Source organism: Mauremys reevesii, linkage group 4, assembly GCF_016161935.1.
Source record: "Mauremys reevesii isolate NIE-2019 linkage group 4, ASM1616193v1, whole genome shotgun sequence".
Classification (NCBI taxonomy): Eukaryota; Metazoa; Chordata; order Testudines; family Geoemydidae; genus Mauremys; species Mauremys reevesii.
The window spans coordinates 1,570,594-1,642,682 of NC_052626.1; positions in this window are offsets into that span (position 1 = coordinate 1,570,594).

Sequence of the window (72,089 nt, forward strand, 5' to 3'; positions counted from 1 at the left end):
TTTATAGGTGCAGATCGTGGACCAGGTTCAGCAAAGTACTTAAGCACATACCTAACTTTAAGCATGATGGAAATCCCAGTGAAGTCAGCTCACATCCTTAAGAACATAAGAATGGCCATACGGGATCAGACCAAAGGTCCGTCCAGCCTATTATCTATCTACCGACAGTGGCCAGTGCCAGGTGCCCCAGAGGGAGTGAACCTAACAGGTAATGATCAAGGGATCTCTCTCCTGCCATCCATCTCCACCCTCTGACAATCAGAGGCTAGGGACACCATTCCTTACCCATCCTGGCTAATAGCCATTAATGGACTTAACATCCATGAATTTATCTCTTTTAAATGCTATTATAGTCTTAGCCTTCACAACCTCCTCAGGCAAGGAGTTCCACAAGTTGACTGTGCGCTGTGTGAAGAAGAGCTTCCTTTTATTTGTTTTAAACCTGCTGCCCAATAATTTCATTTGGTGACCCCTAGTTCTTATATTATGGGAATGAGTAAATAACTTTTCCTGATTCACTTTCTCCACACCACTCATGATTTTATATACCTCTATCATATCCCTCCTTTGTCTCCTCTTTTCCAAGCTGAAAAGTCCTAGCCTCTTTAATCTCTCCTCATATGGGACCTGTTCCAAACCCCTAATCATTTTAGTTATCCTGCTGAAGTGGGGTATCAATCTGTACCGAATAGAGGTGCATTCAGTAAAAGACGCCCCTTGAAAAACTTTCAGCCAGAGACCCCACAGTGCAAGCACTCCTGCTGTGCACAGGTGACCCGTAGAATGTGCACGGTAAACTAGTGCAATATTGTACAGCCCTGGTACTTCTTTCATTGTGACACGGCAGTGACACTTTTAGGGACAAATTCTATTGTGGTGCAAATGGTTTCAAAAGAACCAGGTGTCCCTAAACCTCTGACTGCCAGAAGCTGGGACTGAATGACAGGGGATGGATCACTTTGAGAATTGCCCTGCTCTGTTCACTCCCTCTGAAGACCTGGCACTCAGGGGCGGCTCTAGCCATTTCGCCGCCCCAAGCACGGCGGCACGCCACGGGGGGCGCTCTGCTGGTCACCGGTCTCGCGGCTCCGGTGGACCTCCCGCAGACATGCCTGCGGAGGGTCTGCTGGTCCCGCGGCTTTGGTGGACCTCCTGCAGATGTGCCTGAGTCCCATTCCAGTGCTCTGTCCACTAGACCAGGGGTCGACAACCTTCGGCACGCAGCCCATCAGAGTAATCAGCTGGCGGGCCATGAGACATTTTGTTTACGTTGACCGTCCACAGTCACAGCCCCCTGCAGCTGCCAGTGGCTGCAGTTCACCATTCCCAGCCAATGGGAGCTGCGGGAAGTGGCGGCCTGGCCTGTGTCACGCGTGAGGTCAGAGTAAATGTTCCAAATGGCCTTAAAATCTTAATTTCTGAGTCAAATACATTCCCAGAAATCTGGATTGTTTCCTGAAGATTCATGCACAGAAGAAAGGTCTGAATTTACAAATTCAATGAATAATTTGATCAGTTGATCAGATTGGTCTACTTTATATTTATTTTCAAGTATTCCTTTCAATTTTTAATAACTATGCTTATTAAGGCCCTAATTGCTTCCTAATTAGTTGTAACCTATTTTTTTATTTTTAGCCCCACATTAAACACACTGTGTATGGAAATAGAGCCCTGGCAAGATTTACCAATAGAATATAAATGACTGACATCCAAAAAGCCAACTCTGTGTAAGCCTGGCATACATCCCACTAGGCACTCCAGCTAAAAACATTCCAAGATCTTGAAACACAAAGGTACTTTGCTTTCACTTTCTGCTGATTTTATATCAAGTACACCCAGCAATGGCTTTACTCCACGTTGCCACTCAGGATGTATCTGTAGCAATGCCTATTTCAAAGAGGACCCAGGTGTGAGGACACAGAGTGGGAAGATGTTCATTTGCTAGTGTACCATGGTGTCCGAAGCCAATGTGTGTTGACAGTTGTTGGGAAAAGGGAAAGACTGTTGGATGCCTACATGATTTATTTAAAAGAGACTTTTTGATATTTTGAGGAACCTTGAGTTCAGGTAGGTGAGTGGGAAGAGCAGGCAGCCAGCACTTTTGGAAAGCAGGTCACAATTGCCTAACCCAGAATATAGATGCCTCACTTTACAATACCCCTGTGTACAATTAAGATCCTTGTTTCATAAGAGTTTCTCCGCTTCTCCTCTAGTGGAAGGGCTAATCTTTTCTTTGTCCCATAGTTTCCGGCTGCCATAATCTGACAGTGATTATGATGTAACCTGTGCGGGAAGGGAATGGATGTATCCTTACTGAGCAAAGAACCCACTTACGCCCAAGTGCCCTCGTAAATAAATAATGAAATGCACACAGTGAAACTGTCCTGTCCACGACAGAAACGCTTCCAGAGGATCTGGCTCTGTATTTGCTACACAAGTTGTAGGCCAGTCTGAATCTGCTGCCATAAAAGTAGCATAAAGAGTTCAGAGTAAGGCGCAGAGTGCTTCCCAGTGCACTATCTGAGGATAGGCAGGTCTTTATGTTACAGTGAAGACTCCCCTGACAAGACATATAGTACTATAAATACCTGTAATGGAAACCATGGAAGTCAACTCTTGCAATAAGAATGGTCTGGCCTCACGAACAAATCATCCTTTAAACTTCCACAAAACCAGAATGAGACGTGAGGCTCACAGGCCGTTCCTCCTGCTTCCATTTTTGCCATTTGGGAGCTTAAAAATATTAATCAGTGAAAGCAGCCTGGTACTTGACTTTTACCTCATTTGAGCTTATTTTAATTAATAATCCCCTCTTTGAAAAAATATACAGTGGGTACTATTAAAATTGTCACAATTGCCACTTGCAAGTAATTACCAGTGCCCTGGTATTCTCTACACTTACTTTAGGGGAATATGGCAGCAATGTTAATTAGGCAAAAGGCCAAATAATAATAGTTTTAATGGTGACTGCTGCATACTAATGCTGTGTTAAAAATAAAAATCAGATACCGTGGTGCTCACTTGGAAAATTTACTGCTCAGACCCACAGGGAGGTCAGACTCATCTTAAGAATTAGCACAGACTGGATATGTTGGTAAGTAGTGTGTATTGGTTGGGTGTTCTTGTATTAATTTAGATATAATACAGGGGCCCAAAAATGTTAACATACCCCATAAAGTGTCCACCATTAAACAGTGTTAAATACAGTTCAGTGTTGGGTACATAGACACCTCAGATTCATAGAATCATAGAATATCAGGGTTGGAAGAGACCTCAGGAGGTATCTAGTCCAACCCCCTGCGCAAAGCAGGATGAATCCCCAACTAAATCATCCCAGCCAGGGTTTGTCAAATGGGGCCTTAAAAACCTCTAAGGATGGTTAGCACTATGGCAAACACACCATTAAAAAGAGAGGAAGGACAAATAGTTAAAGCATTAGAAATGTAAAGTATGAAGTAAGGCTTTCATTTTAACAACATCCTTTGTTCCCCTTTAGCCAGAGAGAGTTTTAGAAGGAAAAACACCTTGTCTGACAGTCCCTTAGGTGGTATCAAGGATAGTAATAACCATCATTTTGGGAGAAAAGAAAAGCAGTTGGCCAAGATGGGCTGCTGTTAAAGTCCAATCCTGTTTCATCTCAGGTGGTGTTTGGGATTCACTTGGAGCTGATATAGGCAGTGATGTTATCGGGGTCCGTCTCTCTGGCCTTGTCTGGTCTGGACATCCCTGACAATTAGGACAAAGAAGACCTAGAGTCGTGGAGATGGTGGGGTTGGCAGCCATGGTGGTGAAGCTCACACCAGTTCTTTCATATTTCCCTCCAAAGTCTCTTCTTTACGGAGGGAAGTGATGGGTGGAATAGCCCTTCTCCTCATGATTTTGTCCAGCTGGTAGTGTGACTTGCCTTGGGACCTTTGGTCCCAGAGAACCCCTATCAGAAGAAGCCGGGGCCCCCATGGTACAGGGGAAGGGAGTAGCTCCTGATGGACAACAAGTCCGTTCCCCCTCCCTTTGCAGTATGAGAGCTGCCCTACAGACATGCCTTTGCTGAGGGCCCAAGGGAGTAGAAAGGAGAAAATGTAACCTGCACCTGTAGCCCAGGACAACCAGCCACCCCAGCAGCCAAGGCAGAGACCCCCCAAGCTGTTGAGCGGCCGGTCTCATTCCCATGGTGACGCTGGCCACTTGCCAAACAGTGCGGGAGGGGAGACAACAAAGGGGCATAGGGGCCAGAGCTGAGTCAAAACCAGGGCAGAGCTGATGCCGTTTATTTCTAAGAGCCAGTGGGAATCCGCATCACTGGAGGTTTTTAAGGACAGGTCAGGCCTGCACCTGTCAGGGACGGTTGAGCCAGTCCTGCCTCAGTGCCGGGGCTGGACGAGAGGACCTCTCGAGGTCCTTTCCAGCCCTGCATCGCTCCGATGCCATGATCTGGACTCTAATTAGAGTGTTTGGGAAATTTTGACAAAAGCAGCGTTTTAATGAGAAATGGAACCGATGTTTCTCAAACACCTTTCTGACAGCCTCGCCCCCTCCCAGCCCTTTCTCCCGACACATGGCGTGAGTCTGAGAAACCTCACAAAGTGCCACAGAAGCAGGTGTGAGCTACAAAAAAGGGCTCATAAGCTCCTCAGGCGACAAGCTACGGCCCCCTGCACGTCTGTCCTGGACGCTCTCAGTGTGCGATTATGCAGCTCCTGGACATGCCTTCCAGGGCACCTATTTGCCAAGTGCAGGGCCGTTCCTGAGCCCAGGAGTGTTATGACTGAGCCCTCTCTCTGTGCTCCGGGCAGCTTTGTTTGCCTTTAAAGAGAGGATGATGATGTAAACCAGGCAAGAGACCATATGGCACCTTCTTCCACTCTGTCTCCGCCTCCCTGGGAAACCAGGACACTGGAAAAGTAAGCATGGAAGTAAAATCCGAGTTTATCTTGATCAGGCCAGGATACTGCCAGCATGGAGTGAATACAATTCAAATGAGTCTGTGCAACCATGGAGAAAAATCCAAGGGATCCACTGAGAGAAGAAGAAAATGGCAGGTTCCAAGCACTTTCCAATTCTACAACATTTTCGGGGAAGAGACTAAAGGGCAATTACATATTCATCTTTGCTCAGCAGGCTACTCCCATCCCTTACCCACAACCGCCACTCTCATTCACCTCCTGAAAAGAAAAGGGTACCTGGTGCATGGGGTAGCTAGTAGGGTGTGCCACAGATGGGGTTTTGAGACTCCCTTCGTTATATCACAGGCTCTCTGAGCTCACAGGCACTGGGGTCTTTCCAAAAAAAGAAGCCCACAGAATAAAATCCTTAGCTTACGTTTATTGGAGTTGCTCCTTCGACCTCAATGGAATTAGGCCAATTGGCACCAGCTGGGACCTAGCCCACGGCTTTCAGTAGAGAGCTGCCCATGTAGACGAGCGCAATTGCTATCCCATGCTTATTTTTCTAAAAATTCCTAAAAGAAAAAAGGGCACAAAAGGCTGTTGCCTGGCTAAAAAATGGGGTCCTGCCATGGTGATTTGGGACATTTCAGCCTGTATTGGCTGCTCTCAGACCCTAACTCAGCCTTGCTATCTGTGTGCTTAATTAGTACAACTATAATCTTTGCTCTGTTTCATCAGAGAACAGTTTATTCTAACCCAATGTCATTTTTATAACTAGACTCAGAGTCGCAGCTGGGTTTTTATTCGGGGTGATTCTCTGAGAAGTGTGAAGAGTTAAAGGGCTGCAATCATGTCAAGTGCTTCCAGATATAATCCCAAATGTTGACCAATTTAATTGACATTTTTTGGAAAATATTAATTTAGTGCTTGAGGGAGGTGACAGACACACAGCCCTGGAATCTGAAGACCGTTATTTATGTACATGTCAGATAAAGTGCAGAAACAGCAGTGGGCTCAAATTGTCCTGATGTTCTCTCTTAATACATCTTGAACAGACTCTTGAGACAGTAATTCAGACTCGATCTCATTTTGTCCGGAACCCATGTGAAATAACGAATGACAATCATTACTGATTCTGCTGAGATGAGCGATGGCTTGGGAATAAGAAAGTCGGTGCAATATTAAAAATGCTGAAGTCATCACAGTGTGGAGGTGAAAGTCCAGTATCTAAGCCGAGGCATATTGAGAAGTAAGATAGATTGCCTTATTGTCTTGCAAAGATGACCCTCTCTTGTATTAATGCTTGTAAATGAAGTAGAATGTCAAAGGCGAATGTTTTGCACATTTAGTCAAAGGCTTTTGGCTGTGAGTGAAGATGATATTATTAGGGCTGTCAGGCGATTAAAAAATTAATCTCAATTAATTGTGTGATTAAAAAAATAATCTTGATTAATCACACTGTTAAAGAATAATAGAATAATTATTTAAATATTTTTGGATATTTTTTACATTTTCAAATATATTGATTTCAATTACAACACACAATACAAAGTATACAGTCCTCACTTTCTATTGTTATATTTGATTACAAGTATTTGCACTGTAAAAAACAAAAGAAATAGCATTTTTCAATTCACCTCATACTGTAGTGCAATCTCTTTATCGTGAAAGTTGAATTTACACATGTAGAATTGTGTAAAAAACAACAACACTGCATTCAAAAATAAAACAATGTAAAACTTTAGAGCCTACACGCCCACTCATTCCTTCTTCAGCCAATTGCCCACACAAACAAGTTCGGTTAACATTTGCAGGAGATAAAGCTGCGGACGTCTTGTTTACGATGTCACCTGAAAGTGACAACAGGCGTCCCCATGGCACTGTTGTAGCCAGCATCACAAGATATTTACATGCCAGATACACTAAAGATTCATGTCCCTTTATGCTTCAACCACCATTCCAGAGGAAGTGTCCATGCTGATAATGGGTTCTGCTCAATAATGATCCAAAGCAGAGCAGATCAACACATGTTCATTTCCATCATCTGAGTCAGATGCCACCAGCAGAAGGTTGATTTTCTTTTTTGGTGGTTCAGGTTCTGTAGTTTCCGTATCTGAGTAATGCTCTTTTAAGACTTCTGAAAGCAAGCTCCACACCTCGTCTCTCTCAGATTTTGGAAGGCACTTCAGATTCTTAAACCTTGGATCGAGTGCTGTAACTATTTTTAGAAATCTCACATTGGGACCTTCTTTATGTTTTGTCAAATCTGCAGTGAAAGTGTTCTTAAAACGAACATGTGCTGGGTCATCATCCGAGACTGCTATAACATGAAATATATGGCACAATGCAGGTAAAACAGAACAGGAGACATAGAATTCTCCCCCAAGGAATTCAGTCACAAATTTAATTAATGCATTATTTTTTTAACGAGCATCATCAGCATGGAAGCATGTTGTCTGGAATGGTGGCAGAAGCATGAAGGGGCATATGAATGTTTAGCATATCTGGCATGTAAATACCTTGCAATGCTGGCTAAAAAAGTGCCGTGTGAATGCATGTTTTCACTTTCAGATGACATTCTAAATAAGAAACAGGCAACGGTATCTTCCATAAATGTAAACAAACTTGTTTGTCTTAGCGATTGGCTGAACAAGAAGTAGGACTGAGTAGATTTGTAGGCTCTAAAATTTTACATTGTTTTATTTTTTAGAGCAGTTATGTAACAAACAAAAATCTACATTTGTAAGTTACACTTTCGTAATAAAGACATTGCACTACAGTACTGGTATGAGGTGAATTGAAAAATACTATTTCTTTTGTTGATCATATTTACAGGGCAAATATTTGTAATAAAAATAATAATATAAAGTGAGCACGGGACACTTTGTATTCTGTGTTGTAATAGAAATCAATATATCTGAAAATGTAGAAAAAACATCCAAAATATTTAATAAATTTCAATTGGTATTCTATTATTTAACAGTGGGATTAATTATGATTAATTTTTTTAATCACAATTAATTTTTTTAGTTAATTGCGTGAGTTAACTGCTCTTAATCAACAGCCCTATATATTATATATTGATTTTGCATAGGAAATAACACACTTATAGAATCTTCCTCAAGATGGAATTTAAATAATGAAGGTCATAGGACGGTGACAGGCAAAGCAGTTCTTAAAACAATAGAAGAAACTTGAACCAAACCATATGTTTCTCCTAATGCTCACCTCAGGTTGGATAAATGGCCTATGTCTCTGTACCAGGTCACCCCAGCTGCACTGCTATCACACAGTAGAGGTGTCAGATCTGGCAGTGCTTCCTGGCTGACTTTAATTTTTAGATCTTCTGCACTCCAGGTCATCTCCGGGATCAGTATTATGCAGGGTGTATCCTTGTACATCTGACCCAGAAAAGCCTGAGAGCATGCACAATTTGAAGATAGCAGCCAACTCAGCAGAGCCTGTCAAACTTGTGGCAAGACACACAGGAAGAATACAGCCTCAAGGTCTGGGCTGTGGGGATTTAAAGATGGGGGTCATGGAGCGGGGGTCAGCAGTGCAGGGCTGGGATAATGTGAAGGAGATCTGGGAAGGAGAATTGATGGGCACGAGGATGTGTATATCTGGGAAGCAGAGGAGGGGTGTGGGGAAAAGGGACATGAGGAATTGCTGCTCAGATAAACTGTGGACAAGCCTCCAAACTGTGTTTTTCTCCTGAATGAACAGTAAATTTCTTTGCTCAGAGACCAGGAGGCCCTGGGTATCTGTGATCCCTTCACCAGCATGGCTGTAAAACATTAGTAAAGAGAAAAGTGGATGGAATGCTGCGCTGCAGACCATGCTCCTAAATAGTCATGTGGAGTCCAAGTGACTACTGCACCCAGATGTGTCCGTTACATGCTCTGTTTTCAAACACTGGAACAAACATGCTTTGGTTCACGGAAATGTTTAGGGAATAGCTCTTTCCCATGAGTAACCTGTATCCACATGGGAAAGAGGTTGTTCAGACATAAACAAGAGCAATCTCTGCTATCACTACGTGCAATTTGCTAATCACCATTTATTTGATATTCATTATTAATTATTTCAGGGGGCAGAAATAACATCATGTGACTTATGTGACCAATCATGCACCATGAATAGTGAACTGTTAAAATGAACTGCTTACAAACACCTCCTAGACTGACATCAGTTGTGTTAAAGTATTCAGCAAATCTTTGTCAAAAAACAACACATTCACCAAAGCCAGGACCTCCTAGGGAATGCTTCATAGCCATGCACAGATGGCTAGCTTTATCCAGTAATTCATTTGCTATCCACAGTTCAACCGGCTGTACTAAAAAGTGTTCAGCAAAGGATGCAGCAGCCACAACACTGAAGCTGGAGGAAAAGTAGACATCTGTTGTAAACCTGCTTCTGCAGGTTTCTCATGGTTAAGTATGAATTTCATGTGTTTGGTGGGGGATTCCAGGTCAGCAGGCCTTTGTTCCACTTCCATGAATCCTTGCTGGAATGAAGCCATTTCTAATCTTACTTTGAGCGTTCCAGTGTTTACGTTCGAAGCCAAACCCTACAGCTCATTTAACTGGGAGTATTTCCTGCAAAAAGAGCCACCTGTGTCCTCTCCTCTGCAAGCATCAGGGTGGCTGCGTCCTCCACTGAACAGTGCGGTGTTTAACTCTTTTTCAGTGAAGTGATCTGCCTTCAATTGAGTCTGCCAAGATAGCTCGCAACTGCTCTTCACTCTTACTTTAATACTATTAAAGATAATGGGCAAAAAGTACACGATGGGCAGCGCTATGCAGATAAGGGATTTTTCGTTTGCTGTCAGCTACAAAAATCAGAAACAAAGATCAATTTGTGAACCAAAAATGACATTTTTTCAAAATTTTCAGAAACTTGAAAAGGAGAAAAAAAATAATTGTTGCAAGTTGAACCAAATGTTTTGTTTTGATTTGGAGTTTTAAATTTAACTTTAAGGACATTTCAGAATGAAAAGTCATTTCAAATGGAAAAAGCAAAGTGTTTTCTATTTCTTTTTGGTTGTTTTTTTTGGTTGGTTGGGTTTGGGTTTTTTACACAAACAGCTCAGCGAAACTGACATGAATTAGCAAAATGATTTAGTGTCACTGACTCTGCATTTTTCACTAGAAAGAAATGGATGGAATATTTCACTCAGCACTAATTAGAAGAAGGGACCTCATCTTATCTTTGTTAATTTTGTATGATAACTTCTGGTCGTCCCATAGACACCCTGTTGATCTTTTTGTCAATGCATTATTAACACTCCTGTCACTGCACTATCAAAGTTACACTGGTTAAAAAAACTGTAACCGTTTTTCACACACCACCTCAACAAAACGACAAACTCTTGAACCCTATTTCATTCTGCAGGCTTAAAAAAAAAAGGTTTTTATTTATTCAGCACGTTTTTGTGAACTTTTTTCTGTTTCTACCCCCCTCCTTTTTCCTGCTTTTTCCATTTTCCTGCTCAAAAGTGGGGGAATCAGTGGAGGAAAGTGGGGGGAAAGATGAATAAAGGGCATTTTAGGCCCAGTGTTATGATTCAGGCCCGGCAAGATGGAGTAATGTGTCTATATCTGGAGGACAAACGATCCAATAAAGAGTGAGCTCAGAGCTCCTACCAACACCTCAGCGTGCTTCCTGTGTGCAAAGCCGGAGTGAGCTGCTTGTTGTACAGGTGCTTATCTCAGTTGTGCACAGTGGCATTGCATGTGTTTGATGAGAACTGAAGTTTGGAGCTGGGACTCATCTGGGTGCTGTTGGAACCGAAGTCCACAGTGGCTCACAGTCTCCCCTACATACACCAGCTGGATGGGCACTGTAAGGCTACACAGGTTTCGGTAACAGCTACCCACCAGAACCCTCTGAGCCTGACCACTGAAATCCAGGGTAACAGGTCTCCACCTGGCTCTGCCAGAGTTTGTGGTAGGGCAGCAGCACCTCCTGGTTGGCTGTTTTAACAGTTGCAGATAGATGTGTTAGCATGGGCATTTGCATTCTGTTTTAGGTTAGAAGGTGACTGCATGCCAGGGCTACAATATCCTGGTCTGACGCTGGATTGGGAACGCTATAGGATACTGGCAGAGGCTTCATGGTGTTTGGGGACAACTTCCAACTAATTTCCTGATAACTCTGAAGTGCTTTGTTTGAAGCTAGTAGACAATAACTATTACTCATAATTATAACATTACTCATAGCAGTCACTTAAGGTCTTTGCAACACCTTGTTTTACTTGACTACTGTACAGATGTACAAAACCTGTTTACCATCCGTTTATTTGATATGCTGTGTTACTTTCTGATTGCAAATCACACTGTATATTCTACAAATTGGGACAAGTATGACCTTCATTAGCACTTTGTGACAAGGTGACACGCTGCGATACATTTGAGCTATATTCTCTCCTTGCTTCACATGTGGAGCTTGCATTTAAAGCAGTGGCATTTCTGTGTAAAGGAGGTTAAAAGATGTCTCTGTGTTTGACTCCAATGAATACCGGAGTTCTACATTTTGAGAGGAAAAACAAATATTTATTTCATCTACTCTGTGTCCATGGTCATCCAGTGTGCGTGTAGGCATACAACTGGTCAACACAACAGCAATGACCTCAGCACAGATATGCTGTTGGAATGAACTTAACATTTTGTAGCACTCTACTGTTATTTGCAGAGTTATTAACACAGAAAACATTTTACTGGTAATATGTACTCAGAGCCTTTTAATATTGAGCCACATGGGTCTCTTACCCAGTTCCAATATGGATGCGATATTTGAAAAGATGGTAAGTGCCAATTTCCCCCCCCAGGCATCCTTGATTTTTGTGCATATTTGATATATTTTGAACACAGAGTAGTTCAGTGGTTGTTGCACTATTACTTTGTTTGGTGTCTAGTTTTCACATCTCATTGCCAATGATTCTGTTCCACATGTTTTACGTGTTTCTTAGAACTTTATTTTTCAGATGCATTTTCCACTGATTTTTGGTGTATCTAAATTTCTCCAAATATAAATGTTTTTGTGGCCAAACATCAGAGATGAATGGAGATGAGACAAGGAGATGCACAAATATTCACAAGTTCCTAGTGGAATTTGTGAATGAGGGACTCATCCCCCACTGAGCATGAAGCTAATTATTGATCTGTGATGGATTCTGGGTTGGGGATAGGCGAGTGTTACTTTGCTACTCCACAGAGACGGGGTTGAGTAATGTATTTGTCCAACTTCCTCATTTGTACTTTTCAAGGGTATTACGACCTTGATTCTGTCTCTGATGTTCATTACACATTCATGCAATACTTTCTCTGTCTTCCAACCAAATGGACACCATGGGTCTATGTGTCACCAAGAGTAAGAAAAAAATCAGGTCTGCAACAGGACACATGATAAACTCATTTCTTTTAGTTTTTCCATTCGTTATTTTTGTTTATTTGCATACTTAAAATCATTTTAAGATACTAGCTATGGGAAGGGGAGGGATTTGGGGAATGAAACAGTTCCTAGTCTCACACAGATATTTGTTAGGATGGATCCCAGATCTGGAATATTACTGTTCTGTAAATGGGTATAATCATAGATTCATAGAAATGTAGGGCTGGAAGGAACCTCAAGAGGGCATCGAGTCCATACGCCCTATCCACAGGAGTGAGAGGAAGGAAAGAAGAGATGCAGGGGCAGCACTTTGTCAGTTGTATTCACAATGTCGGTGAGCTACAGTGCAACCACAAACAGTATGGTGATGAAATCCCTTGAGCAATGTTACCAAGTGTCTCCAAATCATGATCTTATCACACATCTCACAATATCTGATGTCTTTCCGAGGGTCCGAGCTCCTGGAGGCAAGTGATTTTGTGAGACTCTCAGCTTCCCTTTTTAAATGAATTTCTGCCTTGTAGTTGTGGAGAAAAGCTTGACAATGTGTTTCCCAGGATTCAAAATTTTTTTTTTACTTAAAAAAAATCTCATGATTGTAAAGCTGTTGGTGCCTTACTCATGGTTTTGAACACTTGCCGTCAGCAAACTGTGTTACAAACCATGAAAAACAAAGAAAGAACAACCATGGACATCTCTTAAAGACCATCAAAAACGGAGATGCTGAAGAGCAAAACAATCCTGTACTATCTCCCAAACACGTGCACAGCCAGGCATGCTGTACATGAGAGAGTTCGCAGACAACCACTAGAGACGTCAGTCAGAGCAGAAGCCAGGGCAGCAGCTTCTTCTTTCTGGGGAGCCGGGACTGACTCTCAGCATGGACAGCGCAGGGAATCTGGGCATCAGTGAGAGCTAGCGACTTGAATTTAGCACAAGGAGTGAACTGTGCTAGTCAGGCCACTGGATGGGATCCCGCTGGCCTGTCTAGGAAAGGGAGGATAGACCACACTGCCTTCAATTAAAAAATCAGGGAGAGGCATTCAACATCTTTTCAATTTGTGGGAGCAAGTGGAGCTTACCAAACTCAAAGTGGATGTTGTAGACAGAGTTCTGGCCATTCAATATGTTAAAAAAAAGGTATCAGAGGGGTAGCTGTGTTAGTCTGGATCTGTAAAAGCGGCAAAGAGTCCTGTGGCACCTTATAGACTAACAGACGTTTTGGAGCATGAGCTTTCGTGGGTGAATACCCACTTTGTCAGATGCAAGTAGTGGAAATTTCCAGGGGCAGGTATAAATATGCAAGCAAGAAGCAAGCTAGAGATAACGAGGTTAGTTCAATCAGGGAGGATGAGGCCCTGTTCTAGCAGTTGAGGTGTGAAAACCAAGGGAGGAGAAACTGGTTCTGTAGTTGGCAAGCCATTCACAGTCTTTGTTTAATCCTGAGCTGATGGTGTCAAATTTGCAGATGAACTGAAACTCAGCAATTTCTCTTTGAAGTCTGGTTCTGAAGTTTTTTTACTGACAGTCTCTACGGAAAAGGATAAATGGACACAAATCAGATATTCAGTGATGAGCTGCCAAATTTTTAACAACCGGTTCCCTCCTCCCTCCCAAATTTCCCATCCAACCCCTCATGTTCCTTGACACACATGACCCATCCCCCTTCCTGTCCCCTGACTGCCTCCTCTCATTCTCAATGGCCCCCAGAACCCCTACCCCATACAACTACCCTTCTCTCTGTCCCTGAGTGCCCCACCACCTCATCCAACCCTGCTCTTTCCTGACTGCTCCCCGGACCCTGGTCCCCATTCAATCCTATCCACCCCTGCCTGGGGACCGGGTCCACTCTGCCAGGACCACGACCGGCGCCAGGCCCAACTCCACCAGAGCAGGCACCAAGCGGGGCCTGACTCCTCTGGGACCGCAGGCTTCCCGCAAACATCTGATCTGCAGCTCACCCCTGCAGATATTAGGAATGGCAATATACAAAAACCTGTAGAACACTTCAACCTCCCTGGCCACACAATAGCAGATCGTAAGGCGGCCATCCTGCAGCAAAAAAACTTAATGGCTCATCTATTTGATGGTTGGATATGATGTCATGTGGAAAGGATTAACATAGTTGTCATATCTTGGGGCATCAAACCAGATGCATAATTCAGCAAACACTTACTACCTCCCCCAGATTTGCAGATGAAGTGTAGTGAACCCTGTATTAAGTAACAGGTACCTCCTCCTCCTGTTTTAGAAACCCACATGGAAGCTCTTCACTTTTAAGTATTACCTCCTCTTAGGTGTCTGACTTTTGCTGATGCTTTGAGTAGCCATTTAACACAGGCATCATTTTATCAGCTCTTGGAAGTGTTTTGAAGAAAATTATCTGAAATCTGTCCAGTGTTTTTCCCCATAGGTTTGATTCTTACATGGCTTACGCAGTTTCATTATGGCATACACAAGCACCCAGATTACTAGACTGTTCCTGCGAGTGAGGTTATTGAAAAAGGGGCTCCCCAAAGCTGACCAAAGTCTCCTTGTCCATATTTTGAGGGCTGCAAGGGAAGAAAGTATACATAAGAATAAGCCCATGCTGCATGCCTTTATAGCTACTCTCCTGCTAAATAAAACATCTCTGCATGAATGCATCTCTGCTAAGCATGGAAATATGCTCAATAGAATGAAAAAAAAAATCAAATTTTTCAAAAGTGACAAGTGATTTTGGTGGTTTCAACTTTAAGGTTCTCAACTTGAGACACCTGAAAGGGACTGGATTTTCAGAGGGTGACTGGTCAGCTCTTTTACAGGCTAGAAGTGGTTGAATCTTGACCTAGAGGTCTTGGGGGAAGCCTTGTTGAGGAGACAATTGGATGGTGAAACACAGCAGAGCCCTTTTGCCGGGTGTACAACTGTGACTACGAATGAGTCTGGCATAATGGTAACAGGGGCAGGACAAAACACAGGGTGTCCTGTCCAGGAGCAGAGAGCACCTAACGGTCTGTTTTGGCTGACCGTACTTACAGACTTTCAGCAAGGCTGCATTTAATCTTGATACTTCTTCCTGCATAATATCTCAAATGCTGCTTTGATAGGGGAGTAGATCACAGTGCACTGTGGGACGCTTTGTGCACAACAGCTGGGTCCACACAGACAATTAGTCTGTGGCAGGTTAGTGCAGGGTAGATTTACATCCCACCAAGCACTGGCTTCTGGTCTTTGCTTTCACAGGGCCCTTCACATCCTATCCCTCCCCCACCTATCTTCTCTCAAATGCTACTGAGCTGTAAATTCCCACCCCCGCCCCCGGTGGTGCCAGACTTCCTCGCTCGCTTGTTACATTGTCATACAAGCACTTTGACATGGGAGGAGCTCCATGTTATCCTCTGCTAAGCCACATCATGGTCCTTCTTGAAATGCCTCCTGAAAATTCTCCTGTGCCACAATATCTGTGTAAACTTGCCAATGGCTAGGCAACGGGTGAGCTGTAAGCACTGCCTCTCCTGCTGACCAGCTGGTCGCTGTCTCCTTGTGCTTCCCAATCTGTTTGCTGTATCAGCCTGGTGCCTCCTGCCTCATATGTTGCGTATACACTCTTTGGCGTGCAGACCATCTCTTTGTTACGTGTTCAAACACTGCCTAGCACAGCAAGGCCCTAACCCACCCCTGGGCACAACCATCATGTCAATCATCATAAAAGCTCAGCAGATATTTTAAAAACATTAATTCAAAGTTTTTCAAGTCACAAGAGAGAATTTTGCTTGAATTCTAAGAGATGGAGAAAGATGTCTGCAACAAACCAGACGGACAGTGATCTTTAGCACTGAACCCTTTGCGTAAATGTCCTTGGGATTGTTTATGTATCAAACAACCTGTCCACAAAGCGCAGGCTGGGCTTGCTTGGAGGGCAATTCCCAGAGAAAGCTCTCATTCTCCATGACATACAGGGAGCCTTGATTATTTGCAGTTTGTTCTTTTATTTTTTTCCTGCTGAAAAACTTGTCTGGCTTTCTAGACACATTTGGCATTTTATTAAATTCAGACATGAGGTTTTACCTCTTTCTATCAAGTCTTCTTTGACACTTCTCAGTTAGTCTAATCACACCTGACCTGACACCTGACCGGTTCTCTGAAGGGCATGTGCTGCGATAATCATGGAAGGAATAAATCAGGTTGATATTAACATAGTACCAAGGTGTTTTGTGATTTAGTCGCTCTAGAAAGTTCCTTTTAGCATCTGTATTAGCCAATTACAACTTGTCAGAAGTTAAAAACTTCTTTAAAAGGTTTTAGAAGGTCCTCAACACTGATATGTGCAAAATCATTAGAGAGTAGGCGGAAGAAAATTTTAAGAGCTTGATGGTGCCTTTGAGGCAAGGCCCCAGGGAAACGAAGCTCACTTTTTTCTCAGCCTGATGGAGGTGGGAGTGGAGTCATGGAGTTCTCAGGAAAGTGAAGAGATTCTAACGGCACCTCACTCTCTGCACAGCCTGCCTTTTGCCCCGACAGAGAGAGACGCACAGACAGAGACACGCATGTTCTCTATTTTAATTTCTTCTTTTCTCTCCTGTTTAGTTTGTTCTTCTTCACTCAAGAACATACGAACGGCCAAACTGTGTCAGACCAAAGGTCCATCTAGCCCAGTGTCCTGTCTTCCAACAGTGGCCAGTGCCAGGTGCCCCAGAGGGAATGAACAGAGCAGATAATGATCAAGTGATCCATCCCCTGTCACCCATTCCCAGCTTCTGGCAAACAGAGGCCAGGGACACCATCCCTGCCCAGCCCGCCTAATAGCCATTGATGGACCTGTCCTCCATGAACTTACTGATTTATTTTTTGAAACCTGTTAGTATGTGGGCCTTCACAACATCCTCTGGCAAAGAGTTCCACAGGTTGACTGTCAGTTGTAGGAAGAAATACTTCATTTTTTTGTTTTAAACCTGCCGCCTATTAATTTCATTTGATGACCCCTAGTTTTTCTGTTATGAGAATGTGTAAATAACACTTCCTTATTTACTTTCTCCACACCAGTCATGTTTTATAGACCTCAATCATATCCCCCCTTAGTCGTCTCTTTCCAAGCTGAAAAGTCCCAGTCTTATTAATCTCTCCTCACACAGAAGTTGTTCCATACCCTCCCACCATCATTTTTATGCCATTTCTGAACCTTTTCCAATTCCAATATATCTTATTTGAGATGGGGGGACCATATCTGCACACAGTATTCAAGATGTGGGTGTACCAGGGATTTATATGGAGGCAATATGATATTTTCTGTCTTATTATCTATCCTTTTCTTAATGATGCCCAACATTCTTTTCGCTTTTTTGACTGCCGCCAAACATTCAGTGGATCATAGAATCATAGAATCTCAGGGTTGGAAGGGACCTCAGGAGGTATCTAGTCCAACCCCCTGCTCAAAGCAGGACCAAACCCAACTAAATCATCCCAGCCAGGGCTTTGTCAAGCCTGACCTTAACAACCTCTAAGGAAGGAGATTCCAGCACCTCCCTAGCTAACCCATTCCAGTGCTTCACCACTTTCCTAGTGAAAAAGTTTTTCCTAATATCTAACCTAAACCTCCCCCACTGCAACTTGAGACCATTCCTCCTTGTTCTGTCATCTTTTACCACTGAGAACAGTCTAGATCCATCCTCTTTGGAACCCCCTTTCAGGTAGTTGAAAGCAGCTATCAAATCCCCCCTCATTCTTCTCTTCTGCAGACTAAACAATCCCAGTTCCCTCAGCCTCTCCTCATAAGTCATGTGCTCCAGTGCCCTAATCATTTTTGTTGCCCTCCGCTGGACTCTCTCCAATTTATCCACATCCTTCTTGTAGTGTGGGGCCCAAAACTGGACACAGTACTCCAAATGAGGCCTCACCAGTGCTGAATAGAGGGGAATGATCACATCCCTCGATCTGCTGGAAATGCCCCTACTTATACAACCCAAAATGCCATTAGCCTTCTTGGCAACAAGGGCACACTGTTGACTCATATTCAGCTTTTCGTCCACTGTAACCCCTAGGTCCCTTTCTGCAGAACTGCTGCCCAGCCATTTGGTCCCTAGTCTATAGCAGTGCATGGGATTCTTCCATCCTAAGTGCAGGACTCTGCACTTGTCCTTGTTGAACCTCATCATATTTCTTTTGGCCCAATCCTCTAATTTTTCTAGGTCCCTCTGTATCCTATCCCTACCCTCCAGCCTATCAACCACTCCTCCCAGTTTAGTGTCATCTGCAAACTTGCTAAGGGTGCAGTCCACACCATCCTCCAGATCATTAATGAAGATATTGAACAAAACCGGCCCCAGCACCGACCCTTGGGGCACTCCACTTGATACCGGCTGCCAACTAGACATGGAACCATTGATCACTACCCGTTGAGCCCGACCATCTAGCCAGTTTTCTATCCACCTTACCGTCCATTCATCCAGCCCAGGCTTCTTTAACTTGCTGGCAAGAATACTGTGGGAGACTGTGGGAGAATGATGGAGGATCAGTGTTCGTCCCTGGGTCTCCAGCCATACAATTTGACAAATCATGTAGTTCTGGACAGTGGTCAGAAGGTGCATGGTCCAGCACTCCTTCACAATGTGTCTTCCATCTGTCCAGGACTTCATGCATCCTTGAGCAGGGAGCGCTGTCTGATTTCATGATGGGGATGTTAGAAGGCTGTGTATGACTGCCAGCCTGGTGCATGTTGGCTGTACAGGCAGGACACAAATTGTTGTGTTTTTTGCCATTCTTTCTCTGCTTCATCAGCCAGGGAGCTGATGGAAATCTCATGATCTCTTTTTGTCATGGCCTGGAAATTGCCTTTCATCCATTTACCTTCTTGGATTTTTTTTTTTTTTGCCTTTTTCGCTAATATCTCAAACGCGTCTTCAGAAAGCCAAGGCGACTTACATTACCATCTGAAGCCAATGTTTTCAGTTGTGGCGTGTGATGTAGCATCATGAATACCACCCTAGGTAATCTCTACATGGCCAGAAAAGGTACTGAGGTTTTGTATGTGATCCTTGATGGCCTATAGGTATTTCACAGCTCCAACAGGATCCTTGGGCATTGTACTGTTGGTGAACATCTGGCTTGCAAGGAGATGGAAAACGCAGGGAGAACTGAGTGATAAGTAGCTTATGGTCTGAATTTGCTGGTATTCATGAGCCACTGAAGATCCGGTGAGATTTCACTGTCGATGATTTCTGAGGAAGAGCTGGTCAGTTTCCTTCATGGAATGTCCATTGTTTCAAATCCAGGTCCAGTGATGATTGTTAAGATGCCTAAATCAAGAGCCCACAACAGACAAGCCCTCAGTGTCACACATTGTGAAAAACTGAGTGGTGGTGTCATTTGGGGAACCCAAACCAAAGGGACGTATCATGAATTCATACCGAGTTTGATCAGAGCCACACATGGCATTAAAATCTCAAGTACTAGCACCGTGTCATGGGGCATGGTGCAGCTCAGATCCCTCCTAAAGATGTGTCAGTACATTGACCATCACCATCACAGTCCAGATTTATTAAAGTTCAGATCCTGCTCCCATGGCCATTTCTGGCCAGACCCTTGCTGGCTGCACTGAGAGCAGCACTGGGCCCTAATTGCAAACGGGGACGTGACTGCACTAGGGTCAGAATTTCACCCTCCCTGTTGACAAAAGGCAGAGAATTCAGAGTGAACTTTGTCACAGTGACTCTCCTTATCCTTCCTGGGGTTTGTGCATTTTAGCTGGGATTTCCATTGTGAGCCAGATAGTGCTCCCTTAAAAATAAATAGAAACAAACGTGTGACTAACGGAGGCAGAATTTGGTTGTATGTGATCACACCATCACTGTATTCTGGAATATAAAATGGCAGGATGTATTTGTGAACTCAGAGCCATGCGCCTAGAGATTTGTGACTTGCTCTTTGTGAATATCACCATTTATAAGGAAATTTCTGAGCCTGGTCTAACTCCCATTGGAAGCAACTAAAAGGCTCCTAGTGACTTCAGGGGTTTAGGCTCAGCATCCAAGTGAATAAACCCCTTTTATAAACTGCCTGAACCTCTTGAATTTGGCACGTGAGTACTGCTGCCTTTGCTCAGCTGATTGTAAGGACTGATGGCATCTGCTTAGCAAAACTTCTATCAGACAGTGGAGTATGTAAAAGATGGTTCATGAGTACAAATGTGAGACGCTGTGGAGAAGCAGCCTTGTATGTGCTTCAGCTCTTGCAAGTACTACACAGACATAGTTCAATTTAAAGGAAATCTTTGCTCTGTAGGAGTCCTTGTGGCACCTTGGAGACTAACAAATGTATTGGGCATAAGCTTTCGTGAGCTAAAAGCCACTTCATCGGATGCATGGAGTGGAGAATACAGGAGCAGGTGTAAAGACATGAAAAGATGTGAATTGCCTTCTCAAATGTGAGGTCACTGAAAGCTTATGCCCAAATAAATTTGTTAGTCTCTAAGGTGCCACAAGGACTCCTCATTGTTTTTGCTGGTACCGACTAACACCGCTACCACTATGAAACCTTTCCTCTATAGAACACTTTTCTATTGGCTCTCCAGGCACATGCCAAATTTTCACTATCAACCTTTCAGTTGTTGACATTGTTTGTGGATATAGTTCAGTTTTTTGAGAGGAGCATGGAAATGTGGTAACAACAGACACTTCAAAGCTATAGTGGGAAGCCCATTCCATACCCTATATCAATGGAGATACAATGGAACCTCAGAGTTCAGAACACCTCGGGAATGAAGGTTGTTTGTAACTATGAACAAAACATTATGGTGGTTCTTTCAAAAGTTTACAACAGAACATTGACTTAATACAGCTTTGAAACTTTACTATGCAGAATTAAAATGCTGCTTTCCCATTATTTTTTTGTAGTTTATGTTCAACACAGCACTGTATTGTATTTGCTTTTTCAGGTTTTTTTTTTGGGGGGTAGGGGGTTGGGTATCTGCTTCTGCCTGATTGTGTACTTCCGGTTCCAAATGAGTTGTGTGGTTGACCGATCAGTTTGTAGCTCTGCTGTTCGTAACTCTGAGGTTCTACAGTAGATGTTTAAAAACAACTGGAAAGGAAAAGAATGGATCTCTGTTATCAGTGGCTTCTTTTGAAACATTTTTTCAGACCAATAGTCAAGATTTGCTTGATTGATACCTGAACTGAGTCTAAGGTCACACTGAAGTGTGAAGGTTGCATCTGAAGTAGTGAGGTTTTTTTACCCATAAAAGCTTATGCCCAAATAAATCTGTTAGTCTTTAAGGTGCCACCGGACTCCTTGTTGTTTTTAAGGTCACACTGTTAGTTTTCCTGCGTTTAACAAAACTTTATTTAACTAATAAATCCTGCATATTTCTGAATGCCCCTTTTCATGATTTTAGGGACATCGTTTCTGAGACGTTAAGTGCTGTGGAACCAATTTTAATGTTTTCTTGTTTTTGCTGGTTCCAGTCTTCGGAAATACTTTGTCTGTCAGCCTTAAGAACTCAATATGAAAAGAATAATTTCAAAAGTGATGTTCTGCTGCTATAGCAACCAAAGTTCTTACACTTTCCAGATACAATCCCAAAATGAAGCATGAAACTGAACATTTTATGTTTTACAAAAGATAATGTGTCTCATGTTCAGATTATGCATTTCAGCACTGTGTTGAGCAGCTGATACCTCCCTGCCTGGGATAAGGGCAGAGCTTTTACCAGCATTCCCAGTGACAGTATAATCCAGGAAAACATCAGTTGTCACAAGAGCCCCTTAATAAAAACACAGCCATGGCACCATGCCAATAAGAAGAAATCAGAACTTACTGTGTCATATCTATCTTACATAATTAGATGTGCCCCTTTACTGTAGTATCTGAGCACCTCACATTCTTGAATTCGTTGACTCTCACACTCACCTCTGTGAGGCAGGGCTATTATTCCCATTCTACAGATGGAAACTGAGGCACAGAGAGGCTAAAGCCTGGTCTACACTAACGCTGTAAGTCAATGTAAGTTACGCAAGTTAAGCTATGTAAATATCATAACTTAACTCACGGTACCTTAAATCAACTTACTGCAGTGAACACGCTACGCTATGTCAAAGGGAGCGTGCTCCCGGTGGCACAGCCTCCGCCTCTCGTCGAGGTAGATTACAGATGTCGATAGGATAGAGCTCTGCCATCGACTTAGCATGTCTTCACCAGACCCACTAAATTGACGCTGCCGCACTGGTGCTGATTTAGCCATGTAGTGTAGCTCCATCCTCTTTGGAACCCCCCTTCAGGTAGTTGAAGGCTGCTATCAAATCCCCCCTCATTCTTCTCTTCTGCAGACTAAATAAGCCCAGTTTCCTCAGCCTCTACTCATAAGCCATGTGCCCCAGGCCACTGATCATTTTTGTTGCCCTCTGCTGGACAGTCTCCAATTTGTCCACATCCTTTCTGTAGTGGGCCCCCCAAAACTGGACACAATACTCCAGGTGTGGCCTCATCAGTGCCAAATAGAGGGGAATAATCACTTCCCATGATCTGCTGGCAATGCTCCTAGTAATGCAGCCCAATATGCCTTTAGCCTTCTTGGCAACAAGGGCACACTGCTGACTCCTATCCAGCTTCTCATCCACTGTAATCCCCAGGTCCTCTTCTGCCAAAATGCCGCTTAGCCAGTTGGTGCCCAGACTGTAACAGTGCTTGGGATTCTTCCATCCTAAGTGCAGGACTCTGCACTTGTCCTTGTGGAACCTCATCAGATTTCTTTTGGCCCAATCATCCATTTGTCTAGGTCACTCTGGACCCTATGCCTACCCTCCATCTTATCTACCTCTCCCCCCAGCTTAGTGTCATCTGTGAACTGGCTGAGGTGCAATCCATCCCATCATCCAGATCATTAATAAAGATGTTGAACAAAACCGGCCCCAGGACCGACCCCTGAATCCTTGAAGGATGCTACCATTCTATTTATTCACTTCATCAAATGTTCAATCCTGGGAATGGTCAGAGAACAAGCCTGAAGCTCTTGAGATAAAATGAGCCAACTCGTAGAGCACATCATACATCAGCACCAGGTCTCAGGAATTCAGAACTTACTAACCGGGCTGTTAAGACCCTATATGTGTAAATTTTCTTGTAATTTCGTAGTGAGTCAGAAAAAGTATTTTCAAAGTGGTTATAAAGGGCCTCGATAACATTGATACAGCTCATACACTGCTTAAAACTACTAGCCATGTAACATACATACAAGATCGATCCAATGCATAGAATTTGAGACCGTACATCTGCTGATGAGTCATTGAGTTCCTGTTCATTTTTGTTTTGACTTGCTGTGAAATATTATACTGTTTTTTTCCATAAATGCTTTGAAATAGTTCACAGTGGTGATCCCATGAGCATCTGCAAAGTCTGTGGTTCAGCCATGTGAACAGCTGTGGGCATGTTGAATGTAATCTCTTTGCCACATAAGAGTTTCTGCCAAGCTAGACACTGGGCACATCAGATACAAATGAAACCTAGTTTTCTTGAAGATAAATGTCAGCAAATTCAGCATCCCACAATCATGCAAGGAGTCCTGAGACGGTACCCTCAAGGAATGTGAATATGGGACTTTTACCCTCCACAGATACTTTAAGATGAACAATCAAGGTAGCTTTTCTGCTGAGAATACTGAATTCATCAACAGGTACAGCCAGCTTTGATGAAGAAGATGTAAGACTTTTGAGCATGTTCTTCTGTATCTTCTTTGCAATATGATTCCCAATACCTGTTCCATTGTATCATGAATGCACATTTCTTTCCATGTTTACTCCACTGAGTTCTTGTAAATCAGTCAGATTTCCATGGTCACTGGATGGGCAGTTGTTCTGGGCAAGGTACTATGTATTTCTAACTACAATCTCACTTGCCTGATTTACAGCTACTGAAATTGCTTCAATAGTTTTCCCTAGCACCTTTGCCTTCCTCTGATTTTGGATTTTATGCACTATACCATGATGTATCCACCTGCCTCTTAATTTTAAGCTTCAGAGAAGCTTCAGAGGCCTTTCCCATCACAAACGGCATCAAACAAGGGTGTGTGTTGGCACCGACCCTGTTCAGCATAATGTTTTCAGCTATGCTGTCAGACGCCTTTCAGAACAGTTCCTTGGGAATCAGCCTGAGATACAGGACTGATGGGAAACTGTTCAACCTGAGAAGACTCCAGGCTGTCACCAGAATAAAGGAGACAGTGCTAAGAGACCTTCTTTTTGCTGACGACTGTGCCCTGAATGCTGGATCAGAGCAGGAAATGCAAGCTAGCATGGATAAATTCGCAGCAGCATGCGATAACTTCGGCCTCTTCATCAACATAAAGAAAACCGAAGTGATGCACCAGCCAGCTCCGAAAGCCCAACACCAAGAGCCCACCATCATAGTGAAGGGACAAAAGCTGCAAGCACTGGACCAATTTACATACCTTGGCAGCACCCTTTCTCGCGCAGTGACAATTGACATCGAGGTCAACTGCAGAATCGCTAAGGCAAGTTCTGCATTTGGCAGACTGCTGACCAACGTATGGGACCGCCATGGAATAAGCCTTGCTACAAAGCTTAAAGTCTACCGAGCAGTAGTGCTAACTACCCTGATGTATGCCAGTGAGACTTGGACTGTATACAGGAGGCACGCTAGGCAGCTGAACCACTTCCACATGACTTGCCTCCGCAGACTTCTGAGGATCCGGTGGCAGGATAAGGTGCCTGACACAGAAGTCCTTTCCAGAGCAGGCCTGCCGTCAGTTTATACTCTGCTTATGAAAGCTCAGACACGCTGGGCAGGCCATGTTGTAAGGATGCCAGACCACCGCATCCCCAAACAGCTCTTTTATGGTGAGCTGTCTCAAGGAAAGTGATCACACGGGGGACAAAAGAAGCGATATAAAGACATGCTGAAAGCCTCTCTTAAGTCCCTGGATATTGACATCACCTCCTGGGAAACTCTGGCACAAGACCGATCGACATGGCGTACGCTGATCCACCAAGGCTGCCAGACATCTGAAGCCAGAAGGATAACCCTAGCACAAGAGAAGCGAGCACTCTGTACAGCCAGAGCTGTAAATGTTGTAACAGTGGTGCCCACACATGTCTGCCCGACATGTGGCAGAACATTTCGTGCCTGTATTGGCCTTATCAGCCACCTGCGTACGCACTGTGGACAGCTCACAACCTGCTAGATGTCAAGGTCTTCTTCGAATACGATGGACGAACATCATCATCATCATCAATTTTAATTTAGAGGGATGCCAACTTAATATTTCTACTTTCATTGTCAGATACTTCAATACAGTAGTTGCACCACTCATTAACAAGAGATAGGCCTTGTCCTTTAAAAAACTCCAGTTGTCTTGGCAGCACTGCAGTCCAGGCAATCTGTAAGACAAATGAGATCATTTTAGAAAAGTTTTAAATAAAAAATCCCAGTACAGCAATAACACTACAGCCAGATAGCTTATTGCTAACATTACAACACTCAAATCGAAAAGACTCTAGGCACACTGCAGGTCATTGGATGCACCATTATGCACCACTTTTATAATATACTCCACACACAGAAAATCAAAACATTTTGCATTAGGAGTTAGAAAATGTTAAACCACTTTTGTATTAATAATAATTACAGATTAATAATATATGAAGACAAGCTACAAAGTGCACAGAACACTCATTCTTTATAGGTTCATAGATTGCTTGGCCAGATAAAGGGCTGGACACTCCAGGAGAGCACTTTGAAAGGAGCCAGTGACTGGAGTGCCCCTACTGCTAACCTGCAAGGCAAAGTAGGGGATAACCCAGGGGAAAGTCGGGCTGTGTCAGAGAGCGAACACCCAGTGAAGCACAAGCAAGTCTCCCTCCCACTGAAGTCAGGAGGGGTAAAAATCTTTTCAGAGATTCCGAGGCCAAAAGGGACCACTGTGATCATCTAGTCTGACCTCCTGTATAGCACAAGCCAGAGAACTGCCCCGCAATAATTCCCAGAGCAGAGCTTTTAGAAAAACAGCCACTCTTGATTTACAAATGGGCAGTGATGGAGAAACCACCAGAACGCTTGGTGAATTGCCCCAATGGTTACTTACTCTGTATGCTTTAATTCCATTCTAAATTTGTCTAGCTTCAACTTCCCACCAGTGGATTGTGTTGGGCCTTTCCCTGCTACACCTTTAATAAATGTTTGTTCCCCGTGTAGGTACTTCTAGACTGTTGTCAAGTCACCCCTTAACTTTATGTTTGATAGTCAAGGAGCTCAGTCTCTTTAGCTTATCACTGAGTCATGTTTTCTAATTCTTTAATCATTCCCATGGTTCTTCGCAGAAACCTCCCCAATGATTCAGCATCCTTCTCGAATTGTGGGCATCAGAACTGGACACAGTTATTCCAGCAGCGGTCACACCAGTGCCACATACAGAGGTAAAATAACCTCTCTGCTCCTCCTCGAGCTTCCCCTGTTTATGCATCCCAGGATCACATTAGCCCTTTTGGCCACAACATCACACTGGTAGCTCATGTTCATCTCACTATCCACCAGGACCCCGAAATCTTTTTCAGAGTCCCTGCCTCGGATAGGGTTCCCCAGACTGTAAGAATGGCCTGCACTCATTGTTACCAGATGTATATATTCCTATTTAGCCGTATCCAAACATATATTGTTTGCTTGTGCCTTCCTTACTAAGCAGTTGAGATTGGTCTGTATGATTGACCTGTCCTCTTCATTAATTATCACTCCCCCAATTTGTGTGTCATCTGCAGATTTTATGTTTTCATCCAGATAATTAATAGAAATATTAAATAGTGTGGGGCCTAGAACCAGTCCTAGCAGGACCCCTCTAGAAACACACGTTCTGTGAAGATTCCCTGGTTACAGTTGCATTTTGGGACCTCTCAGTTAGCCAGCTTTTTAATCCATTTAATGTGTGCCATGGTAATTTTATATCTTTCTAGATTGTCAAACAAAATGTCTTACAGAACCAACTGGAATGTCTGTCTATTACACCAGCATTATTACCTTTATCACCCAAATTTGTCATCTAATCCAAGAGTTAGTTTGACAGGATCTATTTTTCATAAACCATGTGTGACACTTTGAGGTTCAGCCCAGACCAGTGAGGGGTTGTGTCAACACCCGGGTGCCTTCAATGCTATGGTGCTGTGGCTCACAGCCTGGACATCAGCAGCCAGCCCACAAGCATGCAGGTCACACCCTGCCTTACACCATGCACTTACTATTAGCAGAGTGACCCCAGCACCCTCCCAGTCCTGATTTTTCTCTGAAACTGTCTTCCAACGTGGCAATCTGCTGAGGTTCCCAGAACTGTGATTTCCTGTGTTCCCCATCTCAGCCTCAGCAAGTGAGAGGTTTGCTCCTGCCAAGCTATGCAACCCGCCCTGACATACCAGCTTGTCTACCTGGCCAGCAAACTCTTCAGGGCTCTGCCCGTCCACACCTTGCCTTCCGAGTAACAAACCGTGAACCTCAACTCCTGAGTTCCCCAGAGACGCCCCCTGCAGCCCTCTCCTGGAACACTCACAGAAGTTAGTGAGTTTGTTGCTCCGTTAAAGAGACAACACACTGCAGCTCATTAATTGACTGGGGTTTGACAAACACTCTAATTTCAGTCACAGTACTGAAGTGTGTTATAGCTAAAGTAAAATGAGTTTATTAGACAAAGTCACTAATTTATACCAACAATAAGGGGAAAAGATAGAAAGTGTTACAAGCAAACAATAATGAAAATACCCTTCTAAGACTAAAACTTAATTTTATCAAGTTACAATCTCTTCCTAGCAGGTTTCTCACCTAAACTCAGTTTCCAGAGACTTCATCCCTGGTGACTGAAGGACTTGATGTTTGGTGTTCCCCCAAGTGATGGACAACTCAAATGTCTTTTGCCCTCTTTATATCACCCCAAATTTCATTGCCTCTGTTTCAAGAGGCAGGAAGATTTCCTGCTGTTCATCCATGCCTGTGGACTTCCCATCCCCTGCTGTAAATGGGGATTCCATTGTTTTGATCCCATAATGCTTAATCTACATTGGAGACAGGTGGATAGGAGGAAAGGAAACTGTGTTGGAGAAAACCTGTTTCTCCCTGTGTTTGATTACAAGCTTTGAGGGATAATATCAGTTATTATCCATAATTCCTCATATAGTGTTAATACAGACATTTCACAATGAAATTAATCAACAATGTGTCACCCGCTTTCATAAAACCTACTTAATAAACTTTTATAACACAGTAATAATGTATAAAATCAGTTGATTCAATTTCTTATCATTTGAGGTTCCAATCCCATGACTTTATAGCCCCGTAAATCTTCAAAAAGTATTCTTTGAAAAGTAAGCCCATCCCAAGCTTCTCTCTCTCTCTCTCTCTGAGAAGCCATTCTGGTTTTGTCCTTGCTTCTGAGCTTGATAGTTTTGTCTACCTTATATGTAAATATACTTTCATGAGCAGGCTGTTCAGACAAGCAAATACGCATTCCTTATCTAAGGCAGACTGTGCTTACTCATTGCTTGGCAAACACATTTTAAGAACAAAATTCTAGCACATATTTATATCTCTTTGTTCACCCTCTGTAAATACACCACACAATAACATTTGTGATCAGGTAGTTATTAGTCATCCAATGATATACTACATGCTACCTTTTGGGTGTGTATCATGACAACAATGTGTTAGTTGTAGTGAATATGTCAGGCTTGATGCAATGCTGACACAGAGTAGTGAACCACCAATGGGTTTCTGTCTCACACCATGTTGATTGGCATTAATTATTTATCCCTCCTTTAATTCTTTATTAATCAAGTCCCATATAAGCCACTCCATTGTCTTGCTTGTGGTCAATCTCAGACTGACAGGCCTAGAATTCCCCAGACATCCCATTTACCCTTTCTAAATATTAGCACATCATTAGCTTTCTTCCATTCATTTGGAAATTCCTGGGTGTTCCAAGTCTTATTAAATGTCAACAATAATGATTTTGTGAGCTCCTCAGCCAGCTCTTTTAAAATTCTTTAGAAGTACACACATAAAATTTAGTATAATAAATACTTGAAGGCTATGTTAAGGTTAATAAATGTACTCAACTCTGTCTCAGGATTTCACAATATTAATGCATATTCACTAAGCTTTCTGTCCTTGAAGCCCAGTCAGAGGTGTTCCTCCTTAAATTAGTTGTAAATATCAGGCCAAAAGTTTAGATTTCAGGTCAAAGTTCCAGGTATCTGAAATTCCTGGTCATTTCCAATGGCACCAGTCGAGTAACGACTGCTTTCAGAATTTTCTATAGCTGGGAACTGCTGTGTTTCAGGAACCAAGCTTGAACCTATTGAGGAAACATTTTGTTTTTTTTAAAAAAATTCATTGCTGATTCTTCATTTTGTACAAAATAAAAGTAAATTACAGAAAATTGTAAAAAAATAAATGTTGTATACTTTTAATGATGGAGAAATGTGTGATATTGCGCTCCATATGTTTTATGGAAATATGTTTATAAGTGTGAATATGATGTAACTGGAATATGCTTCATGCAAAAGGTCTCTTGTAAGGTATCATTACAAAGCTTATAATCTACTGAGTGTGTTCATTCTATTTGTTTGCCTGTATTATTTCTATGTCTGGAGTTAGGAGAATAAGATACAAACGTGTATTACTGATGTAAACATGTTAAGTGGAAGCCATTAAGAGTGCTTCAGAATCAATGAACTGAGAATGGGTTTGTTTACCTGCAAGCCTTCCTGTGTACCTATCTTCCAGCTACTAGGTAATGAAGAATGAGGTCGTACAGTGACATGTGATCATGTCACCTGAACTGGAATCCTTCTTAAACCTTGTTCTTTTCCATTAAAAGGAGGGGTGGGGATCCAGAGAGACAAAAGATTCCCGCCTTTTGCCAAAGCTATAAAAGGGGGTGGAACAGAACAAAGGGGGCTGCCAGTCATGAGAAATCCCCTAGTTACCACCTGAGCTGGAACTAACAAGGATTGTACCAGGGGAAAGGATTGGCCCCAGACTAGGAAGGAGTCTAGTCTGTGAAAGAAGATTATTAGAACATCTCTGAGGGTGAGATTTACTTTGACCCTGCCAGCAGGTAGGGGACCTTGGGGGACAGTTACTGCACTGGTGGGGTGCAAAATAAACTTTATTAAGAAAATGCAAAAACAGGGAAAATTCAATAGTGAGGGGTATGGGGTTTGTTAAGGTAGACAATTGGGGAGGGGTTTCTTTTAGTAAATAGTATAGGGGGTTTCAATAGTGGGGTACAATACAATGGGGTACAATACAGTTGGTAACCAATTAACACTGAAGTATAAATGTAACAGGTAGCTAACAATTTCTGTGTAAAGGGTGTGTCAGAGCAGCATATAACCAACTAACAGTTATGGATAAAATATGTTAAATAGCAAACAATTCTAGGTAAAAATGTGTCACAGTGGTGTAAATGTAGAATGTGAGGTGTATCAGAGAAAAAAAGGGTAACCAATGGGGTTTTATGCTAGATTGGGATGGGGGAAGAGAAGCACGTGGTGGAGCAGAGAGCAAAGGCAGAGGCGCTGCGGAGGGAGATTTAAACTCAGAGAGACACAGAGAACAAACAGGCTGTAAGTTTAAGCAGCAAAGACTGCAACAAGTCAGGGAGACACAGAGAAAGCCCGGGGGGGGGGGGGCTGACAGTGAGAAGACAGACTTAATCACAATTATACAGAACACAGCAAAATCTTATCTATGATCTAACTTAACCAAGACTACACAAATTAGCAAGTGGTCAACAAACATGTGGACAAGGGGGATCCGGTGGACATAGTGTACTTAGATTTCCAGAAAGCCTTTGACAAGGTCCCTCACCAAAGGCTCTTACGTAAATTAAGCTGTCATGGGATAAAAGGAAAGGTCCTTTCATGGATTGAGAACTGGTTAAAGGACAGGGAACAAAGGGTAGGAATTAATGGTAAATTCTCAGAATGGAGAGGGGTAACTAGTGGTGTTCCCCAAGGGTCAGTCCTGGGACCAATCCTATTCAATTTATTCATAAATGATCTGGAGAAAGGGGTAAACAGTGAGGTGGCAAAGTTTGCAGATGATACTAAACTACTCAAGATAGTTAAGACCAAAGCAGATTGTGAAGAACTTCAAAAAGATCTCACAAAACTAAGTGATTGGGCAACAAAATGGCAAATGAAATTTAATGTGGATAAATGTAAAGTAATGCACATTGGAAAAAATAACCCCAACTATACATACAACATGATGGGGGCTAATTTAGCTACAACGAGTCAGGAAAAAGATCTTGGAGTTATCATGGAGAGTTCTCTGAAGATGTCCACGCAGTGTGCAGAGGCGGTCAAAAAAGCAAACAGGATGTTAGGAATCATTAAAAAGGGGATAGAGAATAAGACTGAGAATATATTATTGCCCTTATATAAATCCATGGTACGCCCACATCTTGAATACTGTGTACAGATGTGGTCTCCTCACCTCAAAAAAGATATTCTAGCACTAGCACTAGAACTAGAAAAGGTTCAGAAAAGAGCAACTAAAATGATTAGGGGTTTAGAGAGGGTCCCATATGAGGAAAGATTAAAGAGGCTAGGACTCTTCAGTTTGGAAAAGAGAAGACTAAGGGGGGACATGATAGAGGTATATAAAATCATGAGTGATGTTGAGAAAGTGGATAAGGAAAATTTATTTACTTATTCCCATAATACAAGAACTAGGGGTCACCAAATGAAATTAATAGGCAGCAGGTTTAAAACAAATAAAAGGAAGTTCTTCTTCACGCAGCGCACAGTCAACTTGTGGAACTCCTTACCTGAGGAGGTTGTGAAGGCTAGGACTATAACAATGTTTAAAAGGGGACTGGATAAATTCATGGTGGCTAAATCCATAAATGGCTATTAGCCAGGATGGGTAAGAATGGTGTCCCTAGCCTCTGTTCGTCAGAGGATGGAGATGGATGGCAGGAGAGAGATCACTTGATCATTGCCTGTTAGATTCACTCCCTCAGGGGCACCTGGCATTGGCCACTGTCGGTAGACAGATACTGGGCTAGATGGACCTTTGGTCTGACCCGGTACGGCCTTTCTTATGTTCTTATGTTCTTAACAAAACACAATGCAACAATTCTCTAAGCCTAACTTAACCACAGCTATGCAAAATGAAATTACAACTTATCTAGACTAAAGGCTAAACCTAACCTAACGGGTGCACCTTATACTAGAGGTAGTTCCAGAGGGCAGAGTGGTGTGTGCCCAGAATACAGCTCCAAGGGGGTGGGGGGTTAACTAGTGGTGGCTGCAGCAGTGGGGCGGCTGCAAGCAGGCTTATTTCTAGCAGCAAAGGCGCTGCAGAGCTAGAAGCAGATTACAGATACAGACCAAGGAGTTAGCTTGGGTCTGCCTGCTGGGGAAAGAAAGCCAGCAGCTAGGACAGGGGGAGTTTGCAAGAGGGAGCTCTTACCAATCCCCAAAGCAGCAGCAGGAACAGCAGTAGCATCGGAGGATGGAGAGAGGACTCGATTCGCTCACAATAATCAGGAGATCTCCAGGCAAAATTCGTTGTTCGTGGGAGGGGAGTTTAAAAATGGGGGTATGCTCAAAAACAAACGAGAGCGGGGGGAGGCCCCCCCAAAGACCCCTAGCTGATCAGACCAGGTGGCAAAGTAAGGACCTTCTCCGAGGTCTGATCAGAAAATGTCTGGTTATAAAGGCAAACTCAGGCAGCTTCCCGCCAGTAACTTTGATTGGTTCCCCTTGTTAGAGGGGAGGAGAGGAGACTGCAGGTGAGCACAGACATGCCTGGGCAGGTTTCTGAGCCACAGGCATGACTCATATGCTCAGCTATTTGGCCACTTTAGGTCTTGCATTTTTTGGGCAGCGCCCCCTACACCGAGCCGGGTCTGAACAAGGAAGCTAGACAAAGGAGCAAAAAGCCCCCCTCCCTGAGCAGAGCAATGGCTCCAGTTAGTCTGCACAAGCCATTCCCATGAGCATGGCAAGGCTGTGACTTTTGTTAGCCCCAGGCCGGGAGGGGTGGCCACACAGGACAAACAGAAAGGAGAGGGAGAAAAAGGAATGCAGCAGGGGGACAGCTGTAACAGACATACCTGTATTCAGTTTTTTAATGTATTAGGCTTAGATTTGCATGTTTTGTTTTATTTTACTTGGTAACTTACTTTGTTCCATCTGTCGTTACTTGAAACCACTTAAATCCTACTTTTTATACTTCATAAAATCACTTTTGTTTATTATTTAATCCAGAGTAAGTGATTAATACCTGGGGGAGCAAACAGCGGTGCATATCTCTCTATCAGTGTAATAGAGGGCAGACAATTCATGAGTTTACCCTCTATACACTTTATACAGAGTAAAACAGATTTATTTGGGGTTTGGATCTCATTGGGAACTGGGTATCTGGGTGCCAGAGATAGGTGACCTGCTGAGTGGTTTTCAGTTAAAGTCTGCAGCTTTGGGGGCATGGTTCAGACCTGGGTCTGTGTTGCAGCAGGCTGGCATGTCTGGCTCAACAAGACAGGGTTCTGGAGTCCCAAGCCATCAGGGAAAACGGTCTCAGAGGTAATTTCAGCACATCAGGTGACAGTCCCAAGGGGGTCACTGTGACTGAAGCCGTCACAAAATGTATTCAGTCAATCCACACATGCAGTAGCAGATTTATACAGGTCATGATTTCCTCAATTAATGTGCTGCCGAGTGTAACCAGACAGTAGATCACACATACATCAGTTGTGGTAGTCATGCAAATGCAGAATTGTGGGTTAAAGGTTACAGAGTTTTCAAAAACTTAGTTCTACATGGTGAGCACCGTGAATTGGACCTCAAGTGTCCTCAGGTACCTGCTGGATGCATATTCAAGGACTTGCAGCTCTAAGACTTTGAAAGACAGAACTAATATGTGACATATTAAACCCGCAAGAAATAGACACGTTGCTGCGAGAGGTTTTTAAAGTTTTTTGAAATGCGTGACATTCCTCTTGTAACATTTCATCTTTTTGGAGCCAGGACAATGGACAAAGGGGCTAGAAGTACAAGGGGAAAAAAGCTGCTCTTGAAAAACTAAATAAAAAAATAAAAGACTGAGCTCTAACAAGTAAACAACTTAATGAAAGAGAAGAGAATAGAGATGAAGCAAACACAAAAAAGCAAAACAAAAGAAAAACAAGTGCGTGGGCAGCTGGTATTTTTATTGATTGGGTGAAAGAAAAGGAAAAGATAATCAACTTAGAAACAGTTTCTCTTGAAAATTTAAACGTTCTGTTCCCAGAGTTCATGTCTCTGAAAAGATCAAATGTTGCACAAGGAATGTCACTCGTTTGAGAAACAAGTTGAAAACCTCTCACCTGTTTCACTAATTCATCACATTTCCCATTTTCAATGGAACATTTTACAATAGATAGAAATGTTGAACGTCTCTAGTTTAATGTTAATAATAATAATAAAAAAATCTTGTTTGAGTAACTTTTTTTTCTCCAGAGCGTAAACTAACACCTTGTCATAAAATTGTGAGTTTGTTTGAAAAATAAAGAACTTGTTTGTTTTTAGAGTGTCCATTTGATAAGCAGGATAACACACTCCGGGTCTTGTTTGTTGTGTTGCAATAACTACATGCGGCTTTTCTGGCTGAAGGCCCTTGGGTTCGCTTCATACCTCCTATGTGATTACAACACAATGCATGCCCTGTCCTGTGCTATCCCTTACATAGGCCTGAAATTTAACCCTCAGGGTAGCCAGGATTTGCTTATCACAGGAGAGTAGAAGCGAGTTAACACCATATTCCCCAAAGGAGATGTGAGTAAATGCCACATTCCCCAAATGGAAAGTGGGTCATTTCTCTTCACTCATGTTTGCCATTGACTGCACTTCTGCTCTCTCCCGCCGCTTACATTTATCATTTACTTTCAATAGCTTCCTGTCCGTACAACCACTTTCTCTTTTCCTGTTTGTCGACTCCTTTACGGCTGTCAAAAGGAATTCTGCCTTCCCATACTTCCTAGGAACTGCATTGCTAAATGAAGCGGTTAGAGCACTTAGAACTGTTTGATTACTGCATTATTACCTATTAACTCTACTGCTTTCCTCAGGAGACTTTTATGGAAGAGTGGCCTGACCTTGGCTTACTCAAGAAACGGAGTTATCTGGGTTGCTACATAGGCTAATAGCGGGAGGGGCATTAAAAAGTCACTATTGCAGCCTCCATAAATGAAGGTTTGTATTAATAATCAGGATTCCACTGGTCCCTGTGTTTACTGAATACAAATCTAAGCACTGTTCATTCACAGTGCCCATTTATTCCAGCCTTTTTACTTTGATGTCTGTCATAAACAGATAGTTAAGGGTTAAAGTCTCTTTTACCTGTAAAGGGTTAACAAGCTCAGTAACCTGATGAACACCTGACCAGAGGACCAATCAAGGGACAAGATAATTTCAAAACTTTACTGGTCCTTCTTACTAGGATGTGGTTGGTTGAACAGATGCTAAATAAATGGCATTTGCCTTTGCTCAGTACATGACTTCTGAATTCCCTTTTTCGACTCCTTATGGCTGTACAGGGAGATTTTGGCAAACCAGTAAAGTGCCTAAACCACTATTGCTTGTTGCTAACAGTAGCCAAGTCAGCAGGTCGTAAATTGGTCATGCAGCGGCCTCAGCGTAACCAAGACAGGAGGGGAGGGAGTTTTGGGTGCCACAGAGAGGGCAGCTTGACCCCGCGCCCTTCCTGCTAAGAATGATGGAATTGCTGATGCATGTATTTTAGAAAAACAAGAAGCCTGTTTATATGCACCCCCAGGAATGTTTGTCAGGGCCCAAAGGCATGGACACTCTGGAAAAAAAACTCTCTGGTTAATTGACGATCATAAGGTGTTTGACCTTTTAAACCTGCTTGCTTAGCAAGGTTTCTTTAAGGGATATGTCATTGTATTACTAATGTATAAATAAAGGGAAAAAGTTTGAGGTAATGGGACTTCTCAGAAAGGGGCTCTTCGGGGACGCTCCCTCTGGACGCATCTTGGTCCCCACCAGCAGACAGAAGCCTGGCCAGCAGAAGCCTGTTACGGTGCCACTCGAAAGCCACTCTCAGCTTCAGTAATTATAGAGGGTTGCAGGTGTTTTATTAACCTGTTGCGGACGTGTGTAAGTGCTTGAGACTAAGTAAAGTGTAGCTTTAAGTGAAAGCACTGTCGTGTTGTCCTGTTTGTGCCAGCCATCTATCGGTCGGACAGCCGTGTCTCCCCTCATTTATTTCCTGAAACCTCCTCACACAGAGTAAAAGTTACCAAGAGCTTTTGGTTGAAAGAACCCCGGGTAACAATGCTACCCTGCCCAATCAAACACATATTCTAAGATGATTTTAATGGAGGAAAAGGATATTCTAAGACAAGTATCTGATCATGACCTAAGTCTGTTGACTTGATGTTACATATCTTGGATAATTCCTTAGCTGTGCGGCAGGGACTCAGTAATTGAACAGTCATCACCGAAATTAATGTAACAAAGTAGGTTTCAGTGCAAATGTTGCACACTCTTCTGTGGCCCGGAACAGTGCAATTACTGACTGTACGTAAATTCTGCACAGTGCAACGCTGTATTAGAGCCAGTCATATGTGACCATTTTGCACAATTGCCCTCAGCTCATGAAATAAATATTCTCCTCTAATTCCATGCAACTTCACTGAAATCTGAATTCATACTCTCCTAATGGCACTTTAAAGATGAACAGATTTATTTGGGCATAAGCCTTCGTGGGTAAAAACCCCACTTCTTCAGATGCATGGAGTGAAAATTACAGATGCAGGCATAAATATATATACCGACACATGAAGAGAAGGGAGTTACCTCACAAGTGGAGAACCAGTGTGACAAGGCCAGTTCAGTCAGGGTGGATGTGGTCCACCCCCAGTAATTGATGAGGAGGTGGCAATACAGAGAGAGGGAAAATTGCTTTTGTAGTGAGCCAGCCACTCCCAGTCCCTATTCAAGCCACATTAACGGTTTTAAGTTTGCAAATGAATTGTAGCTCTGAAGTTTCTCTTTGAAGTCTGTTTTTGAAGGTTTTTTTGTTGAAGAATGGCTACTTTAAAATCTGTTATAGAACGTCCAGGGAGATCGAAGTGTTCTCCTACTGGCTTTTATATGTTACCATTCCTGATGTCTGATTTGTGTCCATTTATTCTTTTACATAGAGGTTGTCTGGATTGGCCAATGGCATAGTTCTCTGCTCTGGGTTTTTTAAAGGCAGTGATTTGAGACATCTGCAGTTTTTGTGACTCTGAAGCTCTTTATTCCAGTTAGTGACTCTGAAGCTCTTTATTCCAGTTAGTGACTTTGGTCCTCTTCCTGTTTGTATCCTCCCCCGCCCCGCGACATCTTTTCCTGTACAATCCCCCAAAGGCCAAGACTGGTGCATTTTTACAAAATTGATAAAACCATATAAAATATAAAACAATGATAATTACAGCCCCTTGTGGTCCCACTCTGAGGGGTAGGTCTGAAAGCCACAGAAGAGGAGAATTAAAGCAGATGAAACCAACATGGAGGAAACAGAGCAGTGCTCTGATGTTATATCCGCACATAATTTTCCACAGGAACTCATGCACATTGACATTGCCAATCAAACCCACAACAGATTGAGTGAGGAAAAACTTCAATGAAACAGTAGACAAGCCCAACCCTAAGCCGTAGGGGGATACCCTTTACCTGAGCACTCTCACTGCTGTTCTCCTCCTCGTGATAGGAGCCAGTGGCTGCAGGGCCAGACGGCGGCTCCCTGGGTGCTAGCTCACCCTCGCAGCAGCAAGCCCTGCAATTGCTCCTCAGAGCAGGAGATGCTTCAGCATCTTCGGCCATTCTGCCCAACGTGTGCGCCTCACACAGATGTTGTGATTACTAGTGGTTAATATTGCTAGGGCTGCTCAAATATTTTCTTTTGACATTTTCTGACAGAAAAGTGGGTTTCCGACAAACTGTATTTTTTGTGGTAAGCATGTTTACTCACAAATAATTTACAAACAAACAAAATGCCCAAAAAACAAAAATCGAAAACATGAAAATATTTTTTTTTCAGTTTGCATCCAAAAAGTCTGTGGTTTTTTAGTTCTTAGGATTTTGGGGGGGAAAGAAGGAGGCTTGTTTTGGTGTTGATTCTCCTCCACTACAAGCAGCTCTACACATTAGTATTGAGGTTGCACTTGGGAGCCCCAATCACGTCTGAAGCCCCCTTGTGCTTGGTGCTGTACAAGCACAGACAAACATCTGGTCCCTGTCCCAAAGCGCTTACAATATGTTTATAAGCCAAGAGACAACAGATGGACAAAGACAGACGGCAAGGGCATGAGAGGAAACAGTGAGACTGTCAATATGAGAGGTCCGGTCTCTGCAGCCCCACAGCCTAACCCTGGTAGATAGGACTGCAAAGGAGAGTTTTCAATATTTTTGGAATATCTGCGCCTATTCCCCTCCCCCCGCCCCATGATCTATGCCAGGAATTCCTAGTCAGGAGTCAGGTCTCCAACCAGCACCTATCCCTGGGGGCAGAGACCCTTGTCCCACTCTATTCTGAGCAGGGGGTGTTAAGGCTGCCAGCTCCCTGCCTTACACTGGGATATCCCCAGCAAGCCAGTCGGCCTAAAGGTTAGTGCGTGTGCTTCACTTTCTCTGTGACAGTAATGACAGAGCATTGCCAGCCATTACCAGTTACCACACAGACCCTATGCAAAATACAGTTATTCTTAAGGCAAAAGCATTCCAGAGAAAACGTACACAAACAAGAGCTGTTCCTACGCACATGCTAAACTCTTACCAAGTGTCACCCGTCAATCCTAGGGGGCTGTACTGGGCCAATGTCTTCCCAACCCTTCTGGAACCCCTGGGGCCCCCTTGGTCCTGTCCCTTCGCTGGACCCGAGGGACGGCCCTGTGTCACTGTGGGCAGCCTGCGTCCCACACCGCTTCCGCAGCTCCCATTGGCCAGGAACGACAAACCGCAGCCACTGGGAGCGGCCGGTGGCTGTGCCTGCGGAGGGTCAGTGTGAACAAACGGGCTCACAGCCCACCAGCAGATTACCCTGACGGGCCGCAGGTTGCGCACCATGCCCTGTAGGCAAAGCCGTTTCTTCATCTCCAGAAAACCCAGCTTGAACCAGTCTGTGAAAATCTCTCCAGAGGGTGATGCCAAGAGTTGTTTAGTCACCGTGACTCGCCTTAACCTACCCCGCTGCTTTTAGTTAACGGAGGAGCTGTGGTAACCTTCCCCCATGGAGGAGAACACGGTTATACATAAACCATTCACAAATTTAATCCAATAGCCCCCAATCACACTGTGTCTATCTGTCACATCAGCCGCAAAGAGTCCTGTGGCACCTTATAGACTTACAGACGTATCGGAGCATGAGCTTTCGTGGGTGAATACCCACTTCGTCATCTGTCACATGTGCATCTTGTTTCCAGCCTGAGTTTGCCCAGAAAATTGTGCCTTTTCTGAAATTCCAACAGCAGCCTGCCCAAGAGGGGCGGAGAGAGTATCCAGGTTTTGGCAAGTATCTGCTGTAAGCCTTTAAATCAAAATTACGTTCTTGTTGCTTTGACAGTAGCGACCCTAACATTCTCCCCAACATGCAGGGATTGTCACCAGGGGCTGCGCTCGGTCTCTCCTTCACTGCCACCATTTCATTAGCAGAATCAACAATCTTCTCGCCTTCAAAGGGAGGTCTGCAGCAGGCTGGTTTTGGCTGTTAGTAGTTTATTACTCTGTTCACTTTTTTCTTTCACTGTTTCATCTGCAGCTGGTGCACCTGCAAAGTTGTCGTGTCCCGTTCCATGTCTCAAAGTTCTAGGGTGGTTTTTCACTTTAATTCTTAACCTTGGCCCAAATCATCCCCTGTCATGACAAGCGCTGTGGGGGGAGACGTGGGAGGAAAGATTCCCCCAAATTATTTCTTTCTCAGCACAGAGGAATGAGCCATAGTTCCACCCACTGGAGCCCTGAGATCCCCAGAGACCCATGTACTCTGGTGAACCCTGCTTTCACCCTCTGCTCCATGGCAGGGCAGGTCCAGCCAATTATTTTTCACAGCTGCCGTCTCTTCCCCTCTAAACCATGCCATTTTTTAAACCAATTCAACTTCCTGGCCTGCTTGTGGCTGTTGGGGTGTCTAGTGAGATGTCTGGACAGGATTCCCAATCATCATCCACATTAGGCATAATGACTCTGAGCTCAGCTCCCATTCACATTTAATTCTGTGATTTGTTCCTCTTTAGAAAATTGCCACCTACAATGTTTAGAAATTCCCAGGATATTTTAGTACGAGCAGCATGAGACCTCCAGTATGTCACTCAAACTGAACTCCCCCATGATCACACCGTTTTTCTTCTGACAGCTTGTAGATAGGTGCACAAAGGGGCAGCCATCCTGTACCCTAGTGTGACGTGGTGGACATCAACTGAAATCCCATCTTGTGCTATACCTGTTAGGACATCGATCCATAAGCATTCAGGATCAAGGTCAGCAGTCAATGACGGTGACTTCCTTTGTAAAGTGCTTTGAGCTCTACAGATGAGAATTGCTCTGCAATGATAATTTATGGCCTTGAAGTCAGTTTATGCAGCCTGGAGAGGGTGACTTGGCTGTAGCTGGATCCTGTGGTAGCACAGATCCAGTTTTGCGGAACCTAATCCAGCACCCTGCCTGCTGCTGGCATCGGGGCTGTGCTTTGGGAAAAGGCGCAAGGCAGGATTTCCCTAACCCCACTGACCCTTAGCTGCCCTGGGGGCTGTTGGGAGCTCAGTCAGACCCCGGCCTGGCCCAGCACACACCAGACTCAAGATCCGGCTTTCCATCCCCTCCTCTCCTGAGTTGTGCAGTGCAGTCCTCAGCTATAGCCAAGCATCTGAACCACTTAGTACATGAAAGAGATTTCTGCGCAGCCAATTAGCCTACCGCCCTGTAATCGTCTGGATTACCCTTTGTCTATTTACTTTGGGAGTCAGTTAGAGAGAAGACACTTAAGGGAATCCTTGACCTTTGGGGTGATTTTATAACTCATTAACCCAGCTCATGGATGTTAAGATGAGAGAGTCTGTATCAGGGCCGTGCAGTGGCTGTATAAAAGGCACTCCTGTTTGGACGCTGTATAATTACACCCTGCAATACAGATGCTGTTATACTTGCTGCTTTCTACCATTAAAACATTGTTCCGTTTGCCGGACGGACAGCAAAGGTCAGCTCTGGCTTGACCATCCCCTGCCTTTATAGTCTCACAAAATGTACATAATATGTGCATCATTTAGGGCAAAATTCTGCCTTTCTCTCCAGAAGCCCATGCAAGCAGATCTGTCATAGTGCTGGCTCATGTAAAAAAATCATTGCAGTAATGCATAAATAAAGGAAATAATCAAAGCCATTGCAGAGCTTTACAGCCGTAATTAAATATGTATTTTGAATACGATGTAAAACCTTTTCGTAATGCCCAGGTCTGTAACCCTCATTAATCACCCTCCCTTGCATCTGTCCCTGTCTTCTCAGAGGGGACAAGCACAGTGGCTCAGGGGAGATGCCTCCAAGGTTTGTAATTGCATCACGGTGGGAACTGTCCTGATCGTTGAAAACATTTCTGTCATTTTTCTCCTGCAGAGAACAGTTTTCTTCGCTCGTGAGCTCTCCGTGCAGAAAAGGGCTAATTACAGATCACTGATTATGTGGTTTGTCTTCAGCTATTTTGCCAGAAGAAAAAAATGCAGGACAGGAGGAATAGCGCCAAATATTGAATGAGTGGGCAAGAAACACCAGTGTCACTTTTGGAGACGCAGAAATTATTGGCATTTTAGTTTTGCTCTCCAGGTCACCACTTCAGCCAAGCAGTTAAGCACTTTCTCAGTGGAACTGGCTGAAGTGCTTTGTTAACCAGGGATGAGTGGCTGAATGGTGGCCATGCTCCAATAGATGGAAAGATAGGTTTGGAGTCTGATAATCGTTAAGGGCTCAGTCCAAATTCCACTGAAGTCAGTCTCGATGGGAGCAACAGCCAGAACAGGGGCATGTCTCAACAGAGACCAATATCCCAAACCAACCACTCAGAGGAGACATTGTCTTATATTCAAACTGTACTTCCAAAGTCCTGCTCCCAGTTAGCACACTGTGAGCTGTCTGCTCTTGAAGTTCATCAGCAGTATCTGTTTTCTCTGAGCACTGTCAGAAATGCATCTTTCGTACATACATATATACTGCAGCACTCTGTCCACAGTTCACAATGGCATAATCAGTGTTGTACGCTGACACTAGAGTGAGGCTGATAAGTGGAGTTGAAATGTTACTGACATCTCTTCAGTAGGTTCACAGGCAGATGCAACTGGATTCTCCTGGAATATTAATGAAGTTTTTTACAGTGCAGTCACTGTACAATGGAAACAATGTCATGGTTATGTTGTCCGACACACCTTGTGAAAGCAAATCTCACCAAAGCACAAACTACTATATCTGTTGACAAACACAAGGCAAATGTGTGAAAAGGGAAGCTCTTTTTTTTTTTAAATAGCTTATTTTCAAAGGTTCCCCACTTCTCTATCTTTTTCAACAGGCAAATTAAATGGCCCAGATTAATCCACATTACTTTCTCCCGTACAGAAATGAAATATTCAAGATAATCTCTGCTATAATGTAAACACATCTGATTACAGGTATTTCATTTCATCTTCATTCATTTCTTCTTTTGATTATTTTTTTTATGAAATATAGCTCTTCAATCAAGAGTACCCTTGGTGCTTTAGATGAAAGAGATATAGGTAACAAAACTAATCAGAACAAGAAATGAATGAAAAGGTTATAATTTGCTTAAGAGAATATAGGGAACAGAAATACCTGTAATCAGATGTGTTTACTTTACAGCAGAGTTTCTCTTGAATATGTTGTTTGTATATTAGACATTGAAATGTTGCTTAATCTGGAGCAAGTAATTTGCCTTTTGAAGTAATGTAAGCTGTAGTATGTTAACATTTTACTGGAACTAACTTTGCCTTGATAAAAAGTTTCAAAATACAAATACAAAAAGAAAAAAGAAAAAGACAAGAAGACAATGTGAAGACTATGGGAAGTGTGTGGAACATTTATAGATCACCTAATTTCAAAGCAGTAATGTAATAAATAAATAAATAAAATGACACTACCAACAAAACACAGTTACCGAAGGATTCCCAATGAGGCTGAACATTTACAAGTCTACAGATGGAAGGACACAAGCTCTCAATTTGAATATTGTGCCAGCTTTCGGCCTGGGTGCGGCCACTGTTGAAATATTGTCTCCTGTCTGGTGTACACACCTTAGAAGAAGTTGTTGAAAAGCTCCCAAGCAGAACTTCAAAAATAATCCGGAGTCAGGAAATGAGAATACTCACAGTGAGAGACTTAAGGAGCACAATCTATATAGTGAGAAAAGAGAGGGAAAACAATCTCTATATTCACCCTGCTGGTTTTGGGCTGTTGGAGAATAGGGGTAATTCTGGGGGTTATAATAAAGGACAGACAATGCAAACGCTGACCCAGAAAATAGAGGGAGATTTTACAGGAAGTCAAATTCTTGCTTTTTGCAACTTAGAACAATGGAAGTGCTCAGCAAATGCAGCCCTGTGTCAGAATTACTGTAAAAGGAGGTCTTAGAAGCAGGAGGTTGGACTAGATGACCTCCTGAGGTCCCTTCCAATCCTGATATTCTGTAATTCTACTCTAGAAGAGGATCGTTTTGAAATGGCAGCTCTCAGTTGATATTCATGTTGGATCCCCATTAGTTACACACTGCAGAGGTTACATCCAAGTACAAGGCATTTCTTGAGATGCAGCAAAGGGTTTTCAATAGATGCACATTTTCTTTTATCCAGGTGATGATCTGCTATCTATAGCTAATTCTAGTCTGGATACTAAGGACAATTCTGTATCAATAAGGTGCAGATTGTGTCACCACATTTACCCTTAGTGGTACCTAACTATACAAACAATGTAATTGACTTCCATGGGAGCACTCCTGGGTAAGGTGCTATTTGGTTAGAGTAAAGATATCGCAGCCTGGCGCCAATGGTTAGATATGCTGAGCCCTTATTTCTCTGTGCTGTCGGCACAGCGTCTCCGATATCAGACATAATTACATTGTACAGATACACCCAGTGATTTCTGAGTGACAATACTGCAGGGTGTAGGCTTAGTTCCAAAGATCGTTAAATAATGTAAGAGTAGAGTAAACTAAAAGACTGGGCCAGAATGATATGAAATGCTAATTCTACTGTGGTAAATCTAAAACTAAACTGGAAAGGGAGATCCAAACCAGGGGAAATCTTTAATGTAGTTTTAAAAATAATTCTGGGCTCTGTAAATCAGAACTCTAGATACCAAGAGGCAGCTGAGGGGCAGGCCTTGGTAAATACTATGCCATTTAGCTTCTCCTTATCAAGACTAAAAACAAACTACACAAATACAAACTACACTCCCCGTCTCAATTACAATGATACTCTTGTAATTCAGCACACAGGCTCTCTGATTATGCTTACCTTCATATTCCCTTTCCCCATTTCCCATCCCTCATCTAAGGGGGTATATGATGAAGATCTATAAAAGCGTGAGTGGTGTGGAGAAAGCGAATACGGAAGTGTTATTTACTCCTCATAACACAAGAACCAGGGGTTGCCCGATGAAATTAATAGGCAGCGGCTTTAAAACAAACAAAAGGAAGTATTTTTTCACACAACACACACTCAACCTGTGGTACTTGTTGCCAGGGGATGTTGTGAAGGCCAGATGTATAACTGGGTTAAAAAAAGAAATAGATCATTTCATGGAAGATAGGTCCATCAGTGGCTATTAGCCAAGATTTTCAAGCATGCACAAGATGCTTTGTGTGTCACTAAAGCTCCAACTGCCAGAAGCTGGGACTGGATGACAGGATGGATCACTCAGTAAACTATGATGTTCTGTTGATTCCCTCGGAAGCATCTGGAACTGGTCACCAGCAGAAGACAGAGTACTGCAGGGCATGATAGACCAATGGTCGGACCCAGTATGGCCATTCTCATGTTTTGGCACTCATTGTGTTTCTTCTGTACCTCAGGTGAAATTCTGGGTCCACTGAAGTTAGTGGCAAAAGTACTATTTACTCCACTAGAGCCAGGAATTTATACCTAGCTCATAAGCTATTCAGGATAGGAACCATGTTTTATTTCCTGTTTGTAACCGAGTATGCATATTTCTGGTGCTTAATGTTAAAAGCTGCTACTAATAAATTGTACACATCTGAGAAAATGACAGAAGATTTTCTTCCAACTAGGATAGCTACAAAAATAGAAAGAGTGGGTGTAACAACAACATTTTATAGTGGAAAAAATCAACCAAGCCCTATAATAACTATCTTCACAGTGGTTTGGTCTACTATTATGGCAAGTTAGCAGTCAATATGCTGTCAGAGCCAGTGGAAGTACATCAAAATTGAAATAATATGCTACTATAATTGTTCTTATAGCCCTGTCTGGGGAGTTTTGCACAGTCTGGAGATTTTGGAAGCTAATTGAAAGGCCAGTCTGCAATGCGTCACAATAGTGGAAGATGGAGGCATAATTACATCCTTCTTAGCCAGGAGAGCTTGAAACCGAGAGACTGAAGCTAGAAAAAGGTAATTATGGATGTGGACTCCGACATGTTTATGGAATGACAAATCTGATCCAGCTGCAGTGGTAGAAGACTCAGAATCTGAGCCAATGGTAAGGCATCACAAGTGGAGAAATAGATAAATCCCATATGGGTCATTAACCGTCAATTCCATTTTTAAAAACATTTTTATCAAAGCCACAGCCAAGTGCAGCTCCCAAAGCATGGTCCTTCTGAGCTGTGTAGGCCCAGCCCAGAGCAAAGATTCGCCCAGTCTGTGGGCTGACAAGACTTCCACGGAGTCTGCAGTGAATGAGAAGTGAAGGCCTCATCTCCATCTTCCATGCTAAAACCTGCTGTAGTGGAAACCTCCCGAGGCCCCTCACTGACGGGGCTTCCTGCCAGACTGTGTGGCATATCTCATGGGGTCCCACTGGTGTCTGTCCTGGGTCCGCTACTAGTCAATATTTTCATTAACGACTTGATTAATGGGGAGGAGAGTATGATTATAAAATTTGCAGATGACACTGTAGTAAGAGGAGGCCCTAAGATATAAACCTTTGTTGGTGTCACTAGGCCTAAGTAAACCAAAGTTGTGACTGCAGGCCTGAGTGAACCAGTGGTCTTCCATGCTGTGAACTTTAACCAGCCTAAGATGCTAACAGACTGCAAGCAAAATGTGTAACTGTCAGCTGTCTCAGCTTGCAGATGCAGGAGTTTGAAACAGCAAAAGCGGCGGGGAGGAGGGGGAGAGGGGGGAGGAAAATCTGTATGCGTTTGTGCTGTGAAGGCCATAGATAAGCTTGCGAATGGGATATAATGTTTAAAGTAACTGCTGTTGGGAAGGGAGGGGTGAGGGGGAAAACCTAACAAAAGACTTACACAAACAAGGGGGGTATAAATGCTGGGACCCTGCCTGCGCGCGGGTGTGCAGGATTTGAGAATGCTTTTTCTCCCTGGCACCTTATTTGGGCTCAAATAAACGTGGTTTTGCTTCTCCACCCTGGTGTGTTAATTAGTGCAACGCACACCGGGCAACGAACCCTGCTGTTGCTCCGCCTCGGGCCCTTTGAGCCGGCAACACCTTGGTATCAGAGGCCCGGTATGAGGCCTGAGGCCTGAACTAAAGTAATGGTCAAGACTTTGCTAACATAAAGCAAAGTTAAGCTGTGAGCCAGAGGCAGGCCCTGCTCACAGAAGCTGGCAAGGAAAGGGCTGATGCTGCAAGAAGATTCACACCTAAAAGGTACTGGACACTAGATATCAGAACATTCACATACTTGCACATTCCACACAGATAACAAGGAACAGGCTGGCCCATCCCAATGACAGGGGCAAAAGGGTAAAATGATGGATAGAGTTGTTTTGATCGAACCAACATGTACAAGGTAGAAGGCGGCACCTTAATACGTAGAGAGGTTGAACCTCGCTGCGTAGAGGGGTGGCCCCTCAATACGTCAGGTGTGATGTGTAACTTGTTTGTACCTGTGTATAAGAATGTACCCCTGGGGCGGTGTCTTTGTCCGGCCGAGGGGGCAGTGGAAAGTCCCGCCACTGACTGAGCCGAGTCCATTGCCAAGAGGCACTTTCTCGTAGGATGCCCTGAGTTAGGCTAAGAAACCTACAGGGAACTGCCATTGTGTCCGAGGTCGCAATAAACCTAGTCAACGTGACTTTGCATCTTACTGGACTCTGTGGTTATTGGGGGTTCTCGTCCTGTCTGCTGTGTCAGCTATCTGCGCAGAGCTGGGGCAGCACACAGAGGGAACACACGCATGCAGCCGAGTGATGTCAACATTGGAGAAAGCAGAGCACACCGGTAACACTCTGATAACACTCTGACAACAGACACAAGCTGGGAAGTGTAACCCCCTTTACTTTGCTTTTCTTGTGCTCAGCCCAATGCCTTACTGCTGTAATTACAGCTGCTGTTTCTCCTTGCTCTGAGTTGATAGGGAAACATTCCCAGGTAGAGGAGTGACTGCAAACAAGCAATTGCTATTTCAGCACACCAGAGGGAACGCAGGGAGCTGTTAGCCAGGCTCAGCAGCTGTTTCGAAGCTGGTGTGGAAGTTTTCATTAAGGGCAGACATTCCTGCATGTGCACACGTACCCCTCTCCCCCATAGTTATAAGCTGGAAGCTCCTGCCCAATCGCTAGTGAGTTCTCGCAGGGGTCAGAGCCGTAACTAGGCATTTTAGCGCCCAGGGTGAGCAAGCATATTTACACCCTCTAGGGGTGACGTGTGAGGGGCATGCAGCCCCCACTCCAGATTTCTGCCTTCCATTTAGCACAGAGGTTTTCAAGCTGTGGGGCATGTCCTGCAGTTTGAAAACCGTGGCCTCCTGCAGCTCTCCCAGCCCTGCTCCCCATGCTGGGCTGCCTCTGCATGGCCGAGTGCTCCCCAGGCAGGGTAGGCAGTACAGCTCCAAAATGTACCTCAACGCGCTCTTGCCTCTCCCCTGAAGGAGCCTGGCACTGGCCAGCAATGACCCCTGGAGCCAGCCGCTGCCTGTGGAGCCTTATGCCATGAGATGCTCCCCAAGGCACTTGCATGTTTAGTCTTGAGAAAAGAAGAATGGGGGGCGGGGGACTTGAGAACAGCCTTCAAGTATGTTCAGGGCTGTTCTAAAGGGGACAGTGGTCAGTTGTTCTCCATGTCCACTGAAGGCAGGACAAGGAGTAATGGACTTAATCTGCAGCCAGGGAGATTTGGGTTAATTAGGAGACACTTCCTAAGTCTGAGGGTAGCTCTGCTCTGCAGCAGGCTTCCAAGGAAGGTTGGTTAATTCCATCACCAGAGGTCAGGGATGATCTAGGTTTACTTGGTCCTGCCTCACCACGGGAGGCTGGACTTGATCCTGTTTTGATTTGCATTTTTGTATTGTGTGAAAGGGTAAATAATACTTCTCTGTTCACTTTTTCCACAGCATTCATGATCTTATGCCCCTCTATCATCTCCCCCTTTAGTCATCTCTTTACGAAGACAAACAACATCTTTTTAGTCTCTCCTGATATGGAAGCAATTCCATATTCTTGTTCATCCTTCTCTAAGCCTTTTCCAGTGCTACCATATCCTTTCTGAGATGAGGCGACCAGAACTGGACACAGTATTCAAGGTGTGGGCAGACCATGGATTGACATAGTGGCTTTATGATATTTTCTGTCTTATTTTCTATCCCTTTCCTAAAATAGTTCATAAAATACTGTTAGCCTTTTTGGCATATGCTGTGCATTGAACACAGGTTTTCAGAGAACCACCCAGGGTGACTACAAGATCTCTTTCTTGAGTGGTAATCGATAATGTAACATATCATATTGCATATGTAGAGTTGGGACTATGCTTTCCAATGTGCATTACTTTGTATTTATCAACATTGAATTTCACCTGCCATTTTGTTGCCCAGTCCTCCAGTTTTGTGAGATCCCTTTCGAACTTTTCACAATCTGCTTTGGACTGAACTATGGTGAATAATTTTGTATCACCTGCAAACTTTGCCAATTCATTGTTCACCCCCTTTTCCAGATTATTCCTGAATCTGTTGAACAGCACAGGCCTTAGTGCAGATCCTTGGGGGATCCTGCTCTCTCCATTGTGTTTTATCTGTGCAATCATCTGCTTACAAATTCAATTTATAAACAAAGCTGTCATGGGGGGGCAGTAAATTCGTTCTGAATCCCGTAGTAATTAGTATCTAATTCAGATGAAGACCTACTCAAGACAGCATTTTGGTTTCCTGTCCTGATGTTAGACACAACACTTGAGAGTTACCCCAGGGGGGGAAAAATCCCAGGGGTTCCAAAATAAATAAATAAATCCAACTTAAAAACAACAACAACTGGGAAGCTAAAATGTAGAAGTGAAAATACACATTAACTGCTGGCAACAACTCAGAGGAAACTAGGACCATGTCTATGAACATTAATAGATAATTGTTCAGGATTTCCTTAGCTCTGTTTGAAGTGTTCATTATCTCTGTATATAACCCAGTGCTAGTGAGGGTACAAAGTGATGTAGGCTGGTAATTTATTTGATTTATTGGTTTTCAGTCTGGCTCAGACAGGTAGATTGTGTTACATGACACACAGGCCAAGGTAAGAGGAGCAGCAATAATTCTAGTGCTAAACCAAGACAAACAGTTGCACATAGCAGAAGTGCAGGAGACTAATGAGGTTGTTCCTGGCTGGGAATGACCCAAATTCTCCAGATGTTCTGAAGTTTTTTGCTTCTTGGAAAAAGTTCCAAATATCCATGTTTAACCTAAGGAGAGAACTTTAGAATTGTTGCATTGTTAAAGTACCAGTGAGTTCTGGGAGGCCTTGTCTCAGATTTTCAGTCTCTGAGGAGAGTTAGGAGACAAAAACCTCCAATGAAACTAGTAGGAATTGGACATCTGGTGCCCCACAGTGCTTAGGAAAGTTCAGCCTTTGAGTTTTAATCCTGTGGTTCCCGAGGCTCCGCTGCCATGATTGCCCCAGGAAGGAGGCTGAGCGCAGGGTCAGAGCACCACCCTCAGTGTGGGAACACATATAACAGGTACCACAGTGTCCTAAATGGGAGAGGAATGTTTTTCAGCACAAGATCAAAAAAACAAAGAAACCCAAAACCATACACAGCAACAACAACACAACCGTACACAGCAATGGCCTGGTTAAAATAAGGTGTGAGAGTTCATGCAATCATGACAATGCTGTGACTGAATTATTCAATGCAAAGCTGAGGTGAGATTCCGTGAAACCACAGTGTGTTCTTGTCATTTCTATTGCAAAAAAACAAAACTCATGGGCAGGAAAAGCACACACCTGCCGGTCTTTTCCTGCAGGACCCAAAACACTCTACTGCCTTGACATTGAGAAATAATGTTGTTTGCTCAGCATGTAATTAACTACAAGACGTGCTCCTGTCTTAAATCTCAGCCAGAGCCTACCAAGGAAATTTCAGAAGAATCCATATTGATGTGCAGCCTCGTGACCTGGGGAAAAAGATATGGCCCAACATGGAGAAGTGTGGAGCCCCTGGCAGATAATTCTTTCCCAAAGTTAATTATATAAGAAGTGTGTAGGAGTAAAAACCATTTTGGGGTTTGTTTGCAGTAATCCACTTGTGTCTATTTGCTCATTGATGATGTGTTTATAAGTTCCCTTTACTAGCTTCATGAGCATACACGAAGCTGTTTTTGTAGAAGCAGCAAAGAATCCTGTGGCACCTTATAGACTAACAGACGTTTTGCAGCATGAGCTTTCGTGGGTGAATACCCACTTCTTCGGAAGCTGTTTTTAACTCACTCTCTTTGTGGAGCAGAAGTTCACGAGTGGAACTGGTAAAAAAATTGTTGAAAAATGTCATTTTTAATCAAAATGAGAACAAAAAATTACCATCTGTAATTCTGAGTTCTGATCCTCTGCTGCATATGCTCTGTGTAATTGGCTGTATTACCATAATTTCTAAGGCCAGAAAAGACCATTTTGTCGCCTAGTGTGACCTCCTGCATAACAAGGGCCAGAGAATAATCATCTAGTGTCTCAGTAATTTGTGATGAAACGTTAAATCGCACAGACTGAGCGACTAGATAACACAGACTACAGATGAGGACCCATTCAGCTACAGGTGTCCTTGTTTTCTGCCATTTCAGTACAGATTTAGTTAGTTAGTGAACACAGTCTTATGGCAGGTTTTAACTATTCCATGGGTATTCTGAATCCCTTCTCAGGACTGTTGTAATGGCGGTCTCTTTTCAAATTCTTCTCATGACACGCTACCAGCTGTCTCCTACTACCTCTTCATCCTGGCAGTTGTCAAAACACTTGAAATATTCTGGGTAACATAGAAAGTGTGCAATAAAAGTTTCCTGTGTATCTCTGGAAAGGAACTAAACAGTAAGGCCTAAATATGAGAGGAGCTCAGCACCTGCAGCTACTAATTCAGTTAATCAATCTGCTGATCAGCTCCTTTGAGAGTCCCTAGGCAGAACAGAACCATTAGCTTTTCTCTTAGGCACTGGCTTCCCAGGCCTGTTAAGTTGATAAAGGATTGGATCCCCTCACCCTTAGCCTTTTTTCCCACCTTCTTCAGGTGACCCTTGCAAGGAGTACAGTGTGGATGGCCCCCCATGACAAGGAATCCAGGGGAAGGACCACTCCTGCCATCTCCTCTTCTGCTTTGCTGCACATCCATACAGAGCTCCCTAAAGGGTTAAAGGCTTGACTCCCATTACAAAATCCTAGAGGGGAATGTTTTTAGGAGTGAAGGCTTCATCCTTCAGCCAAAGCAATAACAATGCACAATCTCATGAACACTCTGGTGTGATGCTTTATGGTAGAGGTGATAAGTGTCATCAATATGCTTTAAATGGGAGGTTTTGGGGGGAGATTTACAGCACTTAGATACAATTTAGATAAAATATACGTAATGGTGGGAGGATATTACTGCTTTCCTATCTTGGTGGGCAGACATATTGTATCAATAGTGATTTTCATTGAGGAATCCTTAGAAAGTAAATTCTTAAAGTATCATTTTAATTGATTTTAATATGTAGCCCATAACACTTCCCGGGTTTGCTGATTTTGTTTAAAGTTTCACAGTGAGAGCTCAGTTTAATGACAGAAGGCACCAAAATTGGGTGGAATTGTCCCTTCTGGGGAAGGCCGATTGAGAGCTTAGGCAACATTTAAACCCCAATTAAAATACAGAGTTAAGACAGGGAAAGGACTCCCTGTAAGTTCTGTGACTGCTGGAGACCACTCTCCGCCTTGGAGACCACTAGCCCTTAATTTCTGCTGTTCCAAGCCCAAACTCAAGACCTGGACCACCAAAGTCTGAGGACGTTCAGATTCAAATCAAAACTTTGTGCCTGAGACTCATTTCCAGTATGTGAGTAGGGTTGACACGGTATTGTTCTTAGCGATAAAAATGTGTTTGTCCCTTTATTTTTCACCCAGGCTAGTAGACCCCAGACTTTGCCACATATCTTCCGAAATCTCCCCTCACTAATCCAGATCATTTGCTCTTTTCTCACGACACAACTGAATATTCAAATTATAAATGAGTCAAAGATATGCTTGCATTGAATACACAGTCATAATTTACACTGAAATATATTAGGAATCAGAAATATTAATTAAGAATTAATTTATTAAGAATATTATTAAGAAAATAATAAATAATGAACATTTGAATTGTTTAAGAAAAAAATTTGCTTACTTTTTCAACTCTGAGTATTCAAGGAAACAAAAGTTTTCAGGAAAAGTGTGTGCTTTGCACAGAAAATTTTGATTTAAAGATAGATTTGTAAATGCCACCATGATGCCTCACGAGCGTTGTGGTTTGAATGCCTAATGCCTCTAGTCTCTTTCATGGGCCGGTCTCCCGGGCTGGACTACATCTTCCACAATCCAGGAGGGGTGTCTTTCTAAAAGGAGACCTTCTAGTCAAGCAGAGTGAGGAGCTTGCTTGCAGGAATCGCTGGATGCCGATCTCTCGCGTATGTGACACAGGAGGTCAGGCTACTTGATCATAACGGTCCTTTGTGTATTTAATATCTAGAGATATATAAAATAAGAACCACTCCTGACCTAATCACATTGAGAGCTCAGTGTATCCCCTGCCCCTCACAACCACACCCTCATACTCATACTATCAACCATTTAAAATGACAAAAGAGAACCCGGAGCCTGCCTGTTGGTGTCTGGGAAGTTAGGAAGAAATCACGGTGTTTATAATCTTGGGAGGCACTCAGAGTTAGACACCATGGTGATGGCCCACAGGACAAGAACCTGGCTTGTCAGATTGTACTTTGGAGAGGGACTGTGCTCCCTGAGCTGATAGGCAGCCACACAACTTTGCCTCCCCAGGAGCACTCAGAGAGCAGTCCCGGCGCACTCCTTCCTGGAGCCATGCAAGGCTGTCATAGTATGGCCACAGATACATAAATGCAGCTTGCAAGGTCCAGTGCCACAGTGGGACTCGCTCAGCACCGTGTAGGCTGGGGTTGCTGAATCTAGATGTGAGGATGCCATCAATAACAGAGACAAGAAATACTTTGTGCATCTGTCTATGGCATTATTTAGGTCAGACTTCTTTGAACAGGAGCTGAAGCTAGACGAACTCAGACAGGAAATCAGATATACATTTATAACAGTGAGAGTAATTAACCATTAGAACAACTTACCAAGGGTGGCGGTGGATTCTCCATCACAGGTAATTTTTAAATCAAGATGGGATGTTTTTCTAAAAGCTCTGTTCTAGGGATCATTATAAGGCAGTTCTCTGGCCTGTGTCACACAGGGGCCAGACTAGATGATCACAGTGGTCTCTTCTGTACTTGGAATCTATGACTCTAGGATCTAACGCTCCCTGACGTGTCATTCCCTTTAGAATCTCACAGACTTTGGCCCAGGCAATGTTTTCACTGCTTATTGTAAGTGCCCACTGCTTCTTGCTATTGGATCCATCGTTGTTCCTGGAGTCACAAGATAACATTCATGGCTTGTGGAGTCTTTTGCCATCTATGGCTTGCCTGAAGAGTACAGCCATTCCTCTCTAATGCGGGTTTTGCAACCTCTATGCCAGATTAATATAGTGCACTCTCCTTACCATTGCTCCTACACTCCACCTGAAAGCTTCTGCTGATGCAGAATACAATTTTAGACACAACAAATCCTGCATCTTGGCAGGGGGTTAGACTAGATCACCTTTGCGGTCCCTTCTAACCGTATGGTTCTGTGATTTTAATATCGTCCTGCCTGCCTCTGGAGCAGTGCACACCAGCCTGTGCTCGCTCTCTGTGCTGACTTGCAGTTTGCTTCTGGCTGCAATTAAAGGTGTCATTGATACTAGTTAAACCTGGAAAGGTTTGGGACTGGTGTGTGTGAGGAGTGTGCTTTTTGCCTCTCAGCAGTTCTGACAGAAAATCCTTCCCAGCTGGTATTAAGTTAAAACACTCCTGTTGAAATGCTGATCTCAACTCCAGAGAAAAAAAAACAGGAGTACTTGTGGCACCTTAAAGACTAACAAATTTAGACTAACTCCAGAGAGGCACCTTTGCCTACCATGGAATTATACTGGAATGCGTCAGGCATCACAGAGAGCAGAGTCTGGTCCTTCATCTCTGCTGGCAGGTCTTTCTCAGCTTTGAAATCATCTCCTTTTGGCAACATGCATTTATTTTATTCAGCATTTAATTAACCCAGTTGTTGTTGTTGTCTCATGTTTCTGTTTTAATATCTGTTTTAAAGCACCAGGCAGCCTCAGCAAAAAGCTCTGTAGGATTTGCTGCCTAGAAATAGGCAGCGGATGAAAATACAGTTGTGGTGGGGTGTTTTTTTACAGTTTTGTGTGTCTTTCATGGCGCACTTGTGGTTGTGTTATAGACATATGCACTCAAAGTCTGTTTGAACTAGTCATTCCAAAGAGGAGGAGGAGTTTGCTCACCCAGGTCTGTTTATTGGAGGGATGACTCTACTGGACAGCCAGCAGGGTGGAGCTCTGCAAATACTCAGTATTGGTGAAAGAGAAGTTACACTAAAGCTAACTGAGAATAAAACATTTCATCATATCTGAGGTGGTGTGGAGAGGTGGGTGGAGTAATAGGGTGTGACTACGGTAAAATTCTGAGCAAGCCACATTTCCCATGGTCATATGGAGGTTATTAAAAATATCTGTACAATTGTTTCAAAAAACCTCTGGCCTGACTGCCTCTTAACAGCCCTCAGCCTGTGAGCAGGGATTTATGCGCTATTTGATTACTGAGAAACAGCAGAAGTTGTGGGTCCGTATCTCTGCAATACCTCTGCACTCTGACTAACTCCATTAATTCAGATTTAGTGTCACAAGGTTTCCATAAAATAATGTATAGGGTTTTTATATTTTGATCTATCCAAGATAAAAGAGTGGGGCATTTGAATCAATAGAAAATGTGAACATTATGGCATTTTATTTATTTTTCACTAGACTTTCTAGTATATTTCAGTCTTTATTACATAGTTTTTTATAAATCTGCCCTTGGTGAAGAATAATTTTGTCAAGCAGAGCATTCTGAATGCATTGCAATTCTCCATCACCCTCTCTCTGAGTGGCATCCTACGACAAGAGTCAGAACGTATTGACAGTCCTGAGAAACACACATGCCCCCATAACTGGGTGTTTATGTCATACATTCTGGGAAATTGCACACAATTTGGTGCTGGGTTTATAACTTTGTTTTTCTTTTCAGGAGGAATTTCCGTTATGTTTTTCACTGCAGTATTTGAGCACTCTCAAGCACTAGTGAATTAAGCCTCATCCCACCTGGGAGAGGTAGGGAAGCTCCATTTGAAGAGTTCTGCTATTAAATCCTCAGGAACATTAGAAGATGTTGGTGAAAGGTTGGTCTCAAAAGACAGAAATCTATCTAAACCCTACAGTGCAGTACAGACTAGAAAACAGAGAGCAGAATATGTTGCTAGAGAAGTTCTCCAGCTTCCATTTTTGTCTGCCCGATGTCTGTCCTGAACAAGCCAGAGCTACTCCCCTCTAAGACGGAAGCTGCCAATCTTCAGCACGCTCAGTACTGAGATAGGGTGAAGAGTTCAGTCAATTGGCAGAAAGCCCAGAATGTCGGTGATGGCGACGTGGCAAAAGGTGGGTGTGTGCGGAGGGGTCGGCAGAATCAGAGCTCTGAGGTAAACAGCAGCAGTGAGCATGTGCAGCGCTAAGAGCTAGTGAGCATGTGCCGTATGGGCTGAGAGAGAGGTCAGCTAGCGGACTGGCTGGTTGGTCGCAACCCACTCAGACCAGTTACAACTTGTCCCAAAGGTCATAGCTGTCAGTCACAGCTCGAAGGTAATGGCTGGAACTGAGCATGTGCGGATGAGGTAATTGCTTCTAAGAACAGAAAGGTGTGTTAGGGGGGTGCAGCATAAAAGGCTGGCTGCCAGCAGGCAGATTGGAGAGAGCAACAGAGCAATAGGGAGAGGATGGATGAAGGGGAACTGCTGCAGAGAGAAATAAAGAAGAAGACTGGAGTGGAGCAATGGTGATTGATGAGAGTGTAGTTGACTGATCAGATCTGGGGAGCAGCAGCAGCAGTCGGCAGCTGCAATTTAAAGGGATACCAATGGATTTATAAAGTAAGCCTGCTACCTGTAATTAGAGTATAGCACCAGTATAGTGTAGGACAGTATATAGGATTAGTGTGTGTGTGCTTATAAGAATGCATAAAATTCTGTTTTTAATTGCAACTTACCTACGTAAACTTTAAAGCAATTGAAGAACTGTTGACGATTTGTTGAACACCGGTCATTTGTAACAAAACACTTCACTTACAATCATTTAAACCATATGCTATTGGAGCTCGAATGTTCTTTAAACTTGCAATAAGGGATTTGTGTAAGGGATTCTGAGCTTTGTTTAGAATTTTTAGAATATACTATATTAGGGATTACTAACTACCTTAATAAAAAAGATACTCTGTTTTGGAAAATAATATTGTCTGTGTCAATTACTTTATTGGAAGGTTATAACCATTTCCTTTAGTGTTTTCCTTAACAACTTTGAAAACTTATACCTCAGGAAGGATAGATTAAGGGGGCAATGGGCAAGCCATTCTAGGAATTCCCCAAATCCATTTTTCAGGATACCAAATGCAGTATACGGCAATAAGATAAACATTCAATTCAGCCCAGTTTTGAATGAATTGATGTAGTCATGTTTGCAATTTTAGTTCAATGTGTCTTTGCATTTTGTTTTTCAGTTTGGTGCATCCAGTCCAGAGAATCAATACAAGGATCAATGGTCTCAAGTTGCAGTGGGGGAGGTCTAGGTTGGATATTAGGAAACACTAGTTCACTAGGAGGGTGGTGAAGCGCTGGAATGAGTTACCTAGGGAGGTGGTGAATCTCCTTCCTTAGAGGTTTTTAAGGCCCAGCTTGACAAAGCCCTGGTTGGGATGATTTAATTGGTGTTGGTGCTGCTTTGAGCAGAGGGTTGGACTAGATGACCTCCTGAGGTCTCTTCATAGAATCATAGAATATCAGGGTTGGAAGGGACCTCAGGAGGTCATCTAGTCCAATCCCCTGCTCAAAGCAGGACCAATCCCCAACTAAATCATCCCAGCCAGGGCTTTGTCAAGCCTGACCTTAAAAACCTCTAAGGAAGGAGAATCCCACCCTAATCTTCTATGATTCTATGAAATCATCAGTAATTTGACAGAGATTGATAAATGACTTAATGCTGTGGAACTGCCACTAATCCTTGTGCTATCCTTGTCTGTTGGGTCAGCACAATTATTTTAACTTCTGATCTCTTGTTGTCAGACTGTTCTACAGTAAATAATCTATGTGCTTCTTAAAAAATTCAGTTAACTATGGCAGAACTGGTAAAATACATTTACAGTAAAAGATACATTACTTCAATGTAATTACAGATTTAGGATTTCTCATAACTCACAACAATGACAACATGTGAAATATGAGATACCAACAGCACCATCCCATTTAACAGCTTTCCTTCTTTTCAGAAGTTAGGCTGGTTTAGTAAATTCTAGATTGGACCCACACTTTATCCAGCCATACTGGGGACCATGGGAAAGTGCCCTTCTCTGTCACATGGCCAAGTTAAGATCTGCCTGGCTCTTGGGTTCGTGTCTGGTGAGATGTAGAATCCCTGTGCTCCAGATACTCCAGACCCTGTGGGTGAGTGAGAAAGGCTGTAGGAGAAATCGTGGTGGTAAAGCCCACATGTTCCAGCAAGTACATCTCATCAGGTTTGAGAAGGGATAGTTCAGCATATCTAAAAGGAACATAAAGTCTCCCCAGGAGTAGGAAGGGAGCAGCCACAGGGCTGAATCTTATTGCTCAATCTAGTCCTAAAATATCTGTGATGTCATAGATTCATGGAGTCCAAGGTCAGAAGAGACTATTGGAATAGGGTGACCAGATGTCCTGATTTTATAGGGACAGTCCCGATTTGGAGGTCTTTTTCTTATATAGGATCCTATTACCCCCACCCCCGTCCCAATTTTTCACACTTGCTGTCTGATCATCCTACATTGGGATCATCTGGTCTGGTCTTAGAACATCCCCAAAATAATTCCTAGAAAAGCAGCAATGTGACTAAATCCTCCAGGCTAACACGAGAGACAGCCCTCTGATCACCTAGGCAACACTTATTTCTCCTGGAGAAGGCTGATTGGGGAATACTTGGCTAATCAGTTGATCAGCTGAGGGCTATATAAGAACATAAGAACATAAGAACGACCGTACCAGGTCAGACCAAAGGTCCATCTAGCCCAGTATCTGTCTACTGACAGTGGCCAATGCCAGGTGCCCCAGAGGGAGTGAACCTAACAGGCAATGATCAAGTGATCTCTCTCCTGCCATCCATCTCCATCCTCTGACGAACAGAGGCTAGGGACACCATTCTTACCCATCCTGGCTAATAGCCATTTATGGACTTAGCCACCATGAATTTGTCCAGTCCCCTTTTAAACACTGTTATAGTCCTAGCCTTCACAACCTCCTCAGGTAAGGAGTTCCACAAGTTGACTGTGCGCTGTGTGAAGAAGAACTTCCTTTTATTTGTTTTAAACCTGCTGCCTATTAATTTCATTTGGTGACCCCTAGTTCTTGTATTATGGGAATAAGTAAATAAGTTTTCCTTATCCACTTTCTCAACATCACTCATGATTTTATATACCTCTATCATATCCCCCCTTAGTCTTCTCTTTTCCAAGCTGAAGAGTCCTAGCCTCTTTAATCTTTCCTCATATGGGACCCTCTCTAAACCCCTAATCATTTTAGTTGCCCTTTTCTGAACCTTTTCTAGTGCTAGAATATCTTTTTTGAAGTGAGGAGACCACATCTGTACACAGTATTCGAGATGTGGGCGTATCATGGATTTATATAAGGGCAATAAGATACTCTCAGTCTTATTCTCTATCCCCTTTTTAATGATTCCTAACATCCTGTTTGCTCTTTTGACCGCCTCTGCACACTGTGTGGACATCTTCAGAGAACTATCCACGATGACTCCAAGATTTTTTCCTGACTCGTTGTAGCTAAATTAGCCCCCATCATGTTGTATGTATAGTTGGGGTTATTTTTTCCAATGTTCATTACTTTACATTTATCCACATTAAATTTCATTTGCCATTTTGTTGCCCAATCACTTAGTTTTGTGAGATCTTTTTGAAGTTCTTCACAATCTGCTTTGGTCTTAATTATCTTGAGTAGTTCAGTATCATCTGCAAACTTTGCCACCTCACTGTTTACCCCTTTCTCCAGATCATTTATGAATAAATTGAATAGGATTGGTCCGAGGACTGACCCTTGGGGAACACCACTAGTTACCCCTCTCCATTCTGAGAATTTACCATTAATTTCTACCCTTTGTTCCCTGTCCTTTAACCAGTTCTCAATCCATGAAAGGACTTCCCTTTTATCCCATGACAGCTTAATTTACGTAACAGCCTTTGGTGAGGGACCTTGTCAAAGGCTTTCTGGAAATCTAAGTACACTATGTCCACCAGATACCCCTTGTCCACATGTTCGTTGACCCCTTCAAAGAACTCTAATAGATTAGTAAGACACGATTTCCCTTTACAGAAACTATGTTGACTATTGCTCAACAGTTTATGTTTTTCTATGTTTGTGACAATTTTATTCTTAACTATTGTTTCGACTAATTTGCCCGGTACCGACATTAGACTTACCGGTCTGTAATTGCCGGGATCACCCCTAGAGCCCTTTTTAAATATTGGCATTACATTAGCCAACTTCCAGTCATTGGGTACCGAAGCTGATTTAAAGGACAGGTTACAAACCTTAGTTAATAGTTCCACAACTTCACATTTGAGTTCTTTCAGAACTCTTAGGTGAATGCCAGCTGGTCCCGGTGATTTGTTAATGTTGAGTTTATCAATTAATTCCAAAACCTCCTCTAGTGACACTTTAATCTGTGACAGTTCCTCAGTTTTGTCACCTACAAAAGCCAGCTCAGGTTTGGGAATCTCCCTAACATCCTCAGCCGTGAAGACTGAAGCAAAGAATCTATTTAGTTTCTCTGCAATGACTTTATCGTCTTTAAGCGCTCCTTTTGTATTTCAATCGTCAAGGGGCCCCATTGGTTGTTTAGCAGGCTTCCTGCTTCTGATGTACTTAAAAAACATTTTGTTATTACCTTTGGAGTTTTTGGCTAGCCGTTCTTCAAACTCCTCCTTGGCTTTTTTTATTACACTCTTGCACTTAAGTTGGCAGTGTTTGTGCTCCTTTCTATTTGCCTCACTAGGATTTGACTTCCACTTTTTAAAGGAAGTCTTTTTATCTCTCACTGCTTCTTTTACATGGTTGTTAAGCCACGGTGGCTCTTTTTTAGTTCTTTTACTGTGTTTCTTAATTTGGGGTATACATTGAAGTTGGGCCTCTATTATGGTGTCTTTAAAAAGGGCCCATGCAACTTGCAGGGATTTCACTTTAGTCCCTGTACCTTTTAACTTTTGTTCAACTAACCCCCTCATTTTTGTATAGTTCCCCCTTTTGAAATTAAATGCCACAGTGTTGGGATGTTGAGGTGTTCTTCCCACCACAAGGATGTTGAATGCTATTGTATTATGGTCACTATTTCCAAGCAGTCCTGCTATAGTTACCTCTTGGACCAGCTCCTGTGATCCACTCAGGATTAAATCTAGAGTTGCCTCTCCCCTTGTGGGTTCCCGTACCAGCTGCTCCATGAAGCAGTCATTTAAAGTATCAAGAAATTTTATCTCTGCATTTCATCCTGAAGTGAAATGTTCCCAGTCAATATGGGGATAATTGAAATCCCCCACTATTATTGGGTTCTTAATTTTGATAGCCTCTCTAATTTCTCTTAGCATTTCATCATCACTATTACTGTCCTGGTCAGGTGGTCGAAAATAGATCCCTAATGTTATATTTTTACTAGAGCATGATATTTCTATCCATAGAGATTCTATGGAACCTGTGGATTCGCTTAAGATTTTTACTTCATTTGAATCTACATTTTCTTTCACATATAGTGCCACTCCTCCCCCTGCACGACCTGTTCTGTCCTTCCGATATATTTTGTACCCCGGAATGATTGTGTCCCATTGATTGCTCTCAGTCCACCAGGTTTCTGTGATGCGTATTATATCAATATCCTCTTTTATCACAAGGCACTCTAGTTCACCCATCTTATTATGTAGACTTCTAGCATTTGTGTACAAGCACTTTAAAAACTTGTCCCTGTTTATTAGCCTGCCTTTTTCTGATGTGCCAGATTCTTTTTTATGTGACTGTTTATCATCTGATCCGGCCCTTACATTATCCTCTTCCATCCTCTGCTCCTGACTATAACCTGGAGATTCTATATCATCAGACTCTCCCCAAGAGAAGTCTGTGTCTGATCCACATGATCCTCTGCAGCAGTCGGCTTTCCCCCATCTCCTAATTTAAAAACTGCTCTACAACCTTTTTAATGTTTAGTGCCAGCAGTCCGGTTCCACTTTGGTTTAGGTGGAGCCCATCTCTCCTGTATAGGCTCCCCCCATCCCAGAAGTTTCCCCAGTTCCTAATGAACGTGAACCCCTCCTCTCAACACCATCGTCTCATCCAAGCGTTGAGACTCTGAAGCTCTGCCTGCCTACCTGGCCGTGCGCGTGGAACTGGGAGCATTTCTGAGAATGCCACCATAGAGGTCCTGGATTTCAGTCTCTTCCCTAGCAGCCTAAATTTGGCTTCCAGGACATCTCTCCTACCCTTCCCTGTGTCATTGGTACCTACATGTACCACGACCACCGGCTCCTCCCCAGCACTACACATAAGTCTGTCTAAATGCCTTGAGAGATCTGCAACCTTCGCACCAGGCAGGCAAGTCACCATACGGTTCTCCTGGTCTTCACAAACCCAGCTATCTATGTTTCTAATAATCGAATCTCCCATTACTAACACCTGCCTTTTCCTAGAAACTGGAGTTCCCTCCCCCGGAGAGGCAACCTCAGTGCGAGAGGCAACCCCAGCACCATCTGGAAGGAGGGTCCCAACTACGGGAAGGTTTCCCTCTGCTCCCATTGACTGCTCTGCTTCCCTGGGCCATTCTTCCTCCTCAACAGCGCAGGGGCTGTCTGAGAGGAGGTAGGACAATTCTACAGTGTCCCGGAAAGCCTCATCAGCATACCTCTCTGCCTCTCTCAGCTCCTCCAGTTCCACCACCCTGGCCTCCAAAGTCCGTACATGGTCTCTGAGGGCCAGGAACTCCTTGCACTGACTGCACACATATGCCACCCGCCCACAGGGCAGGTAATCAGACATGCTACACTCAGTGCAATAGACTGGATAGCCCCCACTCTGCTGCTGGGCTTCTGCCTGCATTGTCTCCTACTTAATGGAAGGGTGGTTTACAGAACGAGGTTTTGGAATGTAGTTTGGTTTATAGGTTTTAAGGGGACTACAGGGAAAGGGTTAGGGCTGACAAAGGACTCCCACTCCCTTCCCACTCCCTTTATAAACTCCCTTTCTAAACTCCCTGTTCGCAAAGCTCCCTGTTCGCTTGTGCCCGGCTTTATAAAGCCCTGGCCTGAGTGAATGCCCCACCCACTGATTAAGACTCAGCCAATTACCAGAGGCTTCGAGCTTTCAAACCTTCCTTTGAAGCTCACGGCCTCCAACTGCCAGCCAGAGCACACGGTCCTTCAAACAACCAAACAAACAAACAGACTGACAAACACAAGCTCAGCACACAGCAAGTAACCCCCAAACACAAACAAACACACACTACAGACAGTCACTTACCCCACAGATGCTGTATTTGCTCCTCCTTCACCTGGAGAACTCCCTTGCGAAACTCCCTGTTAGCAGCCCCTGGTCGCAAAGCTCCCTGGTCGCTTGTGCGCAGCTTTATAAAGCCCTGGCTCAATAGGGAGAGATTTATTTTTATTTTCTTTGGGAATAGGCTTGTTGCAGTATTTCTGCCAGGCATGAAGATGAAATACAGTTTTCACCTGCAAACTCCTGCCTTTGCCTACAGTAGAAAATGCAACTTTTTTTTCTTTTCTGTCTGTAAACCCCGTGAAGACCTGAGTTTTCATAACTTCCATTTGCTGGCTAGTCAATGACACAAATCCTTGTTTCACACAGCTCTGTTCCAGGGTGCCACACTGTCTGGAATGCCAGCTAAGTGGCAATTTAGAATCGCTTGATCTTTGAAGCAATCATTTAGATTCCAGATCACATATACAATTAATCTAATGCAAAGAACCAGTTCATATTTTGCAGTTGTTTCTATATGTTAATTACATTTAAAAACAGAACGAATGCCCCGCCCACTGATTAAGGTTCAGCCAATTACCAGAGGCTTCGAGCTTTCAAACCGGAAGGAAGTGAAGGGCAAAGGACTGGATTAGCTGAGCCCAATATGTGCTGAGATCCGAAGGGAGGGAGAGATCTGGTCCTGTTGAAAAGGGCAAGAAACCACTGCAAATATTTGGTTGCACAAGACTGTATTGGTATTGTCGGAGGAACTATAATTAAATAATGTGCAGGTCCCACTCACTGGAGAGTCTGAGTGGTTTCTGGAGATCAGAGGATGGGGATGCAGAGTGGCCCATTACCATCCAAACTTGATTTAAAAATTGTCAGTGATGGAGAATCCACCACAACCCTTGATAATTGCTAATTACTTGGTAGCGCTAATTACTCAGCATTAACTAATTACAGTTTATTTCCCATCTGAATTTGTCTAGCATCAACTTCCAGTCATTGAATCATGTCATAACTTTCTCCGCTTGATTGAAGAGCCCATTATTAAATATTTAGTCTTCATGCAGATACGTACATATTGTAATCATGTCAACCCTGAACCTTCTCTTTATTAAGTTAAATAGATTAAGTCTATCTATCTATTAAGTCTTGAGTCTATCACTCCAAGGCATGTTTTCTAATCTTTTAATCATTTTGTGGCTCTTCTCTGAACCCTCTTCAATTTATCAGCATCCTTCTTGAATTACTTGGGGCAGCAAAAAAGCCAGAGCTGGCCCTGTTTCTCAGTGATAATTTTATGTTTTCTTCCAGGTCACTTATAATAATATTAAATAGCCTATGGCCAAGAACTTACAATTACATTTTGAGACGTATCAGTCAGTTTTTAATCCACTTAATGTGTGCCATGATAATTTTATGTATGCTATATTGTTGTAGCCGTGTTGGTCCCAGGATATTAGGGAGACAAGGTGGGTGAGGTAATATCTTTTATTGGACCGACTTCTGCTGGTGAGCTTGTCTCTTTCACCAATAGAATTTGGTCCAGTAAAAGACATTTCCTCGTGATAAATTTATCATTCTCATTTTTACTGAAAATGTTGGCCAGTACCAAGTCAAATGCCTGACAGAAGTCTAAGTTTCCTTTATCAGCTCTATTACCTTTATCAGCCGAATTTGTAATCTCATCAAAAAGAGATAAGGTTAGTTTGACAGGATCTTTTTCTATAAACCCATGTTGATGGGAATTAATTACATCATCTTTGTTAATCAAGTACCATATCAGCCACTCCATTATCTTGCTTGGGATCAGTGTCAGGCTGACAGGCCTATAATTATCCAGGTCATCCTTTGTAAAAAAAATGGCATATTAGCTTTCTTCCAGTCTTCTGGAACTTCCCCAGTGCTCCAAGACTTATTGAAAAATGTTAAATTAAAAGGAGTGTCAACTGTTTGCAAACAAATCAAACCATTTCTATTGTCCTGCATCCTGCAGTCCTGCCTCCCACTCTATTAGTGTTCTCAGTTTGGAACTCGGGGAATGGAAACTCATTCACCTGAGAAAATGAGTCCAAGCACAAATACTGCCCAGTTTGGTTTCCCTTTAACGAATCAGCCCACATAGTGCTAGATCAGTGTATGCCACTTTTTTAATAGGGTTTAATAGGCAGTATCAAGTGCCTAAGGCCACTGCTGGGGAGTGCCACACTGACAGCTGGCAGCGCAGCTGTGGCCACACTTTGTCACACACTGAGCGCAGCGCTTGGGCTGTCCACACTTGCCAGCGCAGCCAGCATTTTGGCGCCCATTTTTGTGTGGGGTGGGAAGGGGAAGGCAATTGCGTCCATTTCGCTTTCCAGCTTGGTATTGAAAGGGGGAAGGAGCAGTCACAGCATTCACTCTTTCCTTGCCGCTTGGTTGTGGACGAGTGTGTGGATTCTGTTTCTCGATTTCTTTCTTTCGGTGCAGCCCGAGCCCATCTGCTGAGACTTCTGCCTGATACTCTGTGGCAAATGGAGCGTGATGCAGTCGAGCCTTCAGCTCCTCTCCCAAAGTGACTCAATGGTGGTGACGATTGGAGTATTATTCATCTATCAATATGTCACACACAGGAGTCCGGCGATGATATCATTATACTCCAGCACCCGTGAACGCCGCTTAGCGCTTCGAAACAAGCACTGAATTGGGGGTGTGGTGGAGTTGTGAAGTGGGCTTGGGGCTGCTGAATGGATTGCTTTGAGTATCGTCATGGGGAACGTGAATCATGGGACTGTGAGGATGCTCACACTTCTGCGCATGACACAAGATTGGAAGCGAGCTCGCCTTGCGGTGAAAAGACGGGCACTAAGGGCTCTGGAAGACCTGGAAGGACGCAAGCGGCCGCAGTCAGATCAAGGGAAAGGGGCATTCGTGTGGGAAAGTCGGATTTGGGTGCAATTTTGAAGTGCAATTAAGAGCACGAGATCGTGATGGCGTTAAGGAGCACCGTGACATGGCTTTGGATGCAGGACAAAATGGTGGGTAACCGAGGGGTAGCGGGATAACTGGATGGGAGGGATAGTATGGTGCTCCCTGGCTATGGAATGTGGATGGATGGTATCGGTATTGTTCTTCTAAATGTGGGCGATCATGATTCTCCGCGATCCATTTTCTTTGTGGCACCCCACCTATGCTGATCAGGGCGACATTGATGGCTTTGGGTGCACGAGAAGATGATCATGCAGGCTTTGAGAACATTTTGAAGACAGGAAGAGGTCAGAAGGGGATGTCAGAGGATGCACTGTATGTCATCAAGATCCCTTGGAGACCCCGCCTTGAGGCCACTGCCATGAGACATACTGATCAGATACAGGGAAGGAATACAGGGAGTGGGGACTTGGCCCCTATACAGGGAAGGAGCAGCTGAGGGAGGCAGGAAGTGCGCGGAGTGTGTGCAGGCTCTTGTGCTGCTGGAGATTTTTGAGGCATTGGGGAGGAAAGCGGTTATAAGGTATCTTGCTGCCTTGTGAAGGGAAGTGTGGAAGAAGGGTGGATACAAGCTGTGAAGAGCCCACAACCCAGGAGGAAGGAAGTGCTGAGACATTCAGTGACAGCCAGAGAGGGCTAATAGAGAGGCCCAGCACAGGGCTTCAAGGATTAGGAGTAGGGAGAGCTCCAAGAGAGGAGGCCAACAGGCAGGAATGGAATTTTGCATTGTTGAGGGGGAATCTGTGTAGGCTGTTTGCTTATTTGCTAATTTGCATAATAATATACATTTGCAGTGCCTCTTTCTTACACTATCTAATATTTATCCATATATATAATATAATAAAGACACTTTTCAAAGCCAATTTTTGTCTTTAAAAAAAAAAAACTTGACAGACAACAGACAAAAGAACACATCATTAACACAAGAGGGCAATGGGAGAACAGACACACACACAACACACAAGTTTGCATATGGCATGTCTGTGGTGTTGTTAATGGGTGCAAACTGTACAGTCTGTGCCTGCATATATGCACTGCATGGTATAATGAAGGTATCTGGTGGGGGTATACTGCATGGGGTGGGGGTTGGGCAGGTGTTGGAGGGGAGGGGTGGGTGGGAGGAGGGCTGGCTGGGGACAGGTGGGGTGGGGCTGGTTAGGGGTGGGTGGAGCTGACGGGATGGTGGGGTGGGTTGAGCTGCTGGGGGTGGGGGGCAGGCACGACAGTGACTTGGGTGGGGGAGTGACGCTTGGGTTGCCTGGATGCATGATCACTTCTGCTATAGCTCGCCTGCTTCGCTCTATGCTTTTGCTTTCTTTTCCTTTTCTCCTTTGGCCTCTGCATTTCTTCTCCTCTTTTCTTTCTCTGGCAGCATTTTCTTTTTCTTCTTCTCTCTTCTTTCTTTTTTTCTAGAATTTTTCAGCATTTCCTTTTCTTTTTTCTCCATTTTGAAGTTCTGTGATGTTGAACAATCTTGATACACAACAATGTCAGTCTGTATTAAGCCCAGGCAGACCCACATATGATTGTGAAATGACACTGAACAACTTCAGAGTTCACTTGCATTCTTGATCCCAATCTCACTTGCAAACAAGAAGCCACAAAATGGTGAAAGAGAGAAATTACTTAGTGAGGAGAAGAGGGGATTGAGGAGAGGGGAGCTGCTTGAGTGGAGGAGGAGGCTGAGAGGGGGCTTGTGGAAGAAGCTGCAGGGGAGGTGAAGATGCAGATGCATCTTCACTAAAGAGTTATCCAACATTTTTCAGTGAACTTAATCTCTACAGATGTTTCCTACACTCTTAGAACTCAGATGTTAGCCTTTACTTTACAGTGGGGCTCTTTAGCTCAATTTAGAGCAATGTAGTTGAGAAGCGCTGGTCCCGCCCTAGGGCAATCCCCCCTGGCGGCCGGTCTGCTCACTGGTGCGTGACAAGGGACACACAGTCTCTGCCCTAAGAGACACGACGGGCAGGCACAGGCACCCTGGATCTTGGCAGCTTGCTGCGCTGCCTGGATGAATTTGCAGAGATAACAACCACAGCAGATTACATCGTGCTAGACCACTAGAGCATATGCAATTGCCATGCCCCTCCCCAAACATTTCCACATAACCCCAGACTTCCTGCCAGAATCCCCACCCAGAAAATAAAAGCGCTTGTCCTACCGCGCTGCCTGCTGCTGGTCCTTCTGCAACTGCTGCTGCTTCTGAGAGGGTTCTCTCCTGGGCTCCCAGGGAAGCTGCTGCATTCCAGGATCCCAGGAATCTCACTTCTTCTTCCCCCAGGAATTTCTCTCCTCTCCTCCTCCTCCCCCCCCTCAGCTCCCTCCATCAGCCTGCTCCCGATTCCTTGGCCTGGGGTCCACCCAAGTATCTTGTCCCCCATCTTGTCCATCTCGGCAGGGAGTGGGAGCAGCTCCGGCCGGGCTTCGACTCGGCGCGCTTCGCTGGCCGCCCTGTAATAGGCACTTGCTTATCTTTAACTTTCAGGCTGCATTGTGCCCCCTTCCGCATCCAGCCATGTCCTCCCCTCATCTGCTGCTCATATATATTGTATATTGGCCGAGCGCTAGGCGCGGCTTGCGCTGAACCTGAACAGATGCCCACCCAAACACCTCTGCACCACTGCCCTGCCCTGTGCTCCATGCCTTGCTCGTTTGTGGTTCCATGGTTACCTGTAACCTGTAACTGATAACTTGTTACCACACCCACTCCACTGCACAGCAACAGGAGGGGAGAGATTTTTGGGGCATTTAAAGGCAGGGTCACCTGAGGCAAGAGCAGCAGAGTGAGTCAGAACAGATGTGCAGAGCAGGAGAACAGAACATTCTGGATAGCTCCCCTATTCTGGGGGACAGGTGTAAAGGTGAGTGTCTCCACAGTGCTGAGCAGCGCTGGTGTCACCAGCGCGCTTGCACTTATACCCCTGCGGGTTTTCAGCCAGCCGCCGCTGCCACCAGGGAGCGCAGGCGCTGCCCTTGTGCCCAAGGTGGACGGGGTGTTAATTGCAGCGCTGGAAAGCCTCCACCAGCGCTGCAACTTGTAAGTGTAGCCAAGCCCATAGTGACGTAAGTGACTATGAACCCGTTAAACCTGACAGATTGAAGTGTGGAAACATAATAAGACTTGTAAAAATGCAAAAATTAATGGGATTAAAATCATAATCCCCTTTCGGTGACCAAAGATAAGTGTTTTGACTATAATGTGGCCTGCTCGATCCCACAGCAAAACAATCACTGCATTTTCAAGCACTGTAAACAGTGAGAGACCTCTTTTGTTTTGTTTTTCTTGCAGAATTTTTAGTAATAATTGTCCACCTTCTAAAGAGAGAGATGGGTGGAAACAAAATAAAGATCAGAAAAGGGAGGTTATAAAACCCAGCACTGAGTACAGGAGTCAGTGATGCTCCTGGCATTGACTGGGTAAGTGGGTGACGAAGACATACGCTTTTCTGCTAAATTCTATTCATTTTGATACCTCATCTTGTTTGTTTGTTTTGTCCATGTGTTGTGTCCTATCTGACATCTGGGTTGTTAACTGTCGGGGGCAGGAACAGTCATCTTTGATACTTTGCCCTGATTTTTGACTAGCATTTCTACACCCTACTGTAATACAAATGTAATAACAGGAGGAAAAATGGTTTAAATAGCTAGTGCAGGAGTTTCCAAGGATTTCCCAATATATATAAATATTGAAAGGGCATTAACAAAGTATTTTTTAGCTAGATGGAGAGAGAAGTGCACATTTAGGATCAGGGTAATTTTTGACCCTGTAACTTAACAACTGTTTGTCACATTTTCTTCATTCATTACACAAACTTTAGCTTGGAAATTTGGTTGGGCTATAAATGGACACCTTTATTCTGAAGGCCAAAGCAAACAAAGTTTTAAGAGGCTAAAAGACAGCTTTGTAATGGCAGCTTGTTGCAAATTTAAGTATAAATATAGAAGGGGGATCTGTTTCCATCGGGGCTGTCCCAGAAAGGCCACCAATTATTGAAAGCAAACTCTACTTGTCTACCGGGCCTCAGATGTCACAAATGACCTGACTCTGCTCTCACTTACACCAGTACAGCTCCATTCACTTCGGTGGAGTTATCCCTCATTAGGGCTGGTTGAAAATTTACTAATGAAACATTTGTCTCTCCACAAATGATGTTTTGTCAAAACTGAAACTTTTGCAGGAACGTGTCGACATCAACTAAATTTTGTTCAGAAAAAACCTAAATAAAGCATTTGGATAATGTAAATCCATGCTAATATTTTCAGAATGGAACATTTCAATTATTTTTCTGTTCGGAAAATGACTTTTTGTTTCAAAATTTATTTTATATGTTTTAAAAAGTGAAAATTGAAACCAAACCATAATGTTTTGATTTTGTTGAAAGAAAATGTGTCAATTGACCTGAAACAACATTCTTTTTAAAATTCATTTAATGGAAATTTTCCAAAATGCAATGTTGCACTCCAATACTGAACAAAAAGAAACGTCAAAGTCATTGAATTTCCCATGGAGTGTCTGGTTTCCACAGAACTCTACTCCTGATTAATACCACTATAAGATCAGGATCAAGCCCCAAGTAAGTCAGACAGGATTGAAGGTGCACATGAACGAACAGGCTCAATAGGGAGAGATTTATTTTTATTTTCTTTGGGAATAGGCTTGTTGCAGTATTTCTGCCAGGCATGAAGATGAAATACAGTTTTCACCTGCAAACTCCTGCCTTTGCCTACAGTAGAAAATGCAACTTTTTTTTTTCTTTTCTGTCTGTAAACCCCGTGAAGACCTGAGTTTTCATAACTTCCATTTGCTGGCTAGTCAATGACACAAATCCTTGTTTCACACAGCTCTGTTCCAGGATGACACACTGTCTGGAATGCCAGCTAAGTGGCAATTTTGAATCGCTTGATCTTTGAAGCAATCATTTAGATTCCAGATCACATATACAATTAATCTAATGCAAAGAACCAGTTCATATTTTGCAGTTGTTTCTATATGTTAATTACATTTGAAAACAAAGAGAAAAAGCTTTCTAGGAGGAACAGTTTCTGCCTGAAGAAATGTTGTCGTAAATCTTAATTTTTCCTGTCATTTTACCTGCCATTTTATTAGATTTCATCAGGTGATTCAGAATGAAAGACATATTACCCTGCTTTCAAAATCTGAAGTGTAAATTGAAAGATGTGTTGGGCATGAATATTTAAACATGACTTAAGAACTACAAAACAAAATACTATTTTCTCTCTAACATAGTGGTATATTTACCCAGCATGTGGCTAATCTGAGTATTTCAAAGTTAATGCAAATGGTTGCAAAATTGACAGATAGAAGCATGCTGAAATGTAAAACAATGACAATGGAGATTAGTGATGTGTGAGACGCAAGCCTGAGAAATCCATGTACACCGAATTTCTGTTCATTCCATCGATCTAGTGCTGTTTAGGCATCTCGGAGAAGAGGCCTTGCATCATTCAAGCCCAGCGAAAGTATGTGTCATGG